Source organism: Melospiza georgiana, chromosome 2 (genome assembly GCF_028018845.1).
Source record: "Melospiza georgiana isolate bMelGeo1 chromosome 2, bMelGeo1.pri, whole genome shotgun sequence".
In the NCBI taxonomy this organism is placed as follows: Eukaryota; Metazoa; Chordata; class Aves; order Passeriformes; family Passerellidae; genus Melospiza; species Melospiza georgiana.
The window spans coordinates 39,897,862-39,969,950 of NC_080431.1; the positions used below are offsets into that span (position 1 = coordinate 39,897,862).

General features: G+C 36.9%; 1 protein-coding gene across 3 annotated transcripts; it reads left to right on the forward strand.

Moving 5' to 3' along the window:
- The first annotated feature begins 1,929 nt into the window (after positions 1–1,929).
- RBM26 (RNA binding motif protein 26) lies at positions 1,930–48,678 on the forward strand. 3 transcript variants are annotated; one of them, XM_058044907.1, is made up of 22 exons: positions 1,930–2,041; positions 12,752–12,870; positions 13,568–13,704; positions 14,617–14,705; positions 15,272–15,483; positions 17,339–17,599; positions 19,715–19,954; positions 21,446–21,613; positions 21,969–22,109; positions 23,131–23,242; positions 24,023–24,182; positions 25,563–25,727; positions 29,158–29,289; positions 30,271–30,342; positions 33,485–33,613; positions 35,756–35,830; positions 36,481–36,651; positions 37,316–37,420; positions 39,885–40,094; positions 41,774–41,860; positions 44,656–44,769; positions 47,854–48,678. In XM_058044907.1, exons 1-22 carry the CDS (start codon positions 1,971–1,973, stop codon positions 47,941–47,943), a joined length of 3,060 nt encoding a protein of 1,019 aa, XP_057900890.1. In that variant the 5' UTR covers positions 1,930–1,970; the 3' UTR covers positions 47,944–48,678. The 3 variants fall into 3 exon arrangements, with proteins under 3 accessions (XP_057900890.1, XP_057900891.1, XP_057900892.1); XM_058044908.1 differs by having other exon boundaries at positions 21,446–21,586; XM_058044909.1 differs by lacking the exon at positions 33,485–33,613.
- The last annotated feature ends 23,411 nt before the right edge of the window (positions 48,679–72,089 follow it).

Here is a 72,089-nt window from a genome sequence, read left to right on the forward strand (position 1 = left end):
GAACGCCTGGCTCGGGCGCTCAGGTGGGACGCAGATCTTGGGGAAGCGCAGATCAATCTGACTGAGGGGCATCAAGCAGGAATGTTTTCTTTCAGTGCTCGGTTAACCCTGGCTACCAGAGAAAGCAGCACATACATAACTTTCCAGGGGAAGGTGTCACACTGGTGGGCAAGGTGTGCAGGGAGCCGTCCTACATTCTCCCACCACTGCGGTCCATGGGGGTCTGAGCAGCAGCAGGGGCTGGGCTCTCGCCAGGTGCACCCTGAGGAGCAGGGACCCCCCCCATGTCAGGAAGACACAGAACTTTGCTGCCAAGTCCCATGTTTTCAAACACTTTTATTGTGGTCCTACATCTTCTTTAAAAAAAAAGTTAAAAAAAAATTGGATGTTTTTCCTTTTCCTGTCAGTTCCAAACATTTATGGGAATTTGCATGTGGGGAGCCGAGGGAGTAAAGGCTGTGCCTCCCTTCCTCCTCGTCCAGGGTGTGGTTCCCTATTGCAGCAACTCCTGGCTGCCCGGGAGATTGGGGGGCTGCTCTCTGCTGCATCCCAGAGCAGCAATTGTGTCCACCTTGTGGCTTATTACAAGGACTAACCCCAAGCACCAGTACAGATTGAGGGTGACCTGCTGGAAAGCGCTCTGCTGAGGAAAACCTGGGGTTCCTGATGGACTACAAGCCATCCATGAGCCAGCAGTGTGCCCTGGTGGCCAGGAAGGCCAATGGTATCCTGGGGTGCCTCAGGAACAGCATTGCCAGTAGGCTGTGGGAGATGACTCTGCCCCTCTGCAGTGCTGTGTCCAGTTCTGGGCTCCCCAGTACAGGACAGACATGGAGCTCCTGGACCGATCCAGATGCTGTGGATTAAGGAGCTGGGGCATTTCTCTTCCAAGGAAAGGCTGAGGGAGCTGGGCCTGTTCAACCTCAAGAAGAGACAACTGAGAGGGGATCTCATCAATAATTATCTGAAGGGAGGGTGCCAAGAGCATGGAGCCAGGCTGGTGCTGGGCAATAAGACAAGAGGCAATGGTCAAAAACTGCTGCACAATAGTTCCACCTGAATCTGAGGAAGAACTTCTTGACTGTGCAGGTGACCCTGCACAAGAACAGACTGTCCAGAGAGGTTGTGTTCCTCAAAGGAGTTATTCAAGAACGATCTGGAAGCAAGCCTGTTCAATGTGCTCTAGGATGACCCTGCCAGCGCAGGTAGTCTGGGCCAGGTGACCCAATGTGGTCCCTTCCAGTCTCACCCGTTCTGTGATCATATTAGGTAAGACTATCAGTGTTTCCAAGAAGCAAAACAAGTACATGCGCATTTCAAACACCAGTCGGGAATACACCATGGTATTTCTTTTGTCCTTAGAGCACTGTTCCGCCCAGCCACGGCACCCTCACGCCGTGGGCTCTGAAGGGTCCCCGGCCCCTCAGAACCCCCCACCCGCCCCCGCAGCGCGGCCTCCCCGCCCGGCCCCGCCTCCCGGCAGCCCCCGCGCGCCGCCCGGCCTCGCGAGACTCTGGGCTCTCGCGACAGCGGGGCGCCGCCATCTTACCCGCTCGCTCGGGCGCTCGCTGTGTCGGGCGCTGCGGCTCAGGGCGGCGGGGGGGCCGCCCGTCCCGTCCCGTCCCGTCCCGCTGCGCACCGCCCGTCCCGCTCCGCCGCCACACTCGGCCGCGCCGCCCTCCGGCAGGGGGGACCCGCGCTGCGCCCGGGACTCGCTCCCCGGCAGAGGAACGGCGAGAGCGGGGCCCGCAGAAAGCAGCCGCTGCTCGGCTGGTTCCGCCCCCTCCGTGTCGCTGGGCCTCCGGCCCCTGCCGGGCGGCTTCTGCCCAACCGGGAGGCGGCGGAGAGTGCGGGAGGCGCGGCGGGAGCCGGGGTGCCGGCCGGCCGGCGGGCGGCGCGGACCCCGCCGCCGGGGCTGCTGCTGCTGCTGTTGCTGCTGGCGGGGAGGCGGGGGGCCCGGGCCGCTCTGAATGGTGGTTAAAATGATCATAGAAAACTTCGAGGCGCTGAAATCCTGGCTCAGCAAAACCTTGGAGCCCATGTGAGTAACCGCGACCCTTCTTTGCCCTCTCGCCCCCTCGAAATAAACCTTCCCCGTGTAGAAGATGGGGATCCGCAGGGGCGGGAAACGCGGTGCCGGCGAGTCCCGGGAGGGCACCCCGGGAGATGCCCTCTCAGCACCCTTCTTCCCGGCCGCCTCCCGGTGTGTGAGGGACCGCGTCGTTCCTGCGCTCTCCCGCTCTCCCGTCGCCGTCCTCGGCCGGGAGGTAGGACCGTCTCCCTCCAGAGGATGCAGCTTCCCCCCCTAGCGACCGCGTTCCTCTTCCCTTTGTAGCCCGGGGAGAGCGGGAGCCGCCGCGTGTGCGTGTGCAGCTCGGCGTGCCCCGCGCTCGGCCGCGGGGATGAGCGGGGATGGGCACGGCCCGCCGCCCCGTGCGGGACCTGCTCCCACAGGGCTCAGGTGCCGCTGGGACGTCCAGCGGGGTCCTGGGCTCGTCCCTGCAGGCTCGTCGCACATCATTCTTGGTTATTTGGAGTATTTGACGATCTCTGGTTTCCCTTCCCCCAAATAAAACTTGCATCAGTAGAGGATTTGGGAGTAGGAGCCCCAGAGAATAATTTGCTTGTTTGTGAATACGTGCGTGCCCTCTAAGGATAACATTCTTGTGAGTAAGTGGGGCTCTTCTGTAAATACATCTTCCTTCTCTGAGTGGTATTTTAGTGGAACTGAAGCGTGAACTTAGTTTTAAAGGTGTATCTTCTGGAAGTATGGTGTCTACAGATTAAAGCACGCACTTTTTTTTTGTCATTCTGGACCACTTTTGGTCCAGTGGTCATTCTGGACCACTATTTTAACATGTCTGAATTAAATTGGCTGGAGTTTGATTTGAGTTAAATGAAGTAGAGCTCCTGAATTCAGTCTGGTGTTAGCTTTTGTGCTGAGGTGTTTGCCCCCCGTAGCTTTTTCTCTTGACGAGCTCAGATGGGGGAGCAAAATTTTCTTTATTGCTTCCAGAGCCATTAGTTATTTGTATGTACAGATACACTTTGTAGGGCTTATGCTGTAATAACTTGAAAAAGTTGTAAGATGCTGGGACATTTTTAGGAGAACTTCAGTTGGGTTGTTCTTTTGTTTGTGGCTTTTTTTTGAGGTGGTGGGGAGGAGGTAGTGGTTCTCTTTTATTCCATATGGTCTAATCAAGACCACACTGAAATAGATGAACTGAGTTTGCTTTCAGTGGTCTTTGAATTAGGCTTACAACAAATTACACTGAGTGTTTCTTATAAAAGGTTTGACGTTTAAGATTTTTATTTTGGGGGGGGGGGAAAGGGCATCATCTTGTAAAGCTGTAGTTTGGGGTAGGTGAATTACTTTTTATCTTGAGTTGGTATAATGCAATATGTTGTGTTCAGGGGTAATAGACTTCCCTAGTCCTCTGCTGCATAATGCTCACTATTAGTTTCTGGGTACTTTCTTGTATGAATATTTTGTTAAGGGCAATCAGCAGTTTGATGCCAGTATTTTAGAATGTGCTGGTTAAGAGGCTTAGAACAGACGCAGGTTGGTCCATGTTTCTTTGTTTGAATATTAAACCATGAGCTCTGTTAGCAATAGTCACCAGTTACAAGGGTAAAATTGAGATTTCGCCTTTCATGATCTGTGCAATTTTCTGATTTTCCCACTTAGAGGACCAGCATGTATCTTTTAGGTTAAATGTGGTGTGTGAGCAGATCAAATGTGGTTGTCGTTTTGGAAAACTGTGGAGAGCTAGGGAGATGCTTGTCTGGAGGATGATGAGTTCTCTGCATTTTTAGCTTTGGGAGGAAACAAACCAGCAGTGACTGTCATTCAGTTTTCTGCCGTGTCCTGTGTAAGTGCATTGTTGAATAGATATTAGAATTGGTGGAGATGTATTGCCCTTTCCTGGAGTCAGGTACTCCTGGAGGTGCTTTTGGTGTCAGCTCTCTGAAGTGTGTGACTGCAGCCGTGGCTTCTGGCTGCATGAAAATTTCAGTGTGCAGCTACTTCTAAAGTAGTAACTGTTGCACCACTGGTGCAGTGAGGTGCTAACTGCTGATCCTCTGAAGGTGTTGCTGTAGCCCAGAAATGATTTTTGGTTTGTCTTTTCCTGTTAATGAAACAAAAGTGCCAAATGTTGTGTAGTGGCTCTTTCAGAAACCTTCAGCTGCAGGATACATGGCTGAACCTCCTGACTGCACTAAGAAGGACACCCCTGTGTTAGGTCATTATGGAGGTGGTGTCTCGGTCCTTTCAAGGGGAGAAGTGCATTTAAGAAGAACCATAAATAAATTTTATACAAACATGTCTAGATCTATATTTGTGTGCTAGTTACCTAGAGCTGAAGAGTTAGAACATGCTGCACTTTCCAAGTTGCCTTTTGCAAGGAGCTAGCCTTTTTTAATCAGCAAGTATAACTTGTTCCAAAGGCCATAATGCACATACTTCTAAAACATAATGTTTCAGAATTAAAATATCGCAATAGCCACAAAAATTGTCTCATTTCGTCTTTAAACAGTTCTAAAAATGCTGACTTGTTAATATAAAGAAACAAGTGCGTTATGTAATTCTATAGACAGGACAAGATTTGGTTGTTGGACTGCTTTCATGTGGAGTCTCTGGGAAACAGTGTTCATAGACAAGAATGTTTGAAGGGGAGAGATGGTGGAGGATTTAAGATTTGGAATTTTGTTAGTGTAGGTTGTTGGGTTTGTTTGCTTGTTTTGGACTACTCTAATGCCTTTGGCAAAGCCTTGGTGATCATCCATACAAAAAGGCCTTATGTGAGTTTTGTCTTGTTGCAGTGAGGCAGAAATTGCAAATGCTGCCATGCTGGAGCCTTTGCAAGTCCAGCTCGGTTTAGGGGTAATAGGTCTGTAGGAGCTTTCTACACCTCTTCAAGAAAAGGCTGCTTTTGTCATTCTGCACCAAGTAACTCTTGGTGCAGAATTGCTAAATATACGCACAGAATCATTGCAGATACAGCCGTGTAACTGTAGTACCAGTACAAATAAACTGGCAAGAGGCTTTTTGTGCTGTGGCTACTGTGTGTTTGACTAGAATTATCTTGTATATTCAGCTCCAGTCAGCTCTGTAAAGAAGGCATTTGTTACCAGTCATCCTCGTTGCTTGCAGACAGCAATGAGCTAAGTTTCTGGTGTTACACACTTTCTTGTTTGTGGCATGGTTTCTATCAAGTGTTGGAAAATGTTAAACTTGGAATATAACCGTCTGCCTGTCACTTCTGATTTCTGTACTAACAAGGCACTCACTGAGCCTGTCAATTGTGATGAGTTTCTTTCCTGCAAGTCCGTTCCAGATACTCTACAAACTGTATGGAGTCCTTGCTGGAATATTAGGATCTGGCTTGGCAAAGTTCCAAGTAGGGATTTCTTTAATTTTTTTTCTTGAATTTATTTGAATCTCTACTTGTGAAAAAAAATAGCTTTTTGTACTAATGCTATGCTCACAATTTTGCTTTTAAGACATTGTAATATTCTCCCCCTTGCCCTAATTCTCTACACTGGAAAGTTTCCTTGGTTTTAATTACTTTGTGTAAAATAAATTAAATTGAAATATTTGTGGCCTGCTGAATTTTACTTTCAATTTGATTAAGGCTCTCATATCTTAATTTTTTTCCACTTCACTGTATTTACATTTTTGTGAAGGTTTGTTCCTGTGCTAAATCAAACTTGAAAAAAAGATGAAATGCCTACAACAACATTGCGCATGTTTAGGCATACCTCATTTAAATGGAAAGATATTTTTCATTGGTGAATTCTGTAAGTGAATGGGGTGTTGTAATGACTTTCATCAGATGGAATAAAATGAAAATTGTTTAAAGAATATTTTGAGTATATTTATCATTGGAATATTTTTTGGCCAGTGATCTGTGTCCTCTGGTGTTATGCTCTCACTATTCTTTGTTTGTCAAGTTTTTCAGCCCTTTGTTTTGGCTTCACAGGTTAGTGAGAAAAGGTAGCAAATAAAAAAGTTTTAACAGTGTTGTAAGGACTATGCTAATAAGCCAGGACATTGGAAGCATAGAAATAAGTTAAATGAAAAACCTTGTCATTTATTTCATGTGGCACATCATCCTACCTTTAACACTTACTGGACCACCATGAGATTTCTCTGATTTTCCACAAAACTTCCTAAGAAGTTCAGAGGCAATAAGCATTTCTCTTCATTTCACTCATTTTGCTAACACCTCATGTGAAGCTATTTGTAAGTAAGACAAATAAAGCACAAATGTACATCAGTGGTATGTAGTTTTTAACACTAGTTATTTTTCTACATCTGCTATGAAACCTGATAGTTTTTTCACCTGACTCACAGAGAGCTACTGTGTTTGAGAAATCGAGGTACCTAGCTTAGAGTGCTGATTCTGCTAAGCTTCTGAGTAAAAATATTATATTAGTATTAGAAGATTGGTACTATTAGGTATAGTTGAAAGCAGAAAATAAAAAGGAGAAAATTACTCCTGTTACAGCAAACCTTTTTTGTTCTTGCAGTGAAGTGAAACCCCTTTGACTGCATTGCGAGTCGCAGAGACACTGATGAATTTTGCTTTCTGCACTGAATGGGTGTAGGAGAGCCAGCAAGCTGACAGCTGTTCTGCCTCATGAGAGCTGTCTTGAATCTAGGGGTGGTATTCTAGGCTGCCAATTACTGCTTGCAGCTGTACGAACATGTCAGATCTGGGTATCAGAATCATTTCGAACTGATTTAATGGCATCATTAGCTTGAATAGCAGCTCCGGAGGCTGCAGCATTCCTCGATGTGTTTCTATTGCTTTAAGTACTGTTAGAGAGGTAGTTAAAGGGAGGATCATAAGAGTAGTCCTCCTCAGCCACAATAGTGTCTCAGGATAAAAGCTGGATCTTGCTGAATGAGTTTGTCATTCATTTTACTTACTGAAGCAAGTTTGCACCATATTACTTTACACCATAGCTCTTTATAGATTTTTTTTTAGTACCCACAGAGTAGCGCAACTGCCTGAATTAAGCTGGCTGTGCTGCCCAGTAGGCCACGTACACCTTTCTGCACCCACTCAGCCCTGCAAGTAGAAAGCATTTCTCTCTGCCTTCAAACACAGCCATGTCCACCTTGGTTAATGTCAAGAACTGAGCAGTATTTTAGCAGTTGGTCTTCAGGTAACAAAACTCCACTCTGAAATTTAGGTTATTAACACAGGATCAGAGCATGGCAAATAGCATGCACCTACATGTCATTTCCTCTACAGCAGCACCATTTGTTGCCTGGAGGACTACTGACGTGTTTCTGAGGTTTCACTGTGTTGTGGTAGTTTAAATTTGTCAGGGAACTAGTTTCAGGATTTGCAGCATCTTTTTGGTTTGTACATTTAATTTTAAAACTGAAGAAAAAAATCCCCTTTTGTAGTTCCTGTACATCTTAAAACAGTAGCGTAAGGTTAATAAGGGCTTTTGAACGTACAGCTACACGACTAACTTGCTAACACCTTTTATATCTATTCCTCATATGCTCCATTTCTCATCTAATGCTAAAGTCTGTAGTTGCCTGGTGATTCAAAAGTCAAGTGGGTTCTCAGAACATATTTTATATTTAAAAAAATGTGAGTATTGGAAACAAAAAGTGTTTAATGAATTGCAGAGTATTCAAATAAGAAGTAAATACTGTACTGAGAGGTCACTCAGCCAAATTACTTTTCCTTTTTCAAATATTATTTGCAACAAAAAAAATGGGACTTAAATTTACCCTGACAGTTTAATCTTTTCTGGTTTATCTTTATTTGAAATAGTAATTTCAAATAATGAGCACAAAACAACATGAGGTCAGAAACATAAGTTTTTGAACTTTCCTGTGAGCTTTACTGAACTGTTCCTTCTGTGATTGAGCAGAATATTTGATTGGGAATTGCTTTCCTTTTTGAAGCTTCTATCTGTTGCATAGCAATTGGAGGTATCCGTATAATTCTCTGAAGAACATGTAGAGATCTCACAAGAGAATTCTTCCATCTATACCTGCATATTCAGTACTGTGTTTATTAAAGCAGGATTACATGAGCAGTCTCCCTTGTTTAAGAGAGAGGAGTAGTAACTGTGTATTTTCTGACTTAGAGAGCACAGACTGCAAAAAAGTATTACTGGAGGTAAAAACATTTAACATAGCTAGGAACAATAGATAGATGTATATTTCTGAGTATATGATATATACTCAGAAATATACATGCATGTATATACTCACTAGGAGTAACAAAACATGCTGTGGTGTTTAGTGGTAGCACACACTGGGATGTACTTGCTGCAGTGGAAATGAATTCAGATTACTTGTGCCAGCTGGTGCTTGTTTGTTTGTTAAAGAAAACAAGTGAAAACAGGAGGAGAAATTTGTGATTACAGATGTGTATTAGTGCTTGCAGCACATGGCTGCGGTATGTTGAGGGGATGAAGATAGGGAAATCAGAGTTGAGAAATGTTTTTCTGCACGCTTCAATGAATGTGACCATTTTTCTGGTAGCCATGAGTTATCATAAGAATGAAGTTATGTATAAAGTTCTGTCACACTTGTAATGTACAAATTGTGTTTATGGTGAGGACTGATCTACCACACTATATTCAAGTATATTAAATTCAAACCTGCATTTAATGACTGAAAATGTATATTATTCAATGAGCAGTAGAATCAAATGACAAACTTTTTGTTCATTTTTAGAGCAACTTAGTATTTGAAATGTGTTGGTGGTATTCTCATTTTTCTGAGATACTAGTTAAGGATCTTTCTCTGTTATCTTTCAGTCTGCAAGAATATAGCATGATACATATATTGTATGACAAATCCTTGTGCTACACTGTGTATTTGCTGCCATCAGCATGGATGCCTTTACTGTTTTCTTTATTCTCACATTACTTGTTAACAAAACAAAGTCGATTATAAGAGCATAAAATGCAAGACAAAGAGGTTTAGAAAAACTGACAAAGCTAGCTGAAAAATCAGTGAAAAATCCATGTATGCACAACTGAGACAGAGCAGGCATATTGCGTATTATTCACACACAAAGACTGCTATTCTCTAAGAAAATACTGTTAAACTAGAGAACATAAGATCTTGTTTGTCAGAAAAACTCAAGGCCCCGTAATCCAAACCAGCGGATTTTGACTAAACCAGTGGATGGAGAATTTATACAGAACATTTCAGAATTAAGTTTGAGTGAAAAAATGGAAAGGAATTACTTTTTAAAAGAGTTCTCCCCAAACAAAATTATTAAAGATTATGTCTAGAAATCTTGATAGCTATAAAAAAATTTTCAGGCAGACTTCCTTTATTCACAGTTTTGTAAACTTAATTTTTTTTTTTTGCTTTGTGAGACCAGTTAGTCCTCTCTTCCACCACTTGAGGTTGCTAGCAATTTAATTTTAACATCATCTTAAAAAAAGGCATTGCAAAAGTTTGAAAAGCCGTAAAAGACCATATTATAGACTTGACAGATTTATTTAAGATACTATAGAGAGAAACAGTCTTCACATTAGTGTGGGGAAAACAGATTAATTGTGGAGCTTTTTAAGCTTTGAAGAATAGATATAGAAGAGACTTGTGTTTCAAGTCAGCCTCTATCTGTGTAGAGATAATTTGCAGTTTCATTTTAAGAAATCAAAAGAAAGCACAGAAAATACTAGTGCTGGTTTGTAAAAGCATCTTTATCTCACTCTGCCACAAAACTCACTGTATTCATTATTGCTTAATTAGTGTCAATTTGAAATAATTTGCCTGTTAGTATTTTTAAAAAATGGTATTTGTTAAGTAGCCAAAATTGAAAGCATGTAAATTCTCATTGTAGTAGAAATTCCTCTGTACACACTGAATGATAATAATAGTAGAATTCAGTGCAATAATTTTGTTTTGTTGATATGTGGCTGTACAGGGTGACAAATGTTGAAACGTGCATGAGTGCATAGCAGAAAGTGATCCTGTGTTTTGCAAATTTAAAGTACGTTTTCATTGAGAATATTTTCGTAAGCATATCTTGGAGTTGGGTGGATGACTTCGAGTCCTGGGGTGGGCAGGATTGCTAAGATTTCCAAAGTCATCATTGCAGGAAGGATGAAAGCGTTAACTGTTCATTATTTCTGAACATCATCTGTTTGTTTGGGTTTTGGGGTTTTGTTTGTTGGTTTTGTGTGGTTTTGTGGGCTTTTGGGTTTGTTTTTTGGGGGATAATTTATGGTTTGTGTATTTTGTTATGGTCTAGGTGGCTTTCCAGAGAAGATTTTCTGGTTTTTATCCTGCTCATGAAAGGGGAATTGCTTTAAACTGAATATGAGGTTGTTGTATAGTCAGTGCTGTAGGAGCTGGAGAATTAAAATGCATTGTAGTGGTTCAGAGCTGTAGATTTTTACCTTCTAGACTGACTTGGGTTTTTGCCCCCCACTAAATTTTGAGTGCGTGTGTCATTTAAGTAAGTTGTAGAGGATTTTGAACGACAGCTGACTGTTCATATTATTGAATGAGAACCAAATTTATGGAAATTGAAATTAAAAAAGAAAAACTGAGGATAATCATGTGAAAATTGTCTGCTCCCCTCCCCACCTATCATGATGAAAACAGCACATTAATTTTCCATGGCACAATTCAGCTTGAAACTGGGAAAGTATTGAAAATCTGAAGCACCATTGAAGTTGTGTGAAGAAACAGTAATAAAAGTTAACGACTTTTCAAATTCAAGGATTGATGTTTTGAAATGCTGATCTTAGTGCCTGCTGCAGGCTTAGAGAGAACCATTACAGACTGTGATGAATACTGTTTGACACTGGGCTTTCAGATAATTTGCTTGGCTGATGTGCTCAGGTGCTTGAGGTGTTAGAGTCCTACTAGGAGGAGGTTGTGTAGGTTGTGCATTGACTTGGTGCTCAGACTGTATTTTCTTCTGGATAAAGAATTGTCAGATCTGAATGGGGCAAACTAGATTTGAAAAATTTCTGAAGAATTTCTAGTCAGTGTGCAGTCTGTGTTTGGATTAGCAGTATATATTTTGTTCATTTAGCGTCCATGGGTTCTTTTGCAATGATTATGAACTCCCATTTCCTGTATCTATAAATAATGCAGACTGACATGGAATACAGAGGTACATCCACTAGCAGCCCAAGTTGCTTTTTCAGCATGAAATTCTAGTATTGCCTCCTTTCTAAAGGATGCTGGGTTACATTTGGAGCTCTGACCTTTAACTTCAGGGCTCTCTGTGCTGGGCCCAGGCTGTCCATAAGTAATGCTGACAGATTGGCTTCCTTTGCTCAGCAGATCTGCATGGGGGATGTTGCTTGCTGTGCAGGAGATAAGTTTCTCTGGCGAGAGAAATTAGGTTGTGCGATATGTTTGCTTAGGGATTTGGGTTCTTTTGCCCAGTGTCCAAAATAATGTCATTTCAATGCTCAACATTTAGATTAATAATTAAGCTCCAATATTTATATTTTACTCATTGTGGAAGGGATTTCAAACTTCTTTTTCCTTTAGATGACTGTTGGACCTCTATGCTAGAGCAGGATTTGTGTAATGTTCATATTCAGTGCAACTCCCTGCAACTCCCTCCCTCCTGATTTTTCTTATTGGTTATTTTTGCTAGAAAGCATGTACAGTCAGGATGCATCAGTGCAGGTTTTTTTCTTATTATTATTCTTTAAAACATTAGTACAAACTTTGATGACCACCCAAATAAGTTGTCTGTATCACATGACCAGTATGCATCCATTCAATCTTGCATTGTTTTGTGGGGCCTGAAGTCTTCTTTGGTATATGCTAAAAAAGGAGATTAAGTTGTTTGAGACCAATGTCTCACTATTTCATTAGTTACTCTTTTTGAAACATGAATGGTTTTGTGCAGTAGTCTCGCTTGCTTTGGCAGGCTTTACACCACCACCACCACAAAGTTCATTGTAGATTGCTGTTTGTGAAACATTGTAAAAAATCTGCCATTTATATTAAATAGTGTTCTGCTGAATGTGGATACATGCGTTTCTTCATTCAAGTTCTTTGTAGATATGTGTAAGACCATCAACTTCTACATCAAGGTGCTCTGTATTTAATTGTACATTGAATTCTGAATTCAGATGCCAAATGGATAATGATCCCCTAAATTTCTCTCCATTTTCAGTGTACCTCTTATAGAAGTGTCTGTTACAATATATGAATTTAGGCTTTTGAAACTGAAAAAATCAGTTTCAGTTTTCGTGGTGTTCATATATAAGTAGTAATAAGAACGTTCAAAAGTGTATTTAATAGAGTACTCAGGGGTGTGACCTTTTTTTTTTTTTGTAGCATAGATCACTTCTGCTGTATCACTGTATTAATTTGTAATTGGATAGACTGACTTTTCCCAGATAACAGTTACTCAGTGTTGCATTCAGAATTATTGACTCCATCTTTGGGGAGTTAGGGAAGTATTCATTGTCTTTGTTTTTAATACAAAACAGTTAGGCAGTTGAAGCTGTTTCTAATGAAACAGTTTGTTCTACTTAGCTCTTATGTTCTCTGTGCAGTATTGTTAGGAAATATTCTAGGCAATTGTTCTCTTGAAAGGAAAAGTGATACTTAGAACTGTTATCTATCTAGACTCTGTTTTGAAAAATACACCCAAGTATTTTTCAATTGCTTTGGTAGGAAATTATTTTGCTCTATGTATGTATTGGTCATGCCAGTTTCCGACATTAATTTCTGTAATTAATTTGCTCTTTTTTTTCCTAACTGATCTATTTGCAGATGTGATGCAGATCCATCTGCCCTAGCTAAATATGTTCTGGCTTTGGTAAAGAAGGACAAAAGTGAAAAGGAACTGAAGGCATTGTGTGTTGATCAGCTGGATGTATTTCTTCAGAAAGGTATGGGCTTTGTCATGACAATTAACATTGAGTGAAAATTCTGTCTTGTTCAATTTATTCAAGCAATTGTTTACCACAGAGTTGGGTTTTGATCTCTTTATTAGCTTTGTTACTTGGTAGAATGTAATTCAATTTTCATAAAGTAATTTTAAAAAGCCCAGGTGTATAGGTTAGCATGCATATGTTAGGTATATGTTTTGTTAGTAGTCACAGAGGCCCAGAATCATAGAATGGTTTGGATTGAAGGGGACCATAAAGATCCTGTAGTTCCAGCCCCCTGTCCTAGGCAGGGACATCTCACACTAGACCAGGTTTATCAGGGCATGGTCTCACCTGGTCTTGAATACTTCCAGGGCTGGGGCATCCACAACTTCCTGGGCAAGTACTCAACCTCTCTCTATATATATGCCAGAAATATTTTTCCAGATGCTTTATTAAGAGACATTAAATAATTGAAGAATTGGAAACTTTTGTGAAACATTTTTCATTATTGACATGGTTTTTGATTCTGTAAATGTCCTTTTAAAATATAAATTAGGGACACAATATTTAAAGAAAATACTCTTTGGGTTTTTTTTGCTGAATGTAGGTTTTGGTTGCTTGTCTGGGTTTTTTGGGTTTATTTATTTTTTAATTTTTAAAGCAAATGTTAACCATGGTTTTGGATAATGGATATTTGTACACTCCTTACTTTTAGAAACTCAGATATTTGTGGAAAAACTGTTTGATGCTGTGAATACAAAAAGCTACCTACCTCCACCAGAACAGCCATCATCAGGAAGCCTGAAAGTAGAATTTTTTCAGCACCAAGAAAAGGAGACAAAAAAGGAGGAGGTGGGCATTGATTTTAATTTATTTACATGTACATATTTTTCCTCATTCATGTAATTTGCTTATGTGTTCAACTTCATAGTGTTTATTAGTAATAGTTATTAGCAATTTATTATAGTTCATATCAGTAATAATTTATGTTTATTAATAATATTATTAATAATTACATGACAGCATTAAAATCAGAAGATTTGTTCTTGGTTCATTGAGCACTGCTGCACAATTTTTCTAACACAAGTGGGTGTTTCAAATGTAAACCAACGTGGTTTTGCTGAGGCAAAGGTAAATGAGATTATTTAGTGGTGCAGGAGCTGCAGTATAACCTGCATTAGTTCTCTGGTCAAAATTGCTGTTGTAGTTGTGCTGCACTTTATTATTCTCCATAAATTCAGGCTGCCATTCTAAATTGCAATTCTCATTCCTTCAGCTGCTTGATGCAGATAATATCCTTTTGTCACATGTGTTCATGTTGTTCATTGAGCCAGAAGAGTAAGTTTTTGCTTTTCAATAGCAGCCCAAGTTTGCCTCTGTGAAAGTGTTTTAAGTGAGAACTGAACTAGATAAGCTGCTGATGAAAGAAAGACTTTGGTGTTGGTTGTTGAATATCCATGCTTTCTCAAATCTTCCCAAAGCCTTAATATGGTTTTTTGCCTACCTACAGTAAAAGCAGCTGTATTTTCAGTGCAGCACTATAAAGATTATTTTATATTATCTCAAACAGGGATTTGGATATTCCTAGAAATAGAAATAAGCATGTTACGAAGATTCTCTTATTATGTTAGATAGTAAAATATTTAATTTCAGTGTTGCTGCTGATTGCTCTGTGTTCAGAGGTTTTGGTTTTTATTTGATTATGCAGAAGTCTGCATTTTAGTGTACTCATATTTTGACCTAATATATATGCTTTGAATGCAGATTGTTAAAGAGGAAGAGCGAGAGAAAAAGTTCTCTAGAAGATTAAATCACAGCCCTCCTCAGTCAAGTTCTCGCTACAGAGAGACCAGGTAAAAAATTTTGTTTAACCCCTTGCATTATATCAGTAATCAGATTTTTACTGAATTAAATACTTTGTTTCTGTATTGTCATCTAATAAGCCTGAAAAGAAGGCTTCTATTGCTTTTACACTTATGTAGTTAAGTGGCAAGTGTGTGTCAGTGTAACCTGTGTGTCGAGTTGTGCACAGCTATTGTCCTTGGAGTTTTAGGAGTAATTCTGGTGTTAGATTTCTGGTTTATATTGCAGTATTTGTTCTGCTTGATATTGAGTTTGAATTTTGATTTAGAAGCGTTCCCTTCAATAAGTCTTGGTGCTTCCAACTTGGGGAATATGCAGTACTGGGCAGAAACAGAAATTTTTATATGTTTTAAAATCTTAGGTATGGTAAAAATAAAACAAATAAGTAAAATTAATTTTAAAATCCTTCTGAGAAGAAAGGAGTAGCCATAAGTTCCATACAATTTGTAGCTCTTCTCTAGTTTTCCATTGACATTTCTTGAAGTTTTTAAGTAGTTAAGATTTGAAATTATGGCTTCATAAGTCTTGTAATTACTCTCTAATATTTCATGTTTAGAAGCCGTGATGAAAGGAAAAAAGAGGAACGTTCTCGGAAGAGGGATTATGACCGAAATCCTCCCAGAAGAGATTCCTACAGGGATCGATACAACAGGCGGAGAGGGAGGAGTCGCAGCTACAGCAGGAGTCGAAGTAGGAGTTGGAGCAAAGAGAGGTTGCGGGACCGCGATCGAGACCGGAGCAGAAGCCGGAGCAGAACGCGAAGCAGAGGTACCAACAGTTGGTCTCTAAAATACGGTGAATGTTTTCTACAAAATTTAGAAACTAAACTTGAAAACTGTGTTCAAAATGTACTAGAATTTTCTCTGTTGTTCTTGTTCCTTTATTCGGATTTAGCTTTGTTTTCTGTGGAAATTAGGCTTTTGTGATTGTGTTCTCAGTGCTTGTTTGCCTCCCTTACCCTCTGTTCTTATTTGATATCTTTGTATTGAGGTGGCTGTGCTGGCCACTTTTAGGCATTGTTGCACGAGAGGCAGAAAAACACAAGTTATTTCCATTTCATTAAGTTTTAGGAAACTCAGAATCTGGTTTAGGGCGATAGAGAAATTGTTATTGATTTATAAAGGTGGAACTGGCAGAGAAATTGCTTGTTTGGCAGTAAATGACTTGTCAAACAGAACCATACAGCTCAGTTCTTTTGGTCTTGTCGCCTCTGTAGTGTCATAGGTGAAAGGCTGAAATCGTTACAATAAATACTTGCATTTGTGCACATATCCATAGGACTCAAGACTTCAGTACAGTAGTTTGTAGAATTAAACTTCTTTGAAAAGGGGACTACTTTTTCAGCTTCTGAAAGGAGTGTTTTTTCCCTCAATAGTTTGGAATGGTAAATTGGAAAAGACCAAAGTAATTGAAAAGTTAGAGTAATTTTATATCGTTGTCCTCTCTTTGACAATGTACAGGTAAAAAACAGTGTGGTAGCACTCTCCTTGGTGGTTTTTTTTTGGTAAAACAGACCTTGGTAACTCAGCCTTAAAACTAGAAATGCAGATTTCTGGAAAATATGAGAGCAGATATTTTCCAGACAACTTATTAACAAGCAAATTAAATGACATGCAGCAGTTGAACTAAAAGATGACAACATGATTAAATCTTAATTTAAAGATTATTTACACAAACTGAAATGACAGCACCTTATGGACAATATTTTATAGTGAAAGCTTTGTTTCTTAGAACATGAAAAGCTTGTTTTACCCACACTGATGAGCCATCTTTAAGATATTTCATAATGTTCCTTTAATGTGGAGTTACTTAAGTCTATTAACTCATGTCATGACATAATTAGTCTGTCTTCAATGGGGTACTTACTTTTTATTTGGTGGTAATAATAGAAAATGAAGAGAATAGTTTTTATGTATTCGGAATGAAAGGTTATTTTACTTGCTGTATCTGCCCAGGAGTGTTCCACACCTGTCAAGCATTATTATTTCACCTTTTAGGACAAAGCTTTGCATGCAATAAATACATGCATTTGAGTGCAACAGAAAATGAAGATCAGCAAAATGAAGACACAGCAATAACATTGTCTTGAAACATTAAAGATTTGTAACTTTTATAGTATTTTCAAGCTGTGGTTACCCTTTTCTTGCCATTCCTTCCCTTTATTCTAAAAAACTTTACATCTGAAGTTCTTACATCACTAAAGAGCATGTACTCTGCCTGAAGTTAAATAGGATATCTGCTCTACTGTGGATATATCTGTTATTAAAATTGCCCAGGGACTGACTATGTACTTCAGAGATTATTATTTTTCTGATTAAACCTTTGGAATGTAGAATTGTGGAATAGCTGAGGTTGGTGGACACCTCTGAAGGTGATGTAGTCTAACACCCTTTATCCAAACAAATAAACTGGAGCAGATTGCTTAGGACCCGCTGAGTTATAAATAAGTCCAAGGGTGGAGACTCAACAGGCACTTTGGGCAACCTGTAAAACATTTCAATTATTGTGTATATGTATTAAGTTGATGTGGAGTAAAGATACTTAGAGAGTAGTGGCTGCTTCTGGTGAAAAGGTGGATAAGGAATTATCGAGTATAATTTTTATTTTTATTTTTTTGTTACAGAAAGGGATTTAGGAAAGCCAAAATATGACATGGATAGAACAGATCCATTAGAGAACAATTATACTCCAGTTTCTTCTGTGACAAATATTTCATCTGGCCACTACCCTGTCCCTACACTGAGCAGTACTATTACTGTTATTGCTCCTGCTCATCATGGAAATAACACTACTGAAAGTTGGTCGGAGTTCCATGAAGAGCAGCTGGACCACAACTCCTATGGAAGACCTCCACTGCCAAAGAAACGCTGTAGAGATTATGATGGTAAGTACATTTTAATTTTTTAATTGCCTCCTGCAGCCATGATTGTCCCCTTTCTGAAAAGATTGAGGTAATTCACCTTCTTTTTCTGGTCTTCTCTAGTATAGTTCGGTTTTTCTATTGCACACTTCTTGATTGCAAATTTTACCATGTTACCACTTCTTACTGACTTCAGACAGCTTGCTCTTTTAGTGTTTGTCTATTTTTTTACTTGCTAAGACTATTTTGTATAAATTAAAAAGAGCATATTAAAAAAATCCATTTTTACCCAGGTTTTCTGTCTTAGGTCATGTTCCAACCAAATACTGTGTGTGCTGGTTTTGACAATGGTTGGCACCTTACTGGTCTCATCCTATTTCATTCTATCCTAACTAACAGACAATTTTTAACTAGAAAGGTCTAGAGCTGAAACTTCCCAGGCTCATTTCATTCTGTGGAGGTGTTTCTTAAAACTGGCTAGGTTTTCACTTATCTCTGTCTTGTGCCAAAATACACACAAGAGGCTGCTGCAGCTGGCAGTGCCTTAACTAAACTCGACCCGTCAACCTGTGAACTCGGGAGAGTTGAAATCTTCCTGTAAAGTTCCTTCTGATGGATTTTGTTGTTCTTTTATTGCATACCACAATGAGGAGTTTAAGTTCTAGACCAGTTTACATTCAGAACTCTGATTAGAATTTTTTTTTTAAGTAAAAAAAACTGGGAAACTGAGCTTTCAAGTGTTGGCAGAGTTAAACTGACAAAGAATAGCTTTGCCAGTGTACATCACAGCAATATGGTGCAAGTGGAATTGTGAATGTGTCATTTTGTTTTCAAGTTTTCTCTCTTCAGTGGCTACATGTTTCCATCATACTGTTCTTCCTATCTGCACTTTCAAATTTTCAACTTTACCCTCTGCTGAAATTCTGGTTTTGTTCAACATTTCAATTTAATGTGCTCTATAACTGTTCTTAAAGATGAGGTAATACATACTGCTTTCCCACATCATGTTTTGAGGAAGTGAGCACTCCTCTTTCTTCCTATTTACCAGAAGGTGCTTCAGCCTTTTCCCTGTATTGCACTGACTGGTATTTTGGTGTTGTTTCTGTGGACACTGTTGCTAAACAGATAATAGAAGAATCTGGGCTAGAAAGTCCCTATTAAAGTCATCTAGTCTGGCATCCCTACAGTAGGCAAGGTCATCTTCAACGAGATCTTGTTGCTCAGAGCCCACTCCAGTATCACCTTGAGTGTTTCCAGGGATGGGGCATCCGCCGCTTTTCTGGGCAACCTCTTCCACTGTTTAACCACCCTCTCATTATAATAATTTCTTTTTCTTGTATTTGCTTTGAATCTACCATTTTTTAGTTTAAAACTGTGACCCCTGGTCCTATCACTTCATGTCCCACCAGAAAGTTTGAAGTATAAAGGCTGCAGTGAGTACTTAAATTCACTGCTCTGAGCCTTCTTTTCTCCAGTCTGAACAGCTCCATCTCTCAACCCTTCCTCATAAGAGAGGTGCTTCAGGCTTTTGGTAGTTTTTGTGGCCCTCCTCTGATCTCCTTCTATGTTTGACTTGTATGTAAAAAAAAAGTGAATGTGTATTCATTTTTATTTATATATATTTAATATTTACAAATGCATATGTTATTTGTAAATAACAAATTTTGCTCTTATGTAATCACATTAAACTATGGCAAATGTTTATAATGTGTCCTGAAATAATTGCAAAAGAGGAAAAAAGTGAGTGAATTTGCTCATGTTGGAATTTCATAATATTAACTTCTAACTTTTAATTGGGGTTTCTCAATCCTAGCATCTGCACTTTTTGCTTAGAAACAAATTGATTTTGTTAATGTGATGACATCTAGAGTTCATTCTTTGCTTTCACCATTTTTTACAATACAGTGCAGAATTAGTTCTTTAACAACAAATTAAACACTTTTGTCCTAGCAAGTTTCTGCAATGTCTGTGTGTGCTGAGTGTTTAGAATAAAGTTAAACAACTTCATTTTCTAATCTAAGCTTCTGCTGGTATGTGGAGCTCTTAATTTACAAACTGCCGCATTACACATTGAATATCTTGTATCTACCCTGAATTGAGCTACAGCTGAATACTAACATTCTCTTTTTGATGTTTCAGAGAAGGGTTTCTGCATGAGAGGAGACATGTGCCCTTTTGATCATGGAAGCGATCCAGTAGTGGTAGAAGATGTGAATCTTCCTGGCATTCTGCCTTTTCCAGCACAACCCCCTGTTGTCGAAGGACCACCTCCTCCTGGACTTCCTCCCCCTCCACCAATTCTCAGTCCTCCTCCTGTTAACCTTAGACCTCCAGTACCACCACCAGGCCCCTTACCACCTAGCCTTCCACCTGTAACAGGTAATTACAAAAGATTAAACCCAGGGTTTTTTTTTTAAGAAAGCCTGGATCTTACTTGAATTGTATGCAACACAAAAAGCTGTTTTGAAGAATCCCAGCTGTATTATGTAAAGTTGAACTGTGCTCTACTATGGGATAGCTTACCTCAAAATTATTCTGTCTGATGATAATTGTTGCAGAGTTGGTGATTGTAAAATGCTGCATGCTAAATGTGACTACCCTTTAATATGGAATAATATTTTCATTGTATTTAAGCAAAAGCCTGACATGGCAAAATTCAGTTCCTTGAGTATTATAGGAGAAGTTGTCCAAAATTGACTACTGTCAAAGAAATGAAAATCCTGGAAACAACTGATCCTTACTGTTTCATTCACAGTAATAGAAGTAAGGATAATTCATGACCACATCAAATTTATACCTGAAAATACCATTTAAGATAAATTTTAAAACTAAACTTGTAAAGTAACTAAGAAAAAGTCTCAGCTTTGTTTACTGTTTCAGTGGGAAGTACTTCAGGTGAAGCACTAAGAATTACATGAAAATTTATAAGCCTGGCTGTCATTTATAAAGTAGTTAAAGTTTAGTGCTCAGTTGCCTTGTGTGGTTTAAAAGCTGTTATGTTAGTTTTATGTGATTATTCCTTTCTCTCTTTTTTTTCCTAACTTGGGTGTGCCCCACTTCATAAAATTATTCAGGAGTAATTGATACTTGATCTTGCTTAGAAGTTTCTTGAACTGTTTTAATTTCCTGTTGATAGTATACTTAAGAAAGATATGAATGAATGTATTTATTTCAGTTAATATAGAATGTAACTTCCTCTGGTTTGGGCAGTTCTGCCTTACATGCTATTTTCAGATCTGGTTCACAAGTTCAGATATATCACTTTATAACTTTTCCCAAAACCTGCTCTTTTCAATGATTAAACTGAACATCAGGCTTGACTGCTCAGCTTTGAAGGATTCGCATTACCTGTTTTAAAAAAAGTCAAACCAACCAAACAAAAAAGCTCCCTAAATTTTAATAAGAGTTCCTTTAGAGTTGAAGGTTTCTTCTTGAGTATTTGGAAAAATAATTTCAGTCAAGTTAGTTGTTGTCATCATGGCATATTTTTGTAATATTAAAAAAACCTTTTTTACTTCAAAAATAGAATTTGTTTCTTTGATCAGCTTTTATTGAGCATTTTAAAATCCTTCATTTGGTGAAGATGAATACTGCTCTAGCAATTAAATTTTACTTGTAGAAAGAAGGTGTTTGGAGAAATGTTAAATGATTCAAATGCTTTTCTGTCTAATCCAAGTTGTGAGTCATTTGCTGTTGGGGGTGGTTTCATGTGAATTTGTGGTACAGCATCAAGTCTACAGATGTGCCCTCTCAGCCTCTTTTTTCTTAAATAACCTTAAAAGCATTTCAGATCAGTTTCCTTACAAGGGGAGTGTAATGAAAGTGTAGTGGATAATACATGAATGCAGCGTTTTCCTTTGTTTCTGACAGGACCACCCCCTCCCCTTCCACCACTGCAGCCTGCTGGCATGGATGCCCCCCCAAACTCAGCCACCAGCTCAGTTCCTACCGTTGTTACCACGGGTATTCATCACCAGCCGCCTCCTGCTCCACCCTCTCTTTTTACAGCAGGTGTAGTACTGAGGCTTTGCCCACAAGGTTTGCTAAATAGAATAACATTGATTCATATTATACTGTACTTTATAGAGATTATAATGCCATAGTTTGGGAGAATAAGTTTGTATCGTATAGATTGTGACAGTAAATTAACATTCTTCTTTTCAGACTTAATTCAAGACGTAAAGTAAAATTTGCTTATAAAGTGTGAATTTTGACTGGAGAGTAATATTTTCATTGTGTTAAAGCAGAAGACTTTGCATGATGGTTTTTTATGATAGTGGTTATACAACTCCTTTATTGTAACTTTATATTGTAATTAAATTAAATATTATATCTGAAAGCTTAAGGGTTTTAACTGCAATTTATTTTAATTAGACAATTTCTTTGTTACCAGAAACGTATGACACAGATGGCTATAATCCAGAAGCTCCAAGTATAACAAATACTTCAAGACCTATGTATAGACATAGAGTACATGCCCAAAGACCAAATTTGATAGGACTCACATCAGGTGATATGGATCTACCACCCAGAGGTATGCTCTCAAAGCTATACTTAGTTTAGCTGATTTTTTTACATTAATGCAGGTTGAGGAACTTTGCAGAGAATACTTCAAAATACAGCATTTTCCTAAAATCTTCTGGCATTAAGAGATGTTTAGTTAAATAGGGAACTATGTCTGTAATTGCTTTGTGTGTGCATTTTTACAGGTAGAATGAAATCTCTTGCTAGAGTATTGCAGTTTGCCTCTAGCTGTAGTAACTGGTCACTTTGTGTATCTTTTGAACAGAAAAAAATGTTAATGTTTCTGTAGTAGAATCTCAGGATGATTTTTTGCTTATAGAGGAGGGAGTCATTTTTATCTGGTAGCAGCAGTTTTATGCACGAATAATCTTAACCTCACAGTTCCTGTGATCCTGAGAAGAAGCAGCAGCACACAAAATAACAATGGAAAAGGGATAAAACCATTTTTAATGTGGTTTTTATTTGCATTTGTATGTATTTCTATTTAATCTTACTATGTTTCTGTTGGTGTATTTTCAGTGAGGAGTCCCCCAGTGTGATTCCTGTTCTTCAGCAAAAGTGACTCCTTTCCCAGTCCATCCATAAATCTTGCTCCTAGGTGCTATTGCCCTGGAGTAATGTGCATTTCCTATCATGACCATTTTTGTGTGTGCCATCTAATAGTAGAATGGAGGTGTTAGCTGGAGTGGTGTGAGCCTCAGAGTATTGCATGGGACATTGTGAATCATTGTGAATCAGAGCACAGTCATCTCGAGGCAGATGCCTTCTGTCACACCTCTTTTGTTTTTCTGTATGTGTGATGTTACTGTGACAAAATGAGTGCTATTAGCTACTTTGATCTGTCACAACATCTGTTGATAGTTAAGAAGTCTGTGACCAAGGTTTGATTCAGTCAGAACAATAATCATAGTAATTTCAAAATAAACAATTGTGCTTTTCAGTGCAAATTCAGTCTGAGCAGAATATTTTTTTACAATCAAATGCACAGAAAATAAATTATAAAAAAGTAAAATCTTCTCATCTATTTACAGAAAAACCTCCTAATAAAAGTAGTATGAGAATAGTGGTAGATGCTGAATCCAGGAAAAGAACAATTGGTGCAGGGGATGGTGGAGTTCCTACAAAGAAGACTTGGTTTGACAAGTGAGTGACTTAACACAGTGTTGGCTTTAGAGCTGGAATTTCATTAACTGCTTTATTGTAATCTGAAACATATATATATATGTATATATATAAATTGTAAGCAATTTATATTATATGAAACTGAGTACACCGATGGTACTAAAGTAAGTCATACTAAAGTGTGAGCTGTATTTATTTGACTGTCTCCTATCAAAGGTAGTATACGGATAGATGAAGTTTCTTTGGATGATACTAAGATCTGTTCCTTGAAAGTTGGCACGATATAAGAAACAGGGAAGCTGCACTGTGATGGTTGTTAGATGACTGATTTTAGTTGTGAAATATGAATTTTATCACTGCTATTTTGATTTGTCAGGTATGTTACCGAGAAAAAAACAGAAGGTGCAAGGTTGGAAGGGGTTTTAAGAGATTGCTGGGAGTGAGGAAAGCCTTGAAGTAATAGTTATTTGAAACAGTAGTGGGGAATTTCATGGACTAACTAAGAAGCAGTTTTTGGAAAGAAGCAATGTAAAAGTCAGCAATTACACTGACATGAGCAAATAAATACGAATTATTTCACAGATTTATGTGCTGAGGTATGCTGAGATTATCAGTGGGGAAGATAGCAGTTGTATGGGTGTGTGTCCTGTACTCTCCTTCACTCTTCTAAAATTGCATTATTTTTTAAGTCTGCAGATCTTTGTGTCTCATACACACATGCTTCTGTGTAAGCATATACAATTTAACATTGTGTTTGCTAGTTTGCTATGGATTTCTGGCTTGATTTTTTATTTGTTGCAGGCAAAATTTTAACAGAACAAATAGTCCAGGTTTCCAGAAGAAAGTGCAGTTTGGAAATGAAAATACAAAACTTGAATTGAGAAAAGTTCCACCAGAACTTAACAACATCAGCAAACTTAATGAGCACTTCAGTAAGTTTGGAAACTTAGTCAACTTGCAGGTAAGAGTCAACAAAGAGAAAGCAGTATGTTTTGATGTAAAGGTAGTGGTACTTGCTGAAAGAAGAATGCCGTTTTTTTTCCTGGTTCCCTGAAACTCCTAATTATTTTCCTAACTTGTTTCTTAAACAAGGTCTTTTTGTTTTTAATGATACTGCCATTAAAGAAGCAGAAATGAAATGTTCTAGTCATCTTTTAGATTTTGAACAAATGTATTCCTCAGAGATAAGACTTTTAAGAGACATTGTTTAAAACATTGAAAATTGATTACACGTGGGTTTTTCTCACACATTTTATCAAGTTTGGATATGCTCTCATAAACACTCTGTATATTCAGAGATAAATTGTAAATACAGAAAACCTGCATTTCTCATCCAGAAGGCAGTCCCTGTGACATAATTGCTTTCCATGGTAATGACGGTTTGTCCCTTAAAATCACTTTGTGATTTATTGGAGTCACCCAATAAGCAACTGAAGAGAGAGGAAAGCATTGAAAGAACTAGGGCCTGACTTAGGCTGATGTTACATATTGCAGGCTGCTGTAATGTCAGTATTGCATACCCAGTCTCTGAGCTACTCAGTGTGACCTTTCACTGTGCTTCGTTATCAACAATTTCAGGTGCTACTATGCATTTTTCTAAACCCTTTTTTGTTTGTACTGAGGGCTGGAATGAAGAAGTGCAGCAATATTTTTGTACGTACTGATACAGTACAGAATAAACACTCTGTGTCTGTCTGAACACTGGAGGGATTTTAACTCTCTTAATTGCTATTAATTATTTCTTAAGCTTTTCTGTAGTTTACCTAAGAATATGGTGTATTAGCAGGCAATATTATTCATTAAGGCAAGTAAAACATGGGTGTGTATGGAGAGACAGATATGTATATGGAGATTGCAAGCTGTGCTCTTCTTGCAGAGTATAATCTTGGCTTTGGAAGCTAAAATGATGTGTTAATCCTCAAAGGAGGGAAATCAAAATGAACTTTGCTGTCTAGCTCTAATATTTGATACAACATTTACTATCTGACCCTTGCATTTTTCGTAGTAATTTTATTTATTTTGCTGATGTTTCCTTTTGTCTTTCAAACAACTGCTCATATTTGCAAACAGAAATACTGTTACTGGTTGACTGGGGGTTTTGCTTTACTTTGTTAGTTTGAGGTTTTTTAAACTATTCTTAAAGTTTATTAACATAAACTCGAGGTTGATTTTGACACCAGGCCTTTCAAACGGACTCATGAATGGGAAGTATCTAATGACACATATTGGGATTTGGGTGTAAATTGTGAGCTTCTAAGCCTAAAAGCTGATTTAATGATAATTTAGACACAAATGAGAATCCTTTGTATGGTAAGTTTTGTTCTTCTGTTTTAAATCTTAGGTTGCGTATCAGGGTGATCCAGAAGGTGCCCTTATTCAGTTTGCCACCCATGAGGAAGCAAAGAAAGCTATATCAAGTACAGAAGCAGTATTAAATAATCGTTTCATTAAAGTTTATTGGCATCGAGAAGGCAGCGCACCGCAAATCCAGACTACTGCACAGAAGGTAGAGGATCTAAGTCTGTTTTAGCATATTATGTAAAAAAGAATCTTCAAAACATTTTTAAGAGACTGTTTATATCAAGTAAACTAAGTCCTTTTGAAATAATGACTACTTCATGTAATTAATTTCCAAAGTCACTCTTCAGTTGTAAATTCTTTTACCTGACATACAACGTTCAGCAGTTGATTAGCAAGATGAGACTGAAGGTATTTAAGGAAAGCTCTTCTGTGACTTTCCATGTATTCCACTCTGTTATCATGTCAAGCAAGATTTGGTGAAGCTCTCTGCTGAATAACGTCTATTCTGCTTTAATTAATATAGGCTTTTTGATTTTTTTTTGTGAGCATAAGAAAGGCAGCAGAGTTATATTTCTTTTCATGAGATCTCCATTTCTTTCCATTAGATTCTGGTCTTTCCCTTTCCCTTCCTGTTGAGCATGCATATTGTTGTACAAAGTAAGAGAACAATTTGGTTTACATATAGGTGTCTCTGTGTATACACATGTAGATCTAAGGACTTGCAAACAACAGTGGAAAAGAACTGCATTACAGAGACTGACTTTCTAGGAAGGGATCAGGGATGTTTTTAAGTAGGGAGGTAGTTGCTGATCTCTGTGATATCCAGGGATAGAATGTCTGGGAATGGATTGGAGGTGTATCACAAGAGGTCCCGAGTGGGCATGAAGCATTTCTTTGCTGAGAGAGTGGTCAGACAATGAAACCAGTTTTCTAGAGGGGTGGCTGATGGCCCCAAGCCTGTCACTGTTTTTGAGAGGTATTTGGACAATACTGTTAAGAATGTGCTTTAACTTCTGGTCAGCCCTCAACTTTTGGTCAACCCTGACCAGACAGTTGGACTACATGATTGCTGCAGATCCCTTACAACTGAAATACTCTGATCTGCATTTTTTTATTGAATTGCAGAGACACATTTGGAAGTTGTCGTGTTCGAAGCAGCATTGGCAACATTAAAAACAATCTAACAGCAATTACTGTTGTGAAGGGTAGATTTGTAACCTGTGTCAGGCCAAATCAGACTTGTCAGCAGTACAGCAGTGGCTGTAGTCAAGCGGAAGAGGAACCTTGGGTTTGCCATGGCTCTCTGGGTTATTGAGTTGAGTCTTCTCAGTTAGCGGCTGGTTTAACAAGTCCTTCAAAATGTCTGTGTATCCTGCTCTATTGGATTTGCCATCAGTGTGGAGCAGCACATTCTGCACTTCAAAAATACAAGACAGGCTCTGTAGAAGAAGTAGTCACTTAATTATATATGCTGATTTGATATGTGAATGACTTTAGTTAGGGGATTCTTTCAGTTGCTGCTCTGAGTTGAGAATTCGTACTTCCTCTTGGTGGTGTGTGTCATCATCATTTAGAATCAGTGACCTGATTTTCCATGGCAATCCTGCTGTACAGCATTTTAACAGTTTTCTTTCTCTCCTTCTTTGTAAGAAATGCCCTGATTTTTATCTTCAAAAATTCGGTTTTAATGACATCTATCTCACTGTCTTCCCTGTTATTGTCTTTAGATTTTATCAGTATCTTTAATACTTTGTCTAAAGTAGTGCTGCTCAAAAAGGGTATTTATTTTCTAAGTTTGATTTTCATCTCAGCCAGAAGAGGGCAGTGGAGTACGTCATTTGCATTCCTATAGACATTCCTTCTTACTCAAAGGATAGCTTGGACTATGCTGTCAGCTTATTTGCTGATTATGCTATTCAGAGTATTATTGGAGGATTAATTCTGTATTCCCAAACAAGCATTCGATCTATGTGGGTCTTATTTGTAGTAGTCCCATAACTTTTAGTAGTGTTAACTAATAGCTTCCAATCACACCACCTTTAGCAAGTTAACTTTGCTGGTTTGAGAATGAATTCCCCTTAGTCCTGGGGACAGTATTAGATGTTCCTGCCTCACCCAGAACAGCCATTTAGCACATGTCAGCAGACTGCATTTTGAAGTCTGTTATCAGCAACAGAAGGCACACAGTAACAAGTAAAACTTTTAACAGGAAAATAAAGTTTTAAGTACAATGCTTCTATGTTCTTCTACTCCAAGGTATAACATTTAACAAATTGTTGAGTCAGTAAACAGGTGTTTTTTGTTTGTAAGTAATTCAGGAGCATGAATATTTACTACTCTTTTTGTTGAAATTAATATTTGGTATCATATCTGTGAGTAGTATGGAAACTTTTTACTTCTTCATATACTATAAATACATTTTGGTCAAGATTTCTGTTACATTAATTATGGGTTAATTAATTTCACCTGTAATTGTAATGACTTCCAACCTGGTTTTGTCTATCAGACACCAAGTGTAAAGTCAGTTGACTTTTAAATTGTCCCTTCAGTAGTATCTGGTCCAGCACAATTGCTTAACCATTGTTATTTTATCAGCAGGATTACTTTGGAAATTCTTTGCTGTAGAATTTCCAGAGAGGTGGAAGTACTTAGGTAAAGATGGTGGGAGTCAACTATAATAAATCATCAAATAAAAGGCTTCTGCCAAGAAGCAGAAAATAATACGCTTTCCACATCTGAGGCAGATAAAACAGGAAGTTGTAGGCCTAAAAGGCAGCACAAAGAGATTTAGGTTAAATATTAAAAAAACATTTTCTAATGCCAAAGCATACTGAAGCACTTCTGCCTAGAGAGGTGACAGGACCTGTTTCATCTGAAATTTGTAAGAACGAGATAGATAGATACTGTCAGTAATGGCATAACTGACTTTGCCCTGCAGTGGAGAGAAATGGATTAGGTGACCTTCTGAGAGCTATAAATATGACAATAAGCTTGCTTGGAAGCATATTTTTTGGTCTTAACCGTTGAATGTTTTTGTCGAAGAACAAAAAAGGAAAGGTGTTAGCTGTCGGGGTATATCCTGATTGTAGATTCACAGATTATCTGCTCTCTTTTCTTATTCTTTAGTCCCATGACTGCATGTTTCTATATATTTTTTTTTCTATTTTGTCCAAGTTAAACAGAGAGGAGATGAAAAATGTGACCTATCACTGTAAAAAGTGAGAGTCTTTGTGATACAAGTTTGTATTCTGTTTTTTCATAACTAAACAGTTGATGGTGCAAGAGTTATGAGAGGAATCAGAAGACCTCTTTATTGTGTTTTATTTTGTTCTAGCAGGTGGAATTTAAGTTAGGCTGAGTAAATGTAATTAATAGAAGTAAATCAGTTGTTTGGTAACTTCTGTAAGTTGTAAGTGTAGAATGAATGTTATTGCCACTCACGCTACTCAGATATTCAGTATAACATAATAAATTTCATGAAGGGCTTGTTTATCCCGTCAGGTGAATGGTAGAAGGGAAGAAGTGTAAACATAAATTCCATTGTAATTTCATTGTGTACTGACTGAATGACACGTGTAGCAGCCTTCTGTTGTTAACCTTGTGCTGTGCCTTTTGGGGGCTGGGTGGTGTTGCAGGTGATCCAGCCCTTGGTGCAGCAGCCCACTTTGCCTGTAGTGAAGCAGTCGGTGAAGGAGCGGCTCGGCCCGGTGCCTGCGAGCAATATCGAACCTGCAGAAGCACAGGGTGCCAACGCAGAAGTCGCTCAGGTTTGTATCCTAGGGAGGAATTCAGTTGCCTGTTCTTTCTGAAATAGGTTCTGTAGTGTAGGAATGTACCAGTTACTTCTGTGGTGCAAGTACACATTTACTACTTCAAAGTGCTTTTGCTTACATTGTTAGTGGTGTTTTCCTATTAAAGTTTTCCTCAGTACAATGATATTTGGCTTTGTTACCTGAGACTGGTACTTAATTTTTTAGTATTGTAGCTTTTTATATAGTTTAAAAAGAAAAACTGAAAGACTTTCAGACTGTTTCAGGATTGTTGTGTTATATTGCTGGTGTGAGATTTCAAAATAAAGTGAATCTCTATCCAAAGAACTAAAAGCTAATTTTTTTCTTTATATATGTATTTTATCTGTTAAACACCTAAAACCATTAGAGAATGAAACTGTATCTAGAAGAGTTTTTAGAATTTGTTCCTTTCCCCTAATAAAAGGAAGAATGTAACACAGTACCAGTGTGAATAATGACAGAATCTGGTGTGTTACTCCCATTAGAAATAGTCTTTAATGTTTTATTATATTTGCAACATTTCCTTATTAGCATTATGCCGCTGCTTTGGTTTTACCTCTGGAAAGGAAGACCAGCACAAATCAGAACACATTTGTAATTTAAATTCAAACAACTTTTTGCATTTGATACAGATGTAATCTGCAAATGGCAGATTATAGAACACAAGAGCTGTAGTATATTTAAAAGGGCCTGTGCAGATAATCCTCTGCCAGCTAGCATGTCTGGAACTTCTTGAAAAAATACGTAGGATAATCTTTGATTCCAAATTTGTATTTGTCTTACCAATTGTAGATGTATATTAACTGAAAAATCAAATATTTAAAATGAATTTTAGTAATTATTTGAATATTTTTGTTCTATTGTTGCTTAAAAGTCTATGATTTTATTAAATATTTTTTCTAAATTGCTAGTGCTTGTAGTATACATTTGAACTATAATTATGCTTTGTTTTCTTAGAATGTGACTAAATTATCTGTGAAGGATAGACTGGGTTTTGTGTCAAAGCCAGTTACTCCAACAACTGAAAAGGTAAGAAAATGTTTCCTATTCTCTCATATTTATTTTCAGTAGAGTTATTTTTTTATCAAACCCCTTGTGTCAATATTGTTTCATAACTATGAATAAAACAATTTGTGAAGGATTAGTATTTGGAAGTATAATGAGTCAAAACTCAGCAGATGGCTAAATGATTATAAGAAGGGCAGAAGCCGCTATTTTGTGGATTTTGTTTAATCTATCAGGTTCCTTTTATTCTGTCATACAAAGAATTGGATATGTTTCATAATCCTGACTTGTTTAGAAATATACAATAAATAAATAAATAAATAAATAAATAAATTTTTGACATTACATATGACATATGTAGAACACACTTCTATAAAATGTTTCTGGTCTTCTGTGACCTTTAAAAGATGATGCTGTAAACATTTACCGTTTTATTTGGTTTTACAATTTGCAGTACTTGTGAAAAGATAAAGGTGAAAATTAATCAGTATAGAAAGGACAAAGGTAAGGGGGGAAAGGTGCATCTGAATTGTGGTTATGAGCTGTGTATTTTGGCCAGTGTTTCCAATTTTCAGAATACAAAGTGGTTGATGTGTTTACTATAGTAGCAAAGTTTGTAATGCGTGATTCCAGATCTGTTTAGCGCTTCAGGGGATAGGCTTCCCCAATGTTCTTAACATTGATTTGAGAAAACTTGTAGCAGAAACACAGAAAGTTTTGCCTTGTAACAGGATTCCTCTGTGTAGGTATCTATCTTTTCTATTAGGAGTTAGCTTGACCTGAAATAAATGAAGCATCCACTATATTTCCCCACACACATCCCCTCCCACCCCTTTTCAGTATGGCAGTTGATGGATTAAGTGGCATCTAACAGGTAAAATTCACTTACATAGAGTGATACTTAACGTAGAAAGGCAACAATACTTGAAGTTGATAATATTAGTTGTCGTATTAGAGAATGTGTCTTTGATTCATTTCAAGCCGAGCAGTCCCCCTAAGTGCATGGATCAAGGCTTCTTGCCTGTATTTTGTTGTTAGTTTGATTAGTTCCACTCTTGGTACTCTAAATTAGTTGCAGATAAATACTTTGCTGAGTATTCCTGATCTGCATTTTACATACATAGTACATGCTTACTTTAGAAATAGGAAGTCTGCTTTATCTTGCAGCTTGAATGGAAATAGTTTTCCTCATTGTGTAAGAATTGAGTTATCCTGAAACACTTTTCCACAAAGAGTAAATTTTATGCTAGAATGTTTTTCTGTTCTGTTGTCTTATAGTACAGATGTGATTTTGCTGAGTGGCTGTTCACTGGATGTGTTGTGAAACAGCAGTTTCCTTTGACATTTTTAGTAGCATTCTAGAACCTGATTTGACTTATTTTTACCTACTACTGCCTCTTTACAAAGAAATACCTTGCTTAGTTTGCAGGCATTGTATTCTATAACCATTAGAAGTAAAATGATTGACATCTGTCAAAAAATAGAGATGTCATGTTGTAGATGATGGATGTAGATGCTCTCCTGATGGAGAGCACAGTTTGACAAGAACTTTGCAGTGAGAAGAGAGGTGGCTGTTCTTCCCAAAGAGCAGGAAGAAAAGGTGCTGAAACAGTCATTGTGAGACTTTGTAGGATCTGTATAGGGACTTATAATTTGTGGACTTGTGAGGAGATGCACGCTATTCACGCTATTGCTTCTCTTGAATAGTATTAAGCAATTTAGAAGACCTTAGTGTTGCTTTTGACTTGTCTGTGTTGGTGCTGTAGCTTCTCTCCTTACATCTCCTACATAAAAGAGACGAGGAGATGTGGTACACTCTGCCCTGAAGACAGTTCAGGCCGAGAGGAATGTTACATTGTCAATATTTTTGTCTTTGCTTGATCCTCTGTTTGTTTGTCTTGTAGCCTGTCCTAAAGCTGCTTTGTAATAGAAACTGTATGATTCAGATATGCATACTTAAATGTTCTTTAATAGATTTATAAAAAAAATCCTTCGTCTTTGTAATGGCCTGCTTTGAGCATTTTGTACCACCTTCTATAGTAACTCATAATATGTGTTGGTTTCTTTTTGCTGCTGTTTTCTATGCACTGTGTACTCTTGAAAACACTTTACTATGGGAAGAAATAATATAATATCACACTGAAGTGCAGAGGGTTTATATGAACTGTTCCTGTTGTGAATTCTTTTGAGCTCTTGGTCTTTTCTTCCTTTCTGTTTCTTGTCTGTCTCTTTTTTTCTCCCCTTCCTGTTGGTGGGTATTTTGCTATTTTATGGAGTGCATGATGACTAATAGAATCTGCATGCATCTTTTAATTTTCCACATAGATAGAAAGTATTTTTAAACTCTTGGAAACCATACTGATTACAGAAATTTTTCTATTTTCTAACAAGGTGGACAAGATCATACCTACATTATCTCAGCGACTTAGCTATGTATTTTTCAATAGTAGCATGCCAAAAAAACTCCTTGCGGAACAGGCTCAGAAAGCAGTTCAAATCTTCAGATATTGTGGAGAAGTGCATAGTATGTTTTAGGGAGATAATAAAGCAGTTTTCAGTGTTCCCAGTAAGTCATGAAGAAATTTCATACCTCATTACAAAAGTAGGAAAGAGAACAGAGAGACATAGGAATCTCTTCCTGTGCTGTATAATGTTGAAGACTTCCTTGTTCTTGAGTTACTGCTTGCTGATTGTGCAAGTTCTACTTTGCACCAACTGCGTATGAAAAGAAACTGTTGTCTCTATGTCGGACCTTAGTCTCTAAAATTATGTTGAACTTTTTCTTGGAAAGTTTATGCAGCCATGAAATACTGTATTTTAGACTTCAAAACACAAAAACAACAGTTACTCTTGCAAAAATCTCAATCTTCTGTTTCCTTAGTTATGCTCAAATACATAAATATTTATGTATTTGGAACTTGGAAGTGCATACGAAATCTCAGTGGAGAGGATTTATAAGCTGGTGTTGATAGCTTACATACCTGATGTAGTGCTGCCTCTTCAGAAATTGTTTAACTTCAACAACTCCAAATATAATAGCTACACCAAATTTTTAGATTCCAAAGGAGACAAAAGAAAATACGCTTATATATTTCTAAGCACTCATGCGGGTTTTTTAAAAGATTGAAATTCACTGGCAAAAAAATAAAATGATTTCCTCCTATAGGTTTTATCTACTTCTACTGGCTTGACAAAAACTGTGTACAACCCTGCTGCTTTGAAGGCAGCACAGAAATCTTTGCCTGTTGTTTCCACTTCCGTGCTAGACTCTAATGAAGCACAGAAGAAAAAACAGGTAAATTAAATATGCTTCTTTTTAAAATGGACCTAGGTTGGGAACTTGTAGCCTAGAGTACTATGTATATTCATCACAAGAACGTAGGTGAAACTTGTCGCAAGATTGAATTCACTATAATGTTTTTTTTCCCCCCACATATTACAAGAAAATTCAGCATTGTTTTGTTATTTTTCAGTGTATGTTCAGGCAGTGTAAGCAGGTTTAAAACTGTAGAAATTCAAAATCTGAAACACTTTTTCCTGGAATCAGAATCTACACGTTGAGGTATGAATTGTCTGTTGTGAGTGAAAGGGAGTATAGTTTAGTCACTGTTCTTTTCTCTTAAACTATTCTGGAACTGGCTTCTATTCTCAGTGCATTTTGTACCTGTGACCAAAATGGTTTCTTCAAGAGAACTGAGAATTTTATGACTGCATTTTGTTGTTTCTAAGCTATAGTTCTTCTGCACCCACTTTTATTTTTACATAGTGCTAGGCTTTCTCTTTTTTGCATATGTTAGAAGAGAAATGCAATAAAAATGTATTTGGACTTAAAAAGTCACTTAGTTATAGTTTAGCTTGCTTATAATTTTCAGGAGAGCACAACAAAGCTCCTTCTTCAGGTTTATTCTTATCATTTGGAGAAACTGAATACAGGACATTGTTTGCCTTACTGTTTTTTAACCACAAATTACGAATTACAGTACTAAGGTTACATCCAAATGTAAGTGTTGAAGTCAGTATAATTGTTAAAGATTTTGGTCAAGTACCACTAAATTTCTGTAATTTATGTCTAATGTCATTTGAACTAGCAGTTTGTAGCTGCACATGAATTTTGCCACTGGTCCAGAATTTATAGAAAGCAGTTCTGATTTTGAGATTTCATTTAATGTTTGTCCCCTAACACATGTTTTTAGAATTAGAGCCTTTACCTTTCAAGTTAAGATGCTAAATGCCTGTAAAATGGCAAAAAACTTGTAATAAAATTGTTGACTCATCATAGCAGTTGTAGAGGGCTTTTTGAGAGAAGACAATGAAGTTGTGCCTAAGCGATTGGCTCCTTTTTCACGTGATCTTGTGCTCCTTCCTGCCTTCAGAGATTTCTGTTACAATATAGCAATACTTGTGGAAAAACATTATTTTGTGGGACTGACTCCCTTCTTTTCCTCCTGTCTCCCTAGCTTTTTTTCACATTCATCCCATTATCTTACCTTCCCTTTCCCTTCAGAAAAATGATTGCACACTGTATTGAAAAACTAACATTTCATGCAGCAGAATTTGTCAGTATTTGGGAAGACATACAGAAATTTGACTGCTATTTCTTTTTCTATGCCTGCTGTGGATTTACAATATTTGTATAAGATATTCCACTTGCAATTGATCCCAGTTGATCATCTTCTGCCTCTCCTCTACTACTCCATGAAATATGTTGATATCAAAGCTCTTAAGGGTTTTCTACTGTCTAAGGCTTCTGTATCTGAGAACAAGAAGCAACAGCTTTCTTACAAGCACCATTAGTAGGCTCTGAGCACAGCAGGGGTGGCATCTCATCCTGCTTCTCATTTGGAGTGCAGTGTTGTCACTTACTAATAAGTTTCAGTTCATTTTGATTTGTCCATTGCCTGCTCAAGGTTCTGTGGTTGGCAGATGGAGTAGCTGTATTGTTCATTCCCAGTTAGAGTGCTCATACACAAGAGGTGCTTTTCTTTGGGTGACACTTCAAGTTTAGGGAAAGAAAAAGGGTTTTTTTACTTGTAAAAGTTCTGGAGACCGTGTTTTAATTGATGGGCTTGATTTACAATTGCTTTCAAAATAATTGTGCTCACGCATTTAAAACTTGCATGCTGTACCTCTTGAGGTAGTGTAATATGTTGCCTTTCAGCTTTCAGTGGAGTTGTGTGAGGTGTTACTTTATATGTGAGCTATAATAAAAGTCTTCCCAGCACAGATCTAACTAAAAAAGATAATTAGATCTTTCTTTAATTTGGTAATGTGTTATATTCTAAAACATAGTTGGAAACATCAGTACCTTGCATTTCCTGTTACTATTTTTTCACCTGTTATTGTAAGTTACTACTGTGTAGTTGTCAGGCATAGTATATTATTCTGGCATTAATGCTTCAAAGTCTAGAAACTTTCTGTAATCTTTTTATGCTTCTAGGAAGCACTGCGACTTCAACAAGATGTGAGGAAAAAGAAGCAAGAAATCTTGGAGAAGCACATTGAAACACAGAAGGTAAAATTCTGGTATTAAAGACAGTCACCAATTCAGTTACAAAATCTCAGTTCAGTTTAAAATATTTCAGAATTTGTAAGAATGAACAAAAAAAAAGTCTATAAAATAAACATTCTCTTAGAATGGCATTATCATACTATTTCAAGTTTATAGTTTTAATTTGACTTGTCCTATTAGTTCACTTAAATAAAACCCTACAAGCTTATTCAATTTATGTCAAATTTAATTGATATTGCCTAATTTGGGAGTGACATGGATATGTTTGGGAGAAGGGAAGGCCTAAGTTCTGTTTGACAAGAGCAGGAGAGAATGACGTAGAAAATGATGCATGACTGCACTTAGGCTTAGGAAGAGAAAAAAAGCCAGAGTGTCGTTTAAGTTGAATAAAATTTTGAAATAATTCAAGTGTTAAGTTAAGCAAATCTGTCCAAGTGAATTGGAAATATCAGATGTTCATTTGGAAATGAATCAGAGATTCAGACAAAGATTTCCATTTATACTAACTGTAAAAAGTTCTATGTGTTGATTTGTAGGTCAAAGCAAAAGAAATGCAGTATTTGTTTTTTCCATTAGTTATAATGACCACTGGAAAACAGGTCTGTATTAGTAGTTGCTGAGTAAAAAGACTTTTCTTTTTCTGAACTGGACAGATGCTGATTTCAAAGCTGGAGAAGAATAAAGCCATGAAGTCAGAAGACAAGGCAGAAATCATGAAAACACTGGAAATTTTGACTAATAGCATTACCAAGTTAAAGGATGAATTAAAAGGTGTATCACCAGGAGGAGGGCCTCCTTTAAAAAGCATGAAAACTAAAACTCAGGTACTCAAGTTTTGGTCAGCTTTTTAATAGATCAATTCACATGTTTGTTTCAGAAGAATAAAAATAAATAGTCCCATCAGCAGTTTTTAAAACCCAAACTGGTTTAGTTTTTAAGTTCTCTTTGAAGTGAGACTAATTTTGCCTTCTTATCAAAGGATCATAGTATAGTTAGGCAGCACAAATATCTTCTGGTCAGGCTTTATACACAAAACAAACTGTACTGGTATGTAATTTCCTGTGACTCTTTGTGTCACGGAAATTTGTTAATATGGTAATCTTTTAAGATTGAAGATTATACTGCTCAATTTTCATTTGATCTGGGTGCCCATATTTAGATTTTATCTGTGAGAAGTACTTTTCCCTTGGCTTGTTTTAGTTCATCTCATCACCATAACATCTTGAATTTTTATTGTATGTGTCTTTAGAAAAAATTCCATTAGCTTTGGCTTTGCTTGGTAGTCTAAAAGGTTTGACATCACAAAGCTCAGATGAAGTTTCACCTTGCCATGAAGGCTCCTAAGCTTGTTCTTTGTTTGTTTTTGGAGGTGGAAACCCAGTGTAATGAGCAGTATACCTGCAAAGTTACAGCTTTTTACTTAACAATTGTTTCCTTAGTACAGAATGTGAACTGTGGAACTAATAATTTACCATAACAATTTCTTAGATGCAGAAGGAATTACTAGATACTGAACTGGATTTATACAAGAAGATGCAAGCTGGGGAGGAAGTTACTGAATTAAGGCGAAAATATACAGAGCTGCAGCTGGAAGTATGTTTGTGTTTCTTTTGTAGCAATTAACTTCTAATCAAATATTTTCCTTTATGTTTATTGCATATTGTATCATGAACTGCTTTATCCAGAGTGCACTATTAAGTTGCATGTAGATGGAGACAGTTAGCAATAATGTTTTAAAAACACACTTTCTCTATTGCAGTGGAATTGAGAAATAGTATTGTCTCTAATTGCAATTGCTAATCTGTTTAAATTCTGTAACTATTTAGATGACATGATAGTTTATAGATTTGTGGGTATTAATGCTTTCTTGAGAATGTGGAGTGTTTTTAAATTGTTGCCTGAAGGTCGTTTTGTGTTTGACCCAGACAAGTTAAGAAATGCTGCCTAATCTTTTGTTCCTAAGTGTTAGCATCCTTTTAATGAGATTAAACAAAAAGCCCGAGATGCCAAAAATAATATTATTACAGTGTTGTTTTCAAGAGGAGAACTTAACAGAAGTTAAGAGAAGTGTTTGAAGAAGTATTCATTGTGTAAACACACAATTTTTTCTTCAAGTATTTAATTTGAAAAAAAAATTGAGATGGCTGTACAAAATTCTTTATATGTGTGTCTAGTTTTGAGACACTATAAATACTGTGAGTGGTATTTATAGTTACATTGCACTTTCTTGCAATATCTACTTGAAATCACTTGATAATCTTATTTCTTTTTGCTGTTAAGCAGGGCTGCTGTGTCACTTAAAACGCTCATGTCTTAATGAAGTTTGTGTATTACTGCACATGAATACAGTGCACATATGTGTGGCCAAGTTGCATTAAATCCTTTAAAACTAAGTTGTTATGCAGCTTTGGTAATTGTGAAAATAGTTTTGCTAATAAGTCAAGCCAATTGAATAGAGATGGTACAAAAGCTTATGTGAGTAATGCTGTATAAGTGTACTGAAAGCTTGTTTATAAATTCTGCATCTCATAAAACAAGTGAATTGAATGACATGTAGATTAGGAAAAGTGGGTACACGTTATGATAAAGTTACATCATAGCTGAGTGCACTAACCTTACTCTATCTCTAAGTCTGTTTGTAGTTTGAGTTAGGTAAAAAAGAGCTCTTTCAGGACAGTAATATTTAAATGAATTTTCTGAAGCCTTTAGCATATACCAAAAGAAGTAGATGGAGAAAAACAGGCTCATCAGTAATGCACACTTATGTTTCAGGGAACAGCATGAAATATATCCCTTGCCCAGATTACAAGAGGCATATGGGGTTTTTTTCCCTTGATGTTTGTTTGATTTTTAAGTATTCTTAAAAATTCTTCTAAAAACTTTTATTTACACATTATGCTCGTGGCTTTGACTCCCACAATACTTAATGTGTTGTTTCTTTGACTCATAACCTGTTTTTCTGTTCCAGGTGACCCTGACTTTACTGAAAGAAAATCCAAGTAGTTTACAGCTTGTTTGTTGAGTCAGCATGCCCTGAATTACTCACTTAAACATTTTAAAATGCTTAAAAACCCCAAACAAAGAACAAAACTTAGAAAACCCAAGCGCCTCAGGATTATGTTTATAAAAAACTAAAAAGCAAACTTGATACTATTGTAAAATTATCTGAATAATTTAATGAATCAAGCCATAAGAAAATTATCTCTTCATGGGTGGCAGCCCTGACATAGATTAAAGTAGTGCCATCACTGCTTGAGTTTGTAAACACTGTAGGATTTATTAAAAGTGTGGTGATTTCATTTAACATTTGATTCCTATGGCAGATGTATTTGGGTTCAAAAAGGTGTGTTTTCTTGCTGTAAACATTGAAATTAGATACCTGAAAGCGGTCTTTCAAAGCTTAAAGTAACTTTTTGAATTTATTTTTTTAAATGGCTGTCCCTGTCATTAGCCTTTTGATAGTTCTTGAAGAGCATATGCTAGTTCTTTAGAAGGGGTACACAGGTACTGTGGAAATGGAAATTTTTGAGTACCTAGAGCTAAGTGTTCATTGAATACTTTTTCCTTGGAGGTGCCCCTTTAGAAGCCTTTGTCTTGCATCTCACAGTCCTGTTGCCAAAAGCTCTTAAGCTGCAATAATTCTGGTCAGAATAAAGGTCTTGCTTAAACTTCAGAGACAAATGAATAAAATAAAGAGACTAATTAAGTAGCTAGACACCATAACAAGAAATTTTGATAATGAAATTTCAGTTATGCAGCAGTTGTTTTTTTCCTATGAGGAATTAATCTTCACAGATAAGGGCTCTTTTGATACCTGGTTCTTGTTTCCTATTTCCATCCTATTATTGGTCTGGTAATAATTGACCCTTAGATAATTAGCTTTTGAATGTTACTTAAATGTTCACCTTCTGTTATTTTCAGACCTGCAAACTGTTCTTTCCGGGGCTTTCTTAGGGATGTGTTTTTAGGAAACGTCAGTATATATGTGTTTGTTAATTCTGTCTAAACATGCAGAGTGTGAATTTTAACCCGTCGCTGTTACGTGTGCACACCGCAGGCTGCCAAGCGGGGCATTCTCTCCTCAGTGCGCGGCAGAGGGGTTCACGCCAGAGGCCGGGGCGCGGCGCGCAGCAGAGGCAGAGGGATCCGGGGCCGCGGCAGGGGCAGGGGCGTTCCTGTGCACGCCGTGGTGGATCATCGGCCCCGGGCGCTGGAGATCTCCGCCTTCACCGAGAGCGACAGGGAGGATCTTCTGCCGCATTTTGCGGTATGTCACAACTGCGCTCTTTTCTTTCTCCTTTGGATAACGTCTTTCCATTGAATCGCTTGTTTTCACCTGATTCACTTCATCTGCAACTATTGTCTAGGAATGAATCTTTAGCATGATATGCAGAGGAAGCAGTAGGAAAAGGTAAAACAGGAAAAATACACGATTGCTTCAACTAGTTATAGCTCTAATCACATAGCATTTACAAGGCTTTTTTTTCTTACAAAGACAAATGGCTTGCAATATTTATTTACATTTATTTACAAATGTAAATTTTTTACATTTTTTTACGTACAAAAAGATAAAATAATTGAAGGGATGGTGAGAACAAAGATTTGTTGGCACACTTTCAGTACCTGAAGTCAGTCTGTCTTTGTTGAAGTACCTTAACAGGTGCTTAACAGAAATTTTCTTCAAACGTTTTCCATACCTTTGCCCAAATTTCTGAGTTTGAGTCAGAGTAAAAATTGTGTACATCTTGAAAAGGCATCGAAACATTTCTGTCTGATCATATACTTGAGCTTAAGAAGTCAGATATTTTCCTACTTTTTTTTCTATTTTCAGTCTAAAAAATGATAAATTGGCATACTTAATTTTTTAGCAAATTTTTGTTTGCAAATGTAATAGTGAAAACTCAACATAAATTTATAAAACCACTTCTCCTCCAATTGAAAAAAAGAGTACAACAAAAGCAAATTTGTTTATTTTGTGGAATAAATGCTAAGAATATCATGTGAATCTCCATCTGTGCAACCCTCTTTATTTGTTTGGGGTTTTTTCCCCAGCATTCAATTGCAGTGGTCCTTTCTGAAGGGAGAAGTCTAGGAGCCAGTTAGTCCCTAAATTCTACTCCAGTCAGTGTACTTAATATTTCTTGTCAGGCAGTCATGCAAGAAGCTTTGAAAAAAAAAATCAAACAAGGACCTGTTTCTCTTTGTATAGGAACCTTATTGTCTTTAACAAGCAAAAATATTAATCAAAAAGAATCTTAGTAACATGAACAAAGACAAATCCATTCAGTGTTAGTAGGATAACTGAGAAAAAAAATTAATTACTCAGTTTTGCAGGTTGCTAGTTTGATGTTTTAAACTTGCTTAAAATTCCATTGGAATGCTCTGAGCTATATTGCTGATTTTGTGATGTGAAACCACAATCCTCTGCACGTCAGCAGTGCAGTCCACTTGCACAGATGTGTTTTTTTGTTGGTCTTTGCAGCTTACAGTGAGGGCAGTATCAAAGTTAGCAGTACCATTGTGACCATTAATAGCTAAGTCATTTTATTAAGATGATGAAATACAGTAAAGTTTTCAAACTTTTTCTGCAGCTCCTGTAGAAATATTTCTGTGGAATAATTTCATAATAGACTTATGTAATCATTTCAAGATCCCATCTTTCTAATCAGAAGAGAAATACCATAGCAGAGCAGCCTGTTTCTATAATATTTTTACCTCATACCTATAGGAATTGGGAAATCCAGAGACAAGAGCACTTTGATGGTTTAGAATTGCAAGTACGAGTTACTCTATTCTTGTCTAGGACTAGTACTCTGGCATTTAGACTGAAGTGTACACTGCTCTAGTTTTCTACATTTTTTTAAATGACATTTTATTTAGGACTGCATTTTTAGGGGTGGGAGAACTATTTTACTAAACTTTTTTTTGTTGTTTATTTCTCAAAAGCAATATGGTGAAATTGAAGATTGCCAGATAGATGACTCTTCTCTCCATGCGGTGATTACTTTTAAAACAAGAGCAGAAGCTGAAGCTGTGAGTATAGTCTTTCTTGATAGTACACTGCAGCATTCAGATACTTTCTGTTTATGTTACACTTCTGTATTTGATTAAATCTAATGCTGTTAACTATTTTAAAACTATTGACGCAAAAGTGTAAATTAAACACAAATGTCAGAACTTACGGCACTGAAATACTTAAGAAATTAAGTTTATAGCTAAGCAAGGTGCAGGATGTAAGAGGGAAATCAAGAGAAACACTTAGGAATTTATATTTAGATGTCTTGGTTTATCTTCATTTAATTGCCAGGTTTTTTCACCTGAAGACTTGGTACCCTCATAGTCTACCTGTAATTTTCAGTGACATCCTGCAGAGTCAACCTATATATTTATTTGGGGATCAGTTTGGTTTACCTTTGTCTAAAAACCTCTGGTTCTGTAAATGGGATTTGATCTGATATTTTTTCCCCCCTTTTAGTGTATTTTTAGAAATTTATGGAATTACAGAAGCATAGGTTGGCAGAAGTAACTTTTAGAAACTAAAATCTAGAGTTGACTTAGATTATAATTTGCTATCATTACATTTGGACCATTAGAACTTTATACATTTGGCTCAGCAGGACTCCTGCGTTACTTGGTCCATGGTATAGGCATATAATATAGGTATATTATGTGATCCTGAACAAATTAATGAACATATTTGTTCTACAAAAGCTTTTTTTCCTTCAAAATCCTTGTGTCATTGTTGGGATGGAGTAATCCTGAAAATAGTAGGGACTACAGCAAGAGTGAATTCATATTTGCAGTGTTGCTGTATGAAAAGATTTCAGTTTATGTTTATATTTTGTACAAATTTTATCTTGTGGAGTTTACCTGAACACAGTTTTCATACCTGGCCAGACTATTCTCTTTTCATCTTGAGACACCAGTGAGGTGATTGACAGAAAAAACTGCTATTTACAATGCACATTAACCACTGGGGACAATAGCTTTGAACGCTCAGAGTATCATTTATGGTTAGATATTTTGATATCCCTGTGCCAAAGATGTTTTAGAAAAACACAGAATTAGTTTTGTTTGTGAAACTCTTAGCTATAGAAATGATGAGCACTAACTGTATGGAGATAGTATTTATATAAAAAAGGAGGTACAATTAATGGTACATGGTGGATACTGACTGATAGAGGAAAGCTAGTATTGTACAGCTGTATTGAAGGAACACAGTTCAACAGTGAACAAAAGTTCTGTTCAAAGATGAAAGCTACTGTAATTAGTATATTCATACATGAATTGAATTAAACTTGGGATTTTAGTTCTGGTGCTTCCTGGTATTGGGTACTTCCTTTTGCAGTTTCATATTCTTTGATATTGTAGTTTACATAAGAAATACTCTTAAGTGTGGAGAGAAAATTCTGCTTCCCTGAAAATAAAAATAGGTCACCTAGAACAATAATCTGTTTTTGTGGACTATCCCAATAAAGTCTTTACTTCTCCCAGATGAAGTATGATTCAGTGCAAGGATCAGGATCAGGATTCATGATCCGTGTTTGAGATGTCCATGTTTTAGTGAGCATTAAAACATTTAACTGTCAACTTTGTGTTTGATTATACTTTGTGTCTAATTTCACCTTCATTTTTAAAGGAAGATTTTATGAAGACTAGATTCAATCAAATCTAGGAAAATTTGTATTTTTTTTAAGATTTTCTTACATATTCAATGTATTTCCATTGGAATATCTGTGTTTACAACTAAAGCATTAAGGCTGGTAATTTGGGAATTTGTAGAAGGTAATCATTAAAAACATCTGCTGAGGCAGATTGTGAAGTAAATGCACCTAATATTTTACCTTCTTAAATGAAAATAGACCTAGACTTTATGATCATGTATGTTATAGCCTAGAAGGAAGAGGAAGATTCCCTGTTGTAAAACGTTGCATTTTTATGTAGTAGTAATTTCTTCCAAAGATTACAAGTTGTTTTTGGACCTAAATGTCTGTTATAAGTACTTTTAAAAATTCTAGTTGTGTGACATTGTGATGAGACCATGGACAAAAAGCTCCTGAGCTGCATTTTAATAAGCATAGAATCTTTTAAATTTATCATAAATTTATATGTACAGATTTAAAATTTATACCTGGGGACTTTAATATCACACAATTCATGTTCAGATGTCATTGAACATGTAATTGTTTCTACATTTCACATTATGCTGTACTTTCAGATTGTACTATAAATCTTTTGTGACCATGACGGTTATTTTGGAATGTTGCTAACACTGATTTATGCTCATTCATGTTACTTTAATTTGAACATACTATTTCTAAAGCAGACACTTAATGCAGCTGGTGCTTAGAAAGACATGAATATCCCATAAGTTAAAAATTTTTACATTTCAATTACAACAGCTTTACATGAACGTTTTCCAGTAGATTAAATTGTAATCACAGAGGGGCTTTTTTTCAGTTGTTTGGTTGTTGGGTTCTTAAAAATACGTTAAATCATTTGTAGGAATGTCTTACTTCTTCCAGTAGGTTATGCATTAACAGTTTTGTGTCTGTCTTTGAAAGGTGAGGAACCCAGCAAAATAATACTTAAAAACCAGGAAGGTGTTGGTTCAGTATGTTACCTGCATTACGAAATGATTTATGGTTTTCCAAGCTTATTTTCTTCTGAATGTATTTTCATCATTTTCCTCAAAGGATGTATGAATTGCATGTGCAGTGAATCAAGTTGTTTCATTTAACCTAGTAACAGTACTTCAGTATGAACATATTGCAACTTAGACTTTCTTTTGTAGTCATGTGTAACTAAGATAGTTAAACTTGTTTTAGGCTGCAATTCATGGATCTCGTTTCAAAGGACAAGAGCTAAAGTTGGCATGGAACAAGCCTGTTGCTAGTATGTCAGCTGTTGAAACAGAAGAAGCTGAACCTGATGAAGAAGAAGTAAGCTTGCTTTTTCTTTATTTTTTATTTTAATTTTTCTTTTTTAAGATGAAATAATACAGCTTTTTCAAAACTAAAATTTATCTGTGGATTGATACTTGTATTTTTTAATCTAACTCACATTTTGATATCTGAAAGTAGATTCCTGTATATTTCTTGGGGTTTAGGGTGTTGGAAGTCTAGATACTTTGCTTGTGCTTGCAGAAATATTTAATTTCTTACATAACAAAAAACTTTAGAGGATATAGCTAGAAAATGGAAGGCGCAAGTTTGAACTTGCATGAGATTGATGATTTTGTCCAAAACATGGATTTGTGCCTTCTGCTTTTGGCACTAATTTCTTAGAGGATCATATTTTAGACTCTAATTTCACTTTATGGATATGGCTCAGAGGATACAGGTGAAGGAGTAATTCAGAGCATTTTTTGACTTCACTGAAAGTGAAGTGATCTGAAGTACCTTTGCTGAGTGTTAATGTTCATCATGATCCATAAGAGATACTAAAGCCTTGTCCAGATAATCCTAATTGATTAATGTAGGAATAGTGGGGCAATATGTATTGATGCAGTCTAACTCATTACACTCAAAATACCTATGTTTGTGAATTCAGAAAAATAAATGTCACCTGGGTATAAAGTCAAGCAATCTTTTTCCAAATTTATTTACTGTCAGTTAACTGTATCCACATAATTGGTACAGAAAAGTTGAAGTGGAAGTGCACTTTCACTTACTTGATGACAATATTTTGTCCGCATCTTTTTCCTGTGGCCTTTTGGTGGATCTACCTTAGAAGCAGCTTCACAAGTTTGCTTTGATACAACCAAATTTGGTTAGTTTTCTTACATTGGTGGTGTTCATTTTCTGGTTTTTTCCCAAAGAAAGCCACTTTGTCTGCTGGCTTCCTGTCTCCAAAAATGCCAGTTTGTTTTTTGTGTGCCAGTTGAAGATAGATGCATTTGTGCGCTCCAGTTTACTGAGTGCTACTTTCCTCATGTACACAAACCTTAAGCGTTGTCAGATGGTCATGAGCTGTGAGTGAACAAGAGACTATATTATGGAATCTTCAGAGCATTGTAGGTATTTTGTCACATCTCCTTCAGGGAAGTACTGCCTTGGAAGATCAACAGCAGTGTGTTGATGCAAGGAGTCTGCATTTTTGAGAGGTCTCTTTTAGTAGCCACTTCACTGAGACTTTTTTTGTAGTGAAGGAAGGGCATGCAGGGATAGGCAAACATTTCAGCAGAGTAAAGGAAGGAATGTACAGATTCATTGGTAGGTGAACTACAGAGAGATCTGTCTTTTAACTCCCTTAGCTAATTATTCTTGTGGAAAATACCTAGGAGTTGAACTTGGATGAAAACCCTTAGCTCTTCATGGGTTTTGTCTGCTTGCTACTTACTTAATTTGTTTTATAGCAGCAGTTGTAAGCACATGAAAAAGTTTTTCTTCAGTCTTTTGGACTTGAGCACTTTAGAAAATCCCTGGTGATTAGGCAGCTAATTATAAAAGCATCTGGTATTCCTAGATGCCTTATGTTCTACACCTGGGTGCCTAACAAAAAAGTTGACTCTGCTGAGTCAACAGTTGACTCCTAAGAAGAGTATAAAATGTGTAAGTAGAGATAAACTTTTAATCGTCAGCGGTTTGCAGTTGAGGGACCTCTTGAGTCAGAGATATGATGTCCTCGTAGTTAAAAGGCCTTGACATGTGTTTATTTTATTAATTTAGCTGGTTTCTTTAGAATCTGAGTATCATCTGTAATGTCCTGTATTAAGAAATGCGAGTGTTCAACTATGTCTACCCTGAATAAATATTGTTCTATTGGATCTGCCACCTACATGTTCTCTCTTCACTTCATGATACTTAACATGCAGAGGGACACTGTCATAGTTCCCCTCAGTTACTATATCTCCCTGTAGTTGTTCCCCTCTATGGAAGCCTGGCTTTTTGATCATCTGTACTACACTCATTCTTGTGCTCTGTAGAGTTCTGCACTGTGCACTGCCCAGGACTACTCCTCTTTGACTGTTGCAGTGTTGTATTTTAGCTCACTGAACATCGGGGAATACCGGGAAAGAATCTAAGTCCTCAGAAAGCTTCTGTGTTTTAGTCAGGGTCAGACTATGCAGGCATACATTGATAGACAGGTAAGGAGTTAACAGAGCTCCTTTTGAAACTGTGCTTTCCATATGCAAGACTAATGAAGATAGTAGTTTCTCTCTCAGAAGACTTCATAATTTTTCAAATCAACCTTCACACCTCTTGCTAAATTTGGAAATACTGTAGCAAAAAACCTACCATTCCTTAGACACAAAGAATAAATAAGAACACAGCAACTGTCTAACAGCTGGGCAGTTTTGCTAGGGAAAGACATCCTTGTGTTTTATTCCTTTCTTTAGCAATAGCAGAGTTTGCTGTGTTAGGGGGTGATGGTCAAAAAATTTCCAAGACAGGATAGTTTAAATACACCTTTATGTCTATATGTAGATAGAAATTAAATCAACTTACATTCAAAGGCTTTGAAGTCTGTCAAGTTACTATCTTACGGAACAGAATTGAGAATATACTAATACAGTGTGTCTGAATTTCTCTGAATACCTGTCTCCCTGCCTAGTTTAAATTTTTATATTGATTTCAATCTTGATTAAGCTGTCAAAATAAAAAAATTCCAGATTCAGCCTTTTTGATATTGTGGAACATGTGCATTTAAGCTCTTGGATGAAAACAGATGTAGATACTGTGAACATGCAAAAAAAACATTAGTTTTCACTATAGCATATTAAGTTTCATGGGAATATAGCAGCTTGGACATGAATGATATGCTGAAGAATCAGAAGAGCTGTTTAAGGATGAGGTGCATGTGTCATGGTCATCTTGAAGTCTATTGAAAAAGGTTTCATTTGCCATTTAGTAATATATCTACATAAGACATATATATCAGTGTACTTTATTGAAAGCATTAATGTTTACCTATTCACAACCAAATTTTCTTCTGTATTAAAGTGCAAGTGCCAGAGGTTCGTATTTTGCCTTTTGATTTTTAACATTTTTTGATATAATGGTTATCACATTTTTCTCTTGAAGTTTCAGGAAGAATCTTTGGTGGATGACTCACTGCTTCAAGATGATGATGAAGAGGAAGAGGAGAATGAATCTCGTTCATGGAGAAGATGATTCAACTGATCAACGACAATGCTAGAGCTGCGCCTGTGTTGCATTAGTATTACCTAATGTACTTCTGCATCTTTGTATTAAAAGGGGTTTTGTGATGAAGTTGGATTCAGATATAGATTAAAAAGCAGCTGGTCGGTTATACATTTTGAGAGATTGATGTTTGAGTTACATTTCTGTAAATGATTGCTAAAGACATCATACTAGGAACATATGCAATGTTTTTATTACATAGTTCTACAGAAAGTTACAGAATTCTTTGGATTCTTTGTAATTTACTGAATTGGTCAAACACAAATGACCAGAAGTTGTTATAACATAGATAATTTTTGTTCTATTCCAGATACGGAATGAAAATTTGCATTTAAAATCTTTGTGAATGTTTTCAGAAATGAATAGATAACAGTACTAAACTGAAGTCTCTAAAGTTATGTATTCATAATATTGCATAGTAGTATGCTTAGGCTTTACTATGTACTAGCCTTTTGTTGGATTTGTGTACGTATTTTACCTATGGGTTTTAATGATAAAGTGTATGACTGCTTTGCATATAAGTCCTTATGACTTTAAGATGTTAAAAAAATAAAGAAATGGAATGGTCTTAAAAAAAAAAAAGAAAAAGAAAAAAAAAAAGCAATAACCAAAAAAGCTAAGGCAATGGTCCTTCATGATGAAAAAAAAAAAAAAAAAAAAAGAAAAAAAAGAGAAAAGACCATTCCAGATGGCAACCCCCACCCCCATGTTCACAAAAGGAGCTTGAATCACTATCACTTACACTAAAATAATAGTGAATGTATGAAACCAATCTCAATCGTGTTTTATCTACATTAACCCATGGTGTACTCTTCATAAAAACTTTTGGATGTTCTGAAGTTGAAGTGATGCAAGTCAAATCTTAAATAGAATAGTACCCTCAACAATAAGGAATTTTTTTTATATATCTTGCACTGGGCAACTCTAGAAGAAAGTTTGATGCCACAAAAATTACACGCAGTACTGAAATACAATTTAGAAGAATATGTGAGGAGAATCTCAGTACCTAGTAGGTAATAATCTAAACATTTGGGTACACAACTTATGCATTTTTTTATATTCTTGTGTTTTTAGGATTACTTTTTTTCATTTCAAATGAAGCACATGGAAAATCCTGTGTTCACACTATAGCACATATTCACCATTCAAAAATAGGTGAAACGTTAGTGTACTCTACAGAAAGTCTTCATTGGCTCTTTCTAGCTGGTCTTTCTGGTATATGAGGTCTGAAGTTGCTTCTTAGGAAGAGGAACTGCCTCCTCTTTTGCAAGTAAAGGACTTCTCAGGAAGACTTGGTCTTATTTCTACTTAGTGGCGTTTTACTGGACTGGTTTCAAAAGGAAACCCATGTTAAGTATTAAATTCTTGGGTTTTGTTTTTTTTTCTGAAGGGAGTGGGTGTGGTGTTGTTTTGATTTAATCTTTTCCCCCTCGTTAATTCATTAACGAGTGCATCATAATACCACTGTCTTACTTATCAGATAGATGGATATGAGCCTGTACCATCATTCACTTCAGTGTTGGACTCGATGATCCTTGTGAGTCCCTTCCAACTTGGAATATTTTGTGATTTTGTGGTAGTACTTCAGTTAATAGGGTGTTTTCTTTAGTCCATGTTTTTGTCTTTTGCTGGAAAGAGGGGTAGAATGGGTATTAGTCATGTCCTTCTTTTTTTTTTTTTTTTTTTTTTTTTTTCAATTCCAAAGTAGAATGGAGGAAAGTAGATGTAGTAGCATTCTAGAGACAAGAGCTCCAGCTGTAGAATTTTTGTTTGTGCTTTTCAGTTATTTGAAGGGATTTCAAGAACTGGATCCTGGGTTTTTTTTGTTGAGCTTTTTGTTTGATTTTCCCCTCTGTCCTGATGTGTATGCATATCTTGTTGCAAAAAACATGCACTTAAATTTTTGTACAGTCCTAGTTTCACATTGAAATGTCACAATTGACTGCCGTGCTTGTTACACTAAGTTCTAAATTTTGCCGTAAGGAATTGTATTTGGGATATTGATTTCCTTTTACACTGAATTTCAGGCAAAATAAAATATTTTAAGGAAGTTTTTATCCAGTGCTCTGAATGAGCTGTTCTAATTCACTGAATTAAGTGCAAGCTTTCCTACTTATTTAATTAATTTAGTACATTTGGAGGGGGCCAAATTGACAATCCACAATGTGGAGATTTTTTTGTGTGTTGTCTTACAGAGCAGGTACAGCACAGTGAAACACTGTCCATGCTCCATAAAGTGTTTGTATGGCATGCTTTGTTGTTCAGACCTGCCTTTTCACTGCAGTCACTCAACACAAGCTACCACCAACTATAAGTGTGTTTACTACACAGGTGCTTCTTACAAATCACCTGAAGTTGCTGTATCTTATAATTTGAAAACTTGGGTTCCAATTTTGCCTGCTTGTTTTGAATTCAGCCTAGTAATGCATCCATCCAAGATTCATTTCACTGAAACTTTACACCCTGCAAAGGAGGAAACTTTTTAAAATTCTTTTTATCACCTTCCTTCTGCAAACTTTCTACTGCTGTGTATTTTGTTCCCTGCTGTTACCTTGTGACATTCTGAGTGGTTGAAAAACACCTGGATCAGAATGGCTTGGCTTATTCTCATTTTAAAACCAACCCCAGTCAAAACCAATCTGTGGCTGTGTGACATTCAGTATAAGAATACTGTGTCCCAGTTACAGTCTGAATGAATTCTATACAGATTTCTATCACTGTCAAATTATTTTCTTAATTTGATTTCTTGTTGGCTTGCTCTGTCTTCCTTGACTAGCCCTGCTCTTCCCTCCATCTTTTTGCTGCTACCTTAGCCAATGCTTGTCTCTTCAGTTCAGTCAGATCCTTATTAACATAGCTTATAGTGAAATCTTTTGTCACCTGGAGCAGCATCCTTGTTTCAGTCAACAAACCAAACATCCTGCTGGCTTGGTTTTCCTCAATACAGCTTTTCAAAATTTCCATGGAATAAAAGATAACATTTAAGAAGGTATGTGATTTTCCACTTGGATGCTAAAGGACTTAGGTAAGATGTGAGCTGACATGCAGTTCAATGGCAATATTGTTTAAAACTAGATTTGGTTGAACTACAAAACATTTGAAGTAAAGAGAATCAGTAATTCAGACTATATTACAATCTCTACAGAACAGTAGATTAACAAGAATAAATCTTTGAAACAATATTTATGACCAGAACTGTTCATATTTTTCCTTCTCTTAAGACCAGTCATGCACTACAGTTGTACAAACACACGAAGTAATATAAAGGGGTAGAAACCTTCAATGAAACACCTCATTGACTAATTCAAATTTCCTTTTTATTTTATGTTGCAAATATTGAAGATATAGTCAGATTTAATCCTGTATTACTTATATTTATTACAACTAAGACAGTAAGTTACAATGAAAAAAATTAGAGCAACTGGAACAAATAACAGAAACTTGAGGGGTTTCTGGGAAAACAAGTGATATTTGAAAAAAATTTTATTATTCATTCCAGTGGTCTGACTGGAGCTGTATCTTACTGTATTGGTGTTACAGCACTTGATTACTTTCAAATGAACCTGTTAAGTCAGACAAAGTAAAAGTTCTTGATCAAGATAAAAGAAGAAAACTTCATCTTTCTATAATGAGCAAATATGTCTGTAAACTTATCCTTGGGGCAGATGAACCTTTAGTTTTTGTGGACTCTGTAAAGAGGTCAGTGTAGACCTTTTTAAATGCACTAGTGTGCTTGTTGCATAGGTTTCTAAATACTGCAGTCTTTTAAGTTTTTTTTATTTAAATATGCCTCTGCATGTTTTATTCTGAACCATGTTTTTACTCTGAGGACATCAAAAATACAACAAAAATAGACTTTGGTGATTTCAATCTTTATTTGAATTCTGTTGAGATCTAGTGGGAAATCTAACGAGAAGGATTTCAAGAAGATACCACCTATACTACCCATACAATCTATTTTTCCTAATAGATAATTATTTTTAAAATCTTTCTATATGTGTTAATGCTAAAACTTAATGGTTGTTCTTTGTTCTTGGCTTGAGTGAAGATTAATGTTTTTTTCTTCTTCTTGCAGTAAGCTTGTAATCCTGAGACCAGTTGATGTCTTTGAAAATCATCTCATCTGACCCTGTGGTATAGTGTAGTAATTTTGATATTATAGTTTTAATTCTTGAATTCTAATATTCTTCTTGCTTTGTTAGCAGAACAGATTAATTCAATTTCTCACCTTTCTCTGCCAAAGAGTGGAATACCATATTTAGCAAATCTGTCTGGTCTAGTTGATGAACTGGATTTTAATATTTTCTTATCAGCAAATAAAAGAAAAAACTTTGAGACATATACTCTTCAAAATTCATTTTTCTGAAAAACATCTGCAGTAGACCTGTTTGTTTCATTTTGACCTCTTGGAAACAGAGAGGGTAGAATAGCCTTTTTACTCTTTTACACTATTTTATTTTTTCTGTCTTGCAGATGTACATAAATTTTTGGTAGTAATTTGATGGGTAAAAAATTTCTTTAAAAAGATCTTCTGATATCATCTAATGTACACTCTTTATCTGCAAAGAAAAGGGAGAGAAGCACTTTCTCTCCCAGGAGAAAGTAATTTCCTGACAAGCTCAGAAGATTACTGGAAATCGGAAATGTTGCTTACAGGCCTGAAAACTTCAGCAGTGCAGATGTTCTTTTCCTAGTTGCTGAAGAATTGCTTCTGTTTCTTAAACCTAGTTTAAAAGGAACAGAAACACTAGCTTCTCAAAAATGTTTTTGTGGTAGTCTGCAGCCAGACAGGATATGTCCCAGCTCTATGACCCATGAACTCTAAGCAATAATTTGCTCTCTAGGGAAATGACAAGTTTTTTAGCTTTTAAAGGTCATAATTTGTTCTTTGTCTTGCACAAAATTTTGTGTAATAAAGATATTTGAGCCAAAGAGAAAAAAGACTTCGCAGAAATGTGTGTTGATCTATGCAGGTAAGAATCTGTATCCTTTTGCTAAAGTCAGGTGCATGTTGCTAGTGCTTGCATAGTGTAGCTGAGATCTGCTGAGGCACAGAAATGCCTTTAGGGTAAAACCCCTCATTTTTATAGAGCTTCCCCGTTCTGCAGAGTTCTGTTACATAGAAGCCAAAATAAGTGTCCTTTCCATTAAAGTACCTTGTTTTTACATGAAGCAAAGTTCTTCCTCTCATTTGCAAACTGTCCTTTTTCTGCTCAAAAAAAAAACCAAAAAAAACCCCAAAAAGATAAAAACCCCAAAAAACCAAAATCACTTTTGATTTCGTGTATGTGGTTTTTGGGTTTTTTTGGGTTTTTTTCTCGAGGTAAAGCCTTGTATTTTCTCTTTCGGCTGCTAGAGGGCACTATGGCTACACAAGTGAAACAAAAGCTGGGAAGTGCTCCCATTTTAACACTTCAGTGATATTTTTCCTGTTTCAGTTCTCATGCTAATATTTGCATTTCTTGCAAAAACCTGTATACATCTCTACTATGTCAGCAGAAATCCTATGTGTGTGAACTGAAACAAAGTATCTCTCTGGATTTAGGTACCAATGATAAAACATGACTCCGGGTGTTTAAATCTGAATAAAACAGAAGAATGTTTCTGTGTTGCAAAAGGCATGTATCTTTTGCCTTTTCTGCTCTGGGAGTTGAATTAGGTTTGATAGACTACATTTGAACTTATAGAAAACTTTGGGTAGCTTCATCCTATTTGTCAAAGATTTTTGTAAGAATTAATCTTTTAAGCATGTGTTTGTGCTCTGGCATAGGGAAAGCTAAAACTTATTGCTGGAAAGTGGAGGTGGACAGAAATGGCAAACATTGAGTTTTCATACAAACTACAAAAGAAATCACCAGCCTAACATAGTTTGAATAAACTCCACCACTGTAGCCAGTTATACTTGCTTTATGGTAGACTCATCTGAAATACATCAAATAATTACTACTGTAGCTCCTCCAACTGGTGCACTGTAACTACCCAAAACAATTTTTCAGCTGTGATGTGGAATACTTGCTGATCCTTCTGCACCCATTCACTGTCTCCTGCAGTCTTGCCTGGGTGCACCAGGAAGCTGCTGGTAGCCCATGCATTGGAACACTGAGTGTGCAGTGGAGCACTTTGAGCTCAGAGTGCAATGCCCATGCACACAAATCATATATAGGCCAACACCATGCAGGACATGTATGTAACTCATTCTGTGTTGTTTTCTATTCCCTTTCAGTCATTAGTGCAATGTCAAAAAGTGCTGAGGCACCACAGATTTTGTTACACTCCTCCTAACTCACAAAATCAGCTATGTGGAGATGATTATATTCTCTCCTTTTTTCTTGAAAGGGGCCGCTGTATCAGCACCTGTGGATAAACATCACAAAATGCTGCAAGACTTCCAAGGAGTCAGTGTCTTTGAATTCACCTAAAGAAGGAAACCTTACTTACCAGAAGTGATTGAGAGAAGAGGAATTCTCGTTGTAAAAATTACTTGGTTTTATTTATCATGAATATTTCTTTGCTTTCTGATCTGATAGATTATTAACATTTATCCACTGCTGCTCTGAGAGAGATATTGGGTAATGTTTAAAATCATACATCTCCTGTGTGATCTTTCTACCCATTAAATAGGAAATCAAAGAGTATTTTTAATACAGTTTTTAATTATATTTTTCTATCTGCTTTCTTTGTGATAATGATTTACTTTAGAAAACTTTTATTGTTTAGGATTTGGAATTCTTTGTTCCCAGAAGCAATTTCCTGTGTATTGTGTATTTATATGTATTAATGTGATGTAGCCAAATTTATCTGTGAGAGTATTCTGTTACTGAAAATGTGAGATTAAAGAGCAAAAAGCAATAGCTGTAGCCTATATGGTGGAATAAGCAAAGTGCTGGTCAGCAGACTTGGTGCCTGACCTGAATTACAAAATAAGTTTTCTATTAGAAGTAATGTAAGGATGTTGGCAGTAGAACAGAATGATATAGAGCACTTTTTCCTGTCAATATATAATGGAAAATTAAGGAATGTAAGTCATATTAGACCTTGTTAAGTTTCAATAGGTTAGTTCTCTTTGTACATGCAGTTTTGTACTGGTGGATTCTCACAATATTATTTGCATGTCTTCACTAAATTTATGTTCTAATAACTAGAATATTAAAATAGTTTAAAATATATTTATTTCTTCAGTTTCTGTGTTGAGCTGTGTCCAAACATCCTTTCAAGTGAATTTAAAGTAAGTACTATTTCTTTTCCATCCTTGTTTTCTGTAATCCTTTCTCTACTAAAAAGGACTGAGGTCTTTGGGTCTTTGAGTCTTTGAGCAAAGACTGAGGTCTTTGCTCTTTAGTGGCTTTTCTCTGCAAATCTACCATATATTGAATTTTTTGAAGACACAGAATAAATAGAGAGTAAGTTACAGAAATTTGAATCTGAAGTAACTATAAAGATTAACCAGGAGAATTCAGTACACTACCATTTTTAAAATGGCAGTATATCATGCTACAATACTATCTGTAGATAAGCTTTTGTTAAACTTTTAAAGTAATTTGAGTAGGTAATTACTAGTGTGTTAGTAGTCTAAGGCAAGATTGATGGCACCTTGATTGGCTGTAGCAGTTACTAAAGTTCACATTTTATGACCTCCTTAAAAATATTAATTTAGAAGCTTATGAATTACTCTCTGGAGTCACCCTGAATTAACAAATACTGAGCTAGTTTTTAGCATTTGAATCTTTCTGTGAAATAATTTCTGGTTTTCAAGAATTAATTTTCTATATAAAGCAGTATTAACTCTTTGATGGCCCGGACTAAGTTGTGAAAAATGTTCTCATAAATAGCCTTGTTCTGCACCAGGATCAGAGAGGACCATGGCTGATCACTCCTGCCCATGCTCTGTGCTTGACACAGCAGGTTACTTAAGTGATAATGTAGTAATTTAAAACGGGATAGTACAAATTAATTACCTTCCTAGTCTGTCTGGTGACTGAAAAGATACTACTCGTGGGGGATGCTGGGGCAGGAGTGAGGAGGTGATATCAGTAGACCTCTTCATCCCATGATTCTGTTTCAAGCCATGCTACATTCACTGAAAAAACCCACACCACTGTGCTCTTCTTGGTTACCTGTGTTTGGCTTCAACTCTTGGTTTGTCTCTTCTCTTCCCCTGATTTACAGGAGCCAGAACAAAACATTCAATAAAAACTTTAGTGAGCAGAATGTGGAAGCTGAAGTGCTTCCACAGAAGATCAGAAGAGCAGTTGAGAACAGAAGGCTTGAACTTTGCACAGGACTCAGGACAAGCACAGAACATGCTGTGCATCAGCCGTGATCCACTGAATTGAAAGCTGCATAGCCCTGCATGTGACCTGACTCTCTGGACCCATTTGTGTTCTCCATAGCCTTACAAACTGGGATTTTGCTGACTCCTTTTGGCACATCCTTCAGTGGTTCTGATGTGGGGAAGGCAGTCTCGGATCAGTCAACGATCACCTCCAAAAGATTGTGAGAAACCTTGATTTTTGTCTGATTTTTAGGACCTTCATTTAGGTTATTGTGAGTATGGTAGCTTTGTGTAAAAGGCTGTGTGGCCCTATGTTAGTGCAGTGCTAATCCAGCCGCAGCAGGGTTTCCTCCTCTACTCACCATGGTGCAGCAGAACCAATGTGCTTGCACTTGCACTTCCTAGAACTCAGCTTTGCCCGCTGGGTGAAGCAGCCTTGAGGCTAGGTTGGAGCAGGAGGAGATCATTTTCTCGAATGGATCTGTGTAGAAAAGCTAAACCATTGGCAGGGAACAAAAGCAATTCTGACAGCATGTAGGTACCTTAGTCAGGGAACCCAGAAGGTGAGAAGAAAACTAAGTGTAGGCCTGTACCATGCACTGTAGGACTTGAAATTAGGTTAGATGGTAGAAAGGCTGGCTTTGTTTAAATTTGTTGGGTGTTAATGAAATAAACTACCAATATTAAAATTCTAGAAGGAGGTGCTTATCGCTGGCAGGGGGGCTATTTACAGACCACAAACAGGACAAGACTGCTGTGGAACGTGCCTTGAGCTGTTTTATTTTTCAGCATCAGTGTCATTACATGATTATGACAATGGGAAGATGCCAGCAGCTGACATTCTAGGCAGCAGACAAAGAACTTCAGTTACAACTTATAAAATAAGCTTCTTAACCAATCACACAAAGCAAAAGCATATTGACAGTAGTTCTATCCAATCACCATGAGCACACCTACCTTTGGTTAAAACAATGCTTGCTTATTTAGAATACAATACCTACTTGTAAGCCTTAAAACACAACGCACAGAGCTCCACTAGTAAGCTTTAACCTTCCTAATATCTTGCTAGATAAACTTTTCTGTAGCTTAGAGAGCTATTCATACAAGCGTTAATATACAGATCATTGTTCTATTTGTCCTTGCTTTTCTACAGTTTAAATAATTTTTCTGCTGACCTATCTCATGACTACTGCTTAGCTCTAATTACAGTTCTGCAGTCTTTGGTGCCTGTATTTTGCAGCTTTCTTAAAACCCTCTAATTTTGTAAATTCCTACAGTGAGGCAGATGGAAGCTGAGGTTTCAAGTTCTTGGCCAAAGAATTTTTTATCTGCAGGTTTCCTTTCCTGCAATCTACCCTCCCTCTGCCGCACCTGTGGGTAGCCTAGTTTGTTGCAGACAAGCCATGCTGTAAAAGATTTGGGAAATACTGCTAAATCTGGACAATAGGGCCAGGAAATACTGATTCTGACTAGTACTTTCAAAGAAGCTTTCATTTGGCACTTTAGACTATCATCCAAGATACCTAGAAGTAAAGAGAAGCCTCACTTTAGTGATTATTTCTGCATGGCAGAGTGTTTGCAGAATTCAGTGTTCCTTGTTATGAGTCCCTGTGGAGTAGGTTGTGTCAACAGTCAGTTACTCTTTTGAAAGACTACTTATCCAGCCAATGGGTGTTTGTGTGTTCAAACCTGTTCATCCAAGATAGGTAGGATAACATCAACAAGTCAGTTAATGGAACTTTCCTGTTTGTTAAGCTGTTTAACTTGTTGGCTGAGTGAACAAATGGTACAATGTTGAGTTATTGTCATGGAACAAGGGAATCCTCTTTCATTATCCTGGCTGCAGAGTAAGATGAAAAGTACTGGTCTAAGCTCTTGTGGTTACTTTAACAGAAACTTGTCAATTCAGCCTTCGAAGTGGACACTTTTGCAGTGCAAAGAATTTCAGTACCTTACTACTTTCAGATATCTCTCCAGTTGCACAAAGAACAAATGGTCTTGTCGTGACCATCTTTCTCTGAACCGCTTTGTAACTGTTCTAGACCTTAGAACTGTTAGGAGCCATCCCTAGTACTGCCTTAGCTGAGAGAGGTTGTGTGTGCTTTGATGTCTGCTTTCTAAAATCAGATAATCAAAACCATTCAAAATTAAAATATTTATGTGAAAGGAAAGGTAGACTGTAATTTTCAGTCATAATCAGAGTCCAAAATCACAATGAAAAGTAATTATCTACTTTTATCTCCATGGATCCACATTCAAATCTCGAAAATATCCCCAAATACTGTATATCTGTTACTTGCAAAAGTAACACATTGGCTTTTGAAGAACTCAGCATTTTGTTTGTTTTCCTCCAAATGTCTGGACAAAGAATGAATAGTCTTCTCTAACCACTCTATTTAGTATTGGTTAGTGGTTATGGGAACAATGTGTTAGGAATCCTCTGCATGAATTTTAAATGGTATTTTAGATTGATGTGGGACTTTCTGAATTTTTCTTCCACCCCAACAACCACATAATTGGTGAGAAAAGCCCATGAACGTACTTGCAACACCAGCTTCTGCCTATAGTAGCTTGCCTAAAGATCTTGCAAGGTGGTAGACTGTGGGGGCTTCCAAATAATTTCATGTCATGGAATAATGCTGTGGTTTAGTTCCTGCATATCCATCACTATCCCATTTCAGTATGTTTTCATGGCTTTTGCTTTTAGTAGAACTCGCTAGAGACATAGGTTATTTCAGTGTCTTGTTCCCTGTCGGAATGCTGGTACTCAGCCTCCTGGTCTACATAAATACTAGTAAATTAAACATGGCTGGGACGATTCTCTGACACTGAGGCCAACTGGCATGGAACAAGTCTCACACACACTATTAGGTTTCAAAACAGGACAACCATGTCCATGTTCTCTGCTAGAAAAGGTCTGACTTGGGATAGCTAATCTGGGCCTCTGAGGTGCTATGGCCTAGCAACATAGCTGTGGCACCCACAACAGGGTTCTGGTGCCTATGATGTATGTTGGACCTGTTTGTTTCACTAAATGTTTCAAGATTCAGATGTGTGATTGAGTTGCCAAGCTTAGTCTAACAGTAGGTAATATGATTTGTTTCCATTGGTAGATGAAGAAGCCTTAAGGAAAATCTGTTCTTTTCAAACGCAGTGACAGTTGTCCACAATATTCTTCAAGGAATTCATCTTCTCCAGAGATAAATGTCACTAACTGAAACAGGGAATGGGTACTAAAAAAATAAAAATTCTAGTACTTTAGCTAATGGACAAATGCAATTAGCAATTTAAATTTTGTAGACTATAACTACTGGATTTAATGAAAGGTATAAAATGGCGGTCTTGTGAGATACAAAATTAGAAAAAACCTTATTAAAGAAAATTACTATTAATCTTCAAGCTGAAATTCATGTAGGTGATTTATTCAAACTTTCCTGTCATTAGTAAAGTTTGAAGGTCTCTTGAACAATCTCTGAGTATTACCAACAGTCTTGAAAACTAACCTAATAATAATGCAGTGGTGTAGTCAAAGGGCCAAGCTGCAATACTTTTCTGGCACGCTTTCCTCTAGAATTTCAGTTTCTATATACTGGCAGAGGGGGAGCTCTACACAGATAATTCTTCCTTTAGCCCTTCATGTGTAAGTATGCTTTTGGCACAATACATCACCTTAAGTATTATACTTTCTGCAGTAGGATGGAATTCACTGACCTGATAATTTCTGCTGCCAAATTACTTGCAAGTACATTGTAAAAATATTTTCTGTGTCTATGCATGTATTTCATCAGCCATGCTCCCATCTGTCAAAGTAGACTGAATTATTTAATTGCCTAATCAGCTTTCCAAGTCTCCCATGCAAGCACAAAAACATCACCGTGAGTTGTAGAGTTACAAGGTTGGTGTATAAGCAATTATTAGAGATACCTATTAGAGTTTTCCCAAGTTCCTTATTGTAGTAGGCAACAAACATGTTGGATTTAGCTAGATTATAAGTACGGTTATTTACTAGCAGAAGCTGATGTTTTTATCTCCTTTATTTTTACATTTGAGAAAAAAATGCAATTTATATTCTGGGCATCATCTTGTGGAAGTTCTAAATCACTTCATGAGGCTTTCAGCCTGGGTTATGTCATTTATCCATCAGCGCTCAGTCCATTTAATCCAGACCTCTCAGCTGTACAGACCCAGCTCCTGTTGTGAGTGATCGGCCTGCTTGAGTGCTCCCAGCTTCTCCTGTCACATCACATTTGCATAAAAGAGGACGGATAACCAAATTTGAGCACACAAATGAAAATGCTAAGCGCTGAACCTGTCACAGTTGTTGTTCAACTAATTGTGAAAAATTTGATTTGCTGGCTTTTCACTGTTTATCATGTGGACCCCCTTCTCAAATTTGCCTTGGCTTCTGCTTCTGTACATGTAGCTTTTAAACTCTCTACACAAGCAGCCCACCCTGGGGATTACTTACCTCTCCTACCAGCTTTTAATGTTGGCTCATCTACTTGACTAAATTAGGCCACCATGGCAAACAAACACATAATTAAAAACCTGGGAAAGACAACTGCAGTTGCACTTCTTAAATTGATTTTGCAGTCTATTACTGGTATATGCCTTTGCATTTTGCCATTTTTATCTTGTCCTTCTGTAAACCTGGAGAATGTCTTTGCTTTTGATTGTATAGAGGAGGGAGATATATTATTTCAAAATGAAAGCTAATACTTTATCCTGAAATTGAAATAGTAAAAAATCCCACAATCTTATTTCTGGGTTCTTTATGGCAGCTTATTACAGAGGTTCTGTATTCATTTGAAATTAAGACCCATTTTTGAACTGCCATTGAAAGATCATGGATGAAGTATTGTTCAAATTATTGTGATTTTTCAAAATTCTGGGGTTTGACTTTGCTTTCCAAATGTACTTACAACTGCTGTTGTATTTCTAATTCAGAATACTTTCTCTTTACTTAGCTGTAAACGCTTCTTATGATTTATACCAAGAGATCACCAATTAAAATAGTTGAATATCATGTTGCTTTTTTGCTAGGGGAGAGCCAAACAATTATCTATTAAAAAACCAGAATCATCTACAAAACCAAATCATCCATCCCTTTGGTACTGTCATTGGCTGGTTATACTCTGAATGCCCATAACTGTCATCATTTAGGAATGTGTATGATAACATGGGCATAGAGAATATAAATCTATCAGGACCACTGAAGGCTTCTAAAAACAACTTAGTAAGAAAAACTGGTATTTAGATGTATAACAAAAATCTATATTTTTTCTAGAAGTTCTAAAATATCAAAATAATTGTTTTCAATTGAAAAAAGTATTTATCAGCATCTATGGCTGAAATACTGTTGGAAGAAAATAAAATGGAAATTATTTTGCTTAAAGTCCTTTTTAATTTCATTTTATTGTGACTGTGAAAGGATAGAATGTAATCTATAACTGATCAAGGATATATCTTAAAACTGTAAGATATTCCCAACTGTTTCTCTGGTAAGTTTGTACCTAAACTGACTTTCATCCAGGTTATCTGTAGTTAGGTGTCGTTTGTTTTAAATGGCTTTTCTCCCTTCCTGATGTTTACTTCCTTGATATGTTTGTCAAAAGCTGTCACATTGTCGCAGCCTTCATTTCACAAGGCTAAATGGACTGAACTCTTGAAGACCTTTGACAAAGCTCAGTATATTTAACTGCAGCAATATCAGATTGTAGCATTCACAAATCAGTATGTTGGAGAACACTGTTCTTCTCCTCATTTTTGAGACTGAATTCTATTGTAATTAAAAATGTACCAGCAGAAATTACTTGTGCTGTACTCTGTGCTCCTACATTTGGCTTGTGATCGCTAGAATACTATCAGTTTCCTTTTCTCATCCTTCCTCCACATCATTCTACTTTATCCCCTTCCTCCTTAACAGCTTTTTACAGTTGACCTCCTTTCCTGCCCTCTTTCTCAAGTTTGCCAATGAGTTACACTAAATACATAAATCATATTTGCAAAATAAAATGTTTGGAAAAGAGGAATACAGATGTTTGGAAGAGGCTATTCATTAGCATATCAAACCCACAGCATCTAACTGAGAAAAGCAAAAATTCAAGAAATTAATGTACGTTAATTAACAAAAAATTTCATTCTGTACTTGAAAAATTGCAGCTATGCTGCCAACAGGTTTGATTCTGAAAATCAGTGAAGTAGCAGCTCCTGGTCCAGAACAAAAATATCGCTGGCAAATTTCCAGAATGTTGTTGCATCTTTTACTCTGAGTAACCTTCAACAAGATATTCCAGAGTGAGCCTAATATTCCCTCCCAGCTTCCTCCCATTTACAAAATACATCCCAATAGCTGAAATATCCCGAGGTATCTTTGTGACCAAAGAGGCAGAAGAAAATTTATCTACTCAAGGGAATAGGTTGTGTTTTTAAAGTAAATTTTCTTCATATAAAGAGAAGAATAAAAAATTTTGTTCCCCTATTCCTCAGCAGCGGGGCTAATATTTATTGCTAAACTGTTATCTCATCTTACCATGCAATGACTTGATCTGAAAATCCCATAGATATGTTAAACCTGGTAGAACTGAATTAAGAATAAAAAACTTTGTGTAGGGATAAGATTCCTTTCTCAGTTTTTAACCAGAAAATAACACAAAATAATGTCTTGCTTTGTTTCTGATGGAACTTCTTGAGGCATAGAAATTTTATTGCTAAATCCTGGAATTTTTTTGTTCATTAAAAAAAAAATCCTCATCCCTTGTTTTACCTCCTCTGCCTTTCTCTGAACTTAGTTATGTGTATTATTATATTTATTCTGAAGTAGTGTGAGAAACAGAGAATGGAAGGGAGCAAATGAAACAGCCAGAAAACAAAATATCACCTCTAAGGGTGAGTTTTACAGTCAAAATACCTATGACAGTAGGGCTTAAAGGCAGTTTCTGAAAAGGGAAATTAGGTTCTGAACTTCCTTCATTACGGTAATCTGTCTCCTAAGTAAATGAGAATATGCAGGTCTTCGAACTTGGTTCTTGGTATAGATATCTGATTTATCATTTCAGAAACTAATTTATAGATTTTCTTTAAGTTCTATATCCATCAATATCCTTATCCATAAAATGCTTTGCTAGGCAAGTGAGAGAAATGTGAAAGAGTGAGGGAAATAAATGTGTTTAAAATTTTGAACAAGTACTAGTGAAAGATGTTTTGCCATATTCCCTCAGCTGTAATAAAATGTGCACTTTTCATTTATCCTTCTGCTAGATATCTATTGATACTTGATTAAAAACAGTCTTCCCTGCTTCTCTAAGTACCTTTGTGTAATTCATGGGGATTTTCTCATTTTCCGAGGTCTGCTTGGGTAAATAAAGGTTTCTCCTTGCCTCAGTCTCTTAGGTTGGATGTTAGAATAAACAAACTTCCATTAACTTGCTTTTTGTTTTGCTTTAGATTGCAAGTAACTTTATCAGCATGTAAGAGAGACAATTGGTCCATCTTTCCCTAGATATTTTATTATACAAGGATGATCTTCCCCTGAGCTCAGCTCTTGACCATAGCTAAATGCAAAAGAATAAGCACAGACAGACATGATTAGCAGGTTACACATCTCTCTGGTCTGGGGCACATACAAGGAAAGACATATATTAAATTGCCTGTTATTTTTATATAAAAAAGTAAACTTATTTACCCTATGGGTAAAATGTGTGTTGACCTACTGCATTACAGAATAAGCACGAACAAGGTTACTTTTTCCCCCTTTCTGCTAAATAATAAGGCAACTCATGCTGAGGGTGCACTTAAACTAGACCTATAACTCTTGGAAATTCATAGATCGTAAGGCCAAATGGGACCATTATGATCATCTTGCCTGACCTCCTCTATAGCACAAGCCATAGGGTTTCGACAACATAACAGTATTTGTAATTTCATATCCATTAGAGTGCTATTTATAGGATATATATTGTATTGAAATGGCAGAATATTCATTGCTCTGAAATTCTGCTGGATAATTTTCCTACTGTAGTGTTATCTACAGGGTTCTTTGTTGGTACATATTAATAACACAAAAAAAATCATACAAAATTTCAAGGAATTTGCTAAAAATATCACCTCATCCAATAAGAAAATTTCTTGCAACATGAACTGCAAAACCAAATACTAATGTAAAAACAAAGTTGATATAAGAAATCCAGATAATTTATTAATTGCTAAGTACTGTAGAATCTGAGGTCTAACATTAAGAAAAGAAAAATAATTTCCGACTGGTCCATTGCACCAAGAGGAGTATTTTAACAAAAATAGAGATAACTAAGGCTAGATCTGTACAGCTTTCACAAGGCTTCTCTTGTCTTGTGTTGAATATCTTTTCTCTTTGGATTGATATCAAGAACTGTGGTGCATAATTTTAATTTTTATGGAACCCCTTCTATAAAAGATCTGTTACAAATGAAATCTGAATTTAAATGGTGAGTAGGGCAGAAGTAGGCACTGGACTGTTATATATGTAAAGCAAACTGAATTAAATTCTCTGCCTTGCTTTCTAAAACTATCACTATTGGCTCTCAGTTTCATTTCCTATCTACCTGGAAAGTTATAAAATGTTCTCTGCCTTTTCTGTAGGAGTCAGTAATGAAATGTACTACACTTAGCAGTTCTAGAGGTCCTCAACAAACCAAACCAGCTTCATTGCTCAAATCTTTTAATCAGACAATAGGCCTTATTTTTAAAGTTGAGAATCCAGATATCAAGCAGACTTGTATTTGCTGCTGGAAGAGAGTAATGAAAAAGCAATTAGCATTTCTACTGATCATTGGTTAAAATTATTTAACCAGTCTTTTAGCAAAGTAGTAAAGGCTATCAAAGTAATTATATCTTTTTGTTAAATGTTAAGAATGATGAGATAAAACATCTTGAATTTATTGGTCAAGGATATTTATCTGTGTGTATTAGAGGATTTTAAACATTATCTTCTAGAAAAGTCTGTGCCATTCAGATCAGTCCCTTCCTCTCCCAGTCTTCTCTAAAATTATACAAATTTAAAGGCATACAAACAAGTATGCCTTAGAAAACCAGATAGATTACTAAATGTATCACTTAACAGAAACCTCCAGAAATTCAGTAAAATAATCAGTAAAATATTAGTAAAATAACCAGATTTAGTAACATCTGAAATGCTTTGTTCAGGGAGTCTCCTTGCTATGCAGGAGCTTTGAAAAACTCTTGTGACAACTGCAGAAAGACTGTGTCTCAAGGTTTGCATTTTGATTTGTTCACTAGTAAATTCTCCAAAAGCATAAATAATGGCAACATTTAGCTAACAAAGGTTAGTTTTAAAGCAATTTTAAAATATATTTCAATGGAGGGAAAGAGAGAAGGGATGAAGAGACCAATTAACCAATTTTTCTTGGCCTTTCTCACATGCAGACACATTCTGTACAAACTCCTGTTTTGATGTATTATTTTAATTAATCCCAGTCTTTTGATTTCTACAAAAAAGAAGGTTAGCAAATGTAACAATGCTCGAGAGTTTCTTTATCGTAAAAGACACATAATTTCAAGCATTTAATAAGGTAGATTTATTCTGGGTAGTTTAGTTTGCACATTCACTCAAACAGCCCTCCCCAAAGACAACATTAAAAATGTGATTAGTTAGCTGCCATCAATAACACAAAATAGGAAAACACTCTCTGAAGGGACAGCTTTGTGGAGGGCACTGCACAGTGTGTAGTAAAAATATATGGCCTAATAAGTTTACATTTGCAGGCTCATTTGTTAAAACTCTTGAATTTCTAATTTGTGTCGGAAAGATAAATGGATGGGGCCTCAGTAAAGTGTGAGATTAATACTGATGGATGGGGATTCAGATTTTTGCTAGCCTCTTACTTCTGTACAACCCAGTAGGCAGTTTATGGGGAAAACCAAATGTAAATAAAAAAAGAGGACATTATTTACCTTGGTCAAGGCCAATTACCAGTTATATTGTTCTTTTCAACTTTATTGTTTGGATGTAAATTATCCTTATCTAATTATTGTTTAATGCATTTTGGTAATCAAGCCCTTACAAAGTGTAATTAGATGCTAAAAAGGACAGGCACCCCATGGTTACTTTGAAACACTGCAAATAGTCAAATGGTAGAAATGGAGGCCTCTGGGACCTTTCAGGGTGTAAGGTAGAAGAAAAACAATAAAACATATAATAAAAAAATTGCTTTATACCTGAATCAAAACTCTCACATAAAATTAAAATGAACTGAAGTTAATATGAATAATAAAATAGGTGGGATCTGTGCATGCAGTACACAGCTGATTTCAACAGCTTTCCTTCCACATGCAGTGCCACCACTGTGCTGCAAAGAGACAGACACCAGCAGTGACAGCGGAATTTCTTACCTGTTTGGCAGAAGATACCTCTGAACTTGAATGAGCTTTGCCAACATCAAGAAACAAGTTCTTCTATTCTTAGAGAGTAAGTTGGCAGATGCCTTTTCAAAGTAAAATACATAGTTATGGCAGAAGGGCATGCATTAGTAAAGGGATAAATGAAAAGGAGCCTTTCCACATGAACAAAACAATAGTTGCTGGTATGCTTCTGTATGTGGAGTATCTTTAAGTCAAAGTTAGTCCAGAAGCCTTCAATATTTGTAAAACACATGTAAAAATGTCAGTAGAGGTTCATAAAGGTTGCCAGATCTGAGGTTCCCAAAGAGACAAAACTTCAGGAGCCCAGCTCTGACCAGTATTCCCAGTAGGCAGGTGCCCAAATGTGTGTACAGTACATGTAGATAAATAAACATATCTGTCCTACCACACAGATCAACGCAGGTTGACACACATAAATACAAATGGCATTTGTGACTTCATCCTGTTCTCTGTCTGATCAAGATGAAGGCTTGCTTGTGGGAAAATTACAGATATGTATGTAACATGGATCTCCAGTAGCTGGCCTTGGACATGCCAGTAAATTGCCCCTGGATCCTCTTTTCTCCAGGTCTCTCATGTATGCCCACACTCTCAGCCAGCCTACAAGATCTGTCCAGCAGTTGGATAGGACTCTTGTGGTGCTTCTAGCTTTTCCCATGGTCTTATCCTTAGATACCCCTTGGCTCCTGGGCCACTCTGCCTACTCACAAGCTGCTTCCTACCCTGACCATCCCACAGCATGTCCTGAGAAATCCCAAACCACTCTTCCTTTGCATCCCAACAGCATGCGCCATGTCCCTAGAAAGTGATCTCCCTCAGTCCAAAAGGTGTTCTGGACATCTGCTTCCCTTGACTGGTTGTGATGGTCTTCATCCCTGGAGCTGACATCTCTTCTGTGGTGGGGCTGGAGGTTGCTATGCAGGGCTTTAGTTTGGTTACCCCAGCTTACTATTGCTCATTTGTGCACCTTTGTGCCTGTACAGATGAGATTTTTATCACATAACCTAGCATAGACTAGTACCTTGATGGGCCATATACTTAGGGAATTTGAAGATAGAGACAGGACTTGTAGGTAAAAATGGTGTGCATCCAAAAAAAAAAAAAGAAAAGGAGACAAAGGATCAAAAATTCTCTTAAAACCATCTTAAAATGTAGTTGCAATCAGAAAGTGATTAATATATTTTTCCCTTTACTGAGGTGTAATGGAATAGATGCCTTCTTGATCTATACTCTTCCTCCAATATTAGTGACATTTCATTATTTTTTTATTCTCTGTTGCAGAAGAAATATAATTGTCAAAATTTGGAGGCAGGTTCTTCTTCATCTTCAGTATCATCCATTGCAATTTAATTTGCATTATTGTTATAGGTACTTCAACTTGTAGCCTTACTCCACAGATACATGGATCAGGATATCAGTTCCCTGTGAACCAAAGAAATCAAACCCCAGCTGCCTGTTCTTCAATAAGAGAAAGAGTTAATTTTCTTCATAGCAGCTCATGTAGTGCTGTGGTTTAGATTGGTGACTGAAACAGTGTAAATAACTCATTGATTTTTAAGAGGCTGCTGAGCCTCTTAGGCTTCAAAGGCTTTCAGTGTTTCTCACTGTCCCCTCCACCAGTGAGCTGGCTGGGAGTGGGTGAGAGGTTGGGAACAGGTGATGCCTGAAGAAGGCTACCTAGAGCAGAAGCTAGATAGAGTTAAAAGAGTAAGGCAGGTATTTATTGCAAGGTGTTCACAGAGTACACCTTGGGCAATGCAAGAGTCTCGCAGAGACTACACCCAAGATGGATGAGTAAGACTTGCTTTTCAGACAGATACAGGCTTGGTCCATCTGCATATCAGAAGCCAATTGTCCAATTGCAGTTTCAGGTAGCAAAGCCCCATTCTCCTGTTCATCCCCCTCTCTCCTCACTGCTGTCCTTGGGTTTTACATTTTTGGGGGTCTAGAAAAACAGGGTGCCCTTGAAGTTAGGGCCTAGAGAGAAGTTGTTTTGTCTGAATAAAATCATAAGACAGTAGCTGACAGGCTATGGAGTTTTAGAATTACACACTAAAGCAGTACTGATCTGGAAAATATCAAAACTAAAATTTAAGGCATCAGAGGCACAGCTGAAACAGCTGACCCCAATGGACCAGAGGGGTATTTTTACTGCTAGGTATGACATTAAGTGTCATGTTTAGCAGTAAAACTGAGGAGTAATTCAAGGTTCCTCAGAAGCTGGCTGAGCATGGATCTGCTGGTGGAAGGTGATTGCCTTTGCATCACTTGTTTTGTGATTTTTTTCTTTCATTTATTAAACCTTCTTTATTTTGATCCATGGTTGTCCTCTAGATTTTGCTTTCCCAATTGTCTCCCCTGTCCCACTTCAGGACAAGTGAATGAGTGAGCAGCTGGTGGATGCTTAGCTGGGCAACAGTAGATATGGCACACGCAATGTGTATATATATATATATATAAAATTATATATGTATGTATGTATACATATATATATATATATGTGTGTGTGTGTGTATAATATATATGTATAATAATAAATATTATAATAATACATATAATGTATATATAATATACTGCCAAAATAAACATAACACTGAAGAATATATCCTAATGGACACATGTAAGTAGTTCTTAGTTTAGTTTTTAAAAAAAGATGAGGCGGTGATTTAACATATTCTACATAAACAGAAAGCCATCAAACTATTGGAGTAAATTTTAACAAGGATAATTTAGATAATAATTCACTGTTTTATGGCATTCTTAAATTAAGATTTGATGTCTTAAGAATAAGGCTGAGCCAGTTCTCTCTCCAGTCTGTGTCCATGCTTCTCTCTTGCACATTTTCAGCTCCTGAGACTGCAGCTTTGCAACAACCTGCCTTACTGCCTGTTTTGGATTGAGAACATAAAAGGGCAGGATACATCCTCTTCCTGCAACTCTTTCCTAAGTGCTGTGCTCTAATTCAACCATAAATTACTATACATGATGCAGAAACCACTGACTGAAATTCTACAGCTGGTGTTAATATAGAGGTCAGAATAGATATGCTCATGCCACTCCTTACTAGCTTTGCAAACTCTGAATTTTTTAAAATAGATACTTATGTCTTGTACTGAAATAATAACTGAAGAAAACTGATGGCTGTTATTACTATACAAGTTTAGCTCTAGTTTCTCTATTACTCATGCATTGATATGAGTGCATGCTTAAATGCATGTTTATTTGAAAAGGTCACACAATAATCATAGCACTAATGCCAGAACAGCCCTTTTGCAGTGAATAAAGATATTGCCTTATTTGTAACTGGCTGCAGCTCTACATTCTGGCTAGATAAAAAATCCATTTGTATACAGAAGCTCATGTCTTGAAATTTGAATTTCATCACTGGAAGCAATTACAGTATCAGTGCAGTCTCTGCCCATAATCCCTTATTTAGTAATTTAATTAATAACAAGTAGTACCATAAGTACCAGAACTAATGAAGCTTAGTTTCCAATAGAACTGTGTCACATGGTTGATTGACTTTCAACTGAGCTATGAGGAAGCTTCTGTGGGAGTGCCTCTTCTATTTCCATAATTCAGGAAAATTTCCTTTTTCTTGTTTAGCAGCATTAAACGTTTTGTATGTCTATTGCTCCTGATATTGCTCCTGACAGCATTGCAGGAAGGAAGCAAGTTTGGCTGGGGCAGCTGTAGCAAGAAAAGGATTCTCAGAACTGAGCACACAAAACCCAAACAACCACTGCTTCATGTATAACAACCTTGCTTCCTTCTTGCAACTCTGAACCATGGGTTCTGTACAGCCTAAGCCCAGGCAAGAAAACCAGTAACAATCGGTCATTCAAAAAATTCCATTTAGAAGTAACAATTTCTACAGAGCCCATATGTGGGGCTGCATATTCCCAGAGTTCATTAGTTTCCCAGCACTTGTGTACACGGAACTGGTGAGCATACTTGTCTTATTTGTAAGGTTCTCTGGCTGCAGAAGCTCAGCTCTTTTAGGGAACTCAAATGTGGCTCTAGGAAACTTGGTTTAGGCCCCTGGTTTAAAAATTATTACCATGCAAAGTTTCAGAGCTGTATTAGAAATGTAACACAAAAAGATTGACCTGCTGAAATGAGCCCAGAAAAAGCTGCTAAGTTGATCACAGGGCTGGAGCACTTCACCTATGAAGACAGGCTGAGAGACTTGGGGCTTTTCAGCTTGGAGAAGAGAAGACTCCAGGGAGAGATGGAGCACATTCCAGTACCCGAATGTGACTTACAAGAAGGACAGAGAGGTTCTTTTCACACGGGCATGTAAGTGCCAGAACAAGAGGGAATGGAAAGTGAAAGAGAGCAGGTTTAGACTAGATATTGCGAAGAAATTCTTTACTGTGAGGGTGGTGAGATACTAAAACTAGTTTTCCAGAAAAGCTGTGGATACCCCATCCCTGGAGGTGCTCAAAGCCAGGTTGGATGAGGCTTGGAGCAGTCCGGTCTAGTGGAAGGTGTCCCTGCCTATGTCAAGGGAATTGAACTAGATGACCTTTAGAGCCCCTTCCAGCTCAAAACTTATGATTCTAAATGTGAGATATGGGCTGTATGTTCAAAAGTTGCAGCAACAAAAGGGTCAGGAGGGGGCAGGTACGATGACCCTGGCTTTACTGCACACCTGAATGAATGTTAGCTAAAAATGTGTATTCTTCTCAAAAGTTAAACCAATTAAGTAGCAGAACTGGGGCTGGTTGGTTACATTGTTCTTCATGAATTTTATGCAGAACAGGTATAAATGCTGTAGTGAATCCATGTGCAATTGCTTTCAACTCTTCTCCAAGTGCATGACAGTGCTGTGTATGTTCATCCACAACTGCAGCTCAGATAGATCACTATGACATTTCAAAGACTAAAAATGATCTAAAAAATAAACACACTGCAATAATTTTGAAGGCTGATCAGCCTTTTAATGTGGTGTCAGTTGACTGTATTTTGTAAATTAGGCAGTGATTTGATTTGTTATCAATTTTTAGTGGTGTTTAACATCCCCTAACTCATGAACAAGGCACCATTGGTAGCCTGAAATGTAATGATGCTTTAATCTACTTGAGAAACAATGACAAGTCTTTTAAAAATTTGGGATGACTTAAGAACTCATGAAAGAGATGCTAACACAGATAGCATGCCAGGGTGCCTTGTGAGCTTCCAGGCAGCGCTCTGACAAGTCCCCTCCATCTGCCAGCAGCTGTATTAGTAAGGGGTATCTGCTTGAGCAGTGAATCTTGTTGAATAAGGGGGAATTCAAAACCAAAGAGGTGATACAGATACAGAGTTCCCCTGGATTTGGGACTTACTTGTTTCGTGTCTCCAGCAATGGAAAGTAAGTAAACTCCCAAAACCACTTAAGAGAGAAGTGGCTTTGGTGGTTTCAGTAGAGGGGAAGCCCTTAAGC

Excerpts from the sequence above, each read along its gene's own strand:
- RBM26 (XM_058044907.1), top strand. The coding sequence starts at position 1,971 with ATGGTGGTTAAAATGATCATAGAAAACTTCGAGGCGCTGAAATCCTGG. Across the intron at positions 13,705-14,616 it reads AGGAGACAAAAAAGGAGGAG|ATTGTTAAAGAGGAAGAGCG; the intron begins GTGGGCATTGAT and ends CTTTGAATGCAG. Across the intron at positions 21,614-21,968 it reads ACTGAGGCTTTGCCCACAAG|AAACGTATGACACAGATGGC; the intron begins GTTTGCTAAATA and ends CTTTGTTACCAG.